Here is a 72,089-nt window from a genome sequence, read left to right as displayed (position 1 = left end):
CTACAACCAGTCTTGTTGCGGGCCACATCCAGCTTGTAAAAACAAATTACACTCATTTGGGCTTCTTATGGATCCATGGACCAGTCCCAATCGCAATTTTAACGTAATTGCCTTGACTTATGATCAGGATTTTTCTGCCTCAGAGGTCCCATTTTCATGTAATAATGTCAGAAAGAATGATGTCGCATGCCTTTGATATTTATCTGAATCAATATGTTCTCATATATAGTCAAAAGAAATACAACTGATTATGTGACTTTTGTACAATGAATTCATGCATTTAGTTGAGTATTAATGAAGGGATAAGAAAGATTCATGGTCCTAACTAAACTTTGACATGTGAAATAATAGTTTCATATGTTGTGTAAAATCATATGACTAGACTGACTTGCAAGTTATAGGGGTCTCGACCTGCTATGTGGATATGATGGCAATTCATGCTAAATTTGTCTAAGTGGTGAATCATGTACTGAATTACTACTGTGTACTACCTTTTGGTAGAAGCAGGATGTTTTGATCATTTCTTCAAGTCTGGCAAATATTTGAGACAAGTTATCCCTATATAACTATACTAGCAATGCATGTCCGTGCATCATGTCTATTCACTTTAATTAGCCAGTTTTTAAGGTTTGCATTTTAAAAATAACTTTTAAAAACATTCTAATTGTTATTATATATAACAAGATATACAAAATGTATTTTATGTACCATCACTTTAGTTATAATTAAAAAATGGAGTTTAAAATTTAAAAACATATGATGGAATTAAGTCTTTGAGATGGAAAGAGTTGGACGTTTGTCTCATTGTCATGACAATGAAAGTTGTTCATCGATATGAAAAAGAAATTAGTAAGAATATGAGGGAAAATTAATATTTTGAAAAATGGAGTTTAAAATTTAAAAATATATGATGAAATTAAGTCTTTGAGATAGAAAGAGTCGGACTTTTGTCTCATTGTCATGACAATGAAAGTTGTTCATCGATGTGAAAAAGAAAATTAGTAAGAATATGAGGGAAAATTAATATTTTGATTCTAGATTTTTTCTTTTAGATTCTTTAATATCTTATATGTATACCGACAGATTGTTATTCATTACAATTAATTAACTGTTCAGATCTAAACATAAGAATCATTGTTGTGTATATTGAATTTTTTAAAAGCACAACTAATAAAATATTTTTATTAAATTAATTAAAAAATATATTATAATTTTTTATATTAATAATTATAGATAAAAAGAATTGTTACAAAGAAATCAAAATTAGAAAGATATAATAATCAGGGAATGCAAAGGAGAGTAAAATAAGTAAAGTATTGACAAAGAAGGAAAATGAGGATAAAAGTCACTCTCTCCCTTCACTTTTACTTGTCGACGTTAAAAAAAAAAAATTGTTCTTCTTATTTTATCCTTCACATTAATTACTTTTTTTCAAATCATTTTCTGAGGTTATTGAGACTATACACCAATAAATATGGATATTATGATAAAATATATACTTCATTTAGTAATTCTTAAAGAACGTGAAAAGTCAAAAGTGGACAAGTGAAAGTGCATGGAGGGAATAAATATGTGTAGGAGAATTACAATTGAAGTGCATACATGTATGCATGAGAAGAGAATAAATACTCAGTACTATGACATATATCCAAGTGGAATTCCAAGTTAAACTGTACAATTTATATAACTTTTGGTACAAATTTTCATTGCTATTGTTCGTCCTCTCTCCAATAAATACATTATAATCAAAATTGACTATTTTCAAGAACATTTATTACTACGGGTAAGATGGGAAAGATGTAATTAATTTTATTTTGATTTTGTAAATGAACAAGTAATTTGGACATATATTTTTAGTAATGTGGCCAGGTAATATGGGAAAAGAAAATTTTGTTCTTATTGTTAATTTTACCCTTTACATTAATTACTCATTTTCAAATCATTTCGAAGGCTATTGAGACTTACACCAATAAATATTAATATTATGGTAAAATATATACTCCCTCCGTCCCATATTACTTGTCACTTTTCCTTTTGCACGCCTCTTAAGAAATCATAAATAAAAGATGTATTTTACTATCTTACCCCTATCTCTCTCCAATAAATACATTCTAATTAAAATTGACTATTTTCAAGAACATTTATTACTAAGGGTAAGATGGGAAAAATTTAATTAATTTTATCTTGGTTTTGTGAATGAACAAGAAATATATATATATATATATATATATATATATATATATATATATATATATTAGTAATGTCACATTTATGAACAAGTAAAAGTGCACGGAGGAAATAAATATGTGTCAGAGAATTAAAATTGAAGTGCATATGTGTATACATGAGGAGAGAATAAATATTCAGTACTATGACATATGTCCACGTGGACAAAAAAGTAGTTGGTTAAGAACAAATAAAAGTGTACGGGGGAAATAAATATGTGTCGGAGAATTAAATTTGGGGTGCACACTTGTATACATGAGGATAGAATAAATATTCAGTACAATGACATATGTCCATGTGGGATAAAAAAGTAGTTGGTTAAACTGTACAATTTATATAGCTTATGATACAAGCATTCATTGCGGGTACATTTTTTAAAGTTTTTGATACAAGCGGGGGTAGCTGTGTTCGTAACCCCACCACACTTATATATATTAGAAATTTATTATTAGTGAGTGCTCCAGGTTTTTTTTACTTTCATTTTGTAATCAAGAAATCGTCGAGGGCCACTAGCACGCGATTGAAACTCGATGAATAATGAGTCCATCCTGTTATCCTTCTCCACTTAAATATTGGGTATTTTTCTGGAAGACAGATTCAAAGCCGTGGCATTTGCCTACCATGGGTGGTTCTAGGGTCCCCCAAGGGGATTCGAACCTCCTTGGTTGAAAAATTACTAGGTTAAAGTTATCTTTTACGTATATATAGTAATTGTTGAATGCCCTTGGCTTCTTTCTGTATTTATTTCTTCATATTTTACATTTCCTTAATGAAAATTCTGACTCTGCCATTGACGTCTAATATATCCAAACATAACATGGTGCGTTATTTTCACTAAACTAAAGCTCTGAGCGCTAGAATAAGTTTCCACTTTTATACGTTAGTTGGCATTTTGCTTATTAAAAAAAAAAAAAACTGAAACAAAAAACGTTGAAATTATATTGTCAGTTTTTATAGAAATTGAACAAAAAGAATTCCGCACAGATGCAGGTTTTTGTTGAAAATTGATTGAAATTAATTTTCAACACGTTTTGGAAACAAAAGCTAACATTTTAGTTTATACTTTAAATTTATGTTAGATTTTTTTTTTTTTTTGGTGAATTTATGTTAAATGATCAAGAGAAGAGTTGCCTTTCGTGTGACATTGAGTTTTAGTAGTTTTTTTTTATTTTTTATTTTCTTTGCCTCACTTACCTTGATTCTCTCCTATTTCATCTCACTCCCATATATTCAACTAAGTGAAGTTGATTAAAACAATATTATGTTTAGTTAGGGGTGTTCAAATGAGACCGAAAAATCGATCCGAACTGGTAAATCGAGTTAAACCGACTTAATAAACCGAAAACCGGCTTGGTTTGACTTGATTTGGTTTTAAATTTTAAAAAACCGATAACAATTGGTTTGGTTTGGTGTTAAATCAAAAAAACCTGAACCAAAGCGATAGATACATACATACATATATATATATATATATATATAGATCTTCTTCAAAATTTTGGCTCAGACCAAATTCAATATAAATTCAAATAATTAGAAAGAAAAGTGTAGCCCATTTAAGTTTAAGGTAAAATAAAATAAAAATTTGCTAAAGGTAAAATAAAAAAATTCCCCTTATCCAGTTTTACGGTTCCCTCTTTTACATGTCATCTGAATTACTACTAATAAACTAGCATTTTATCCGTAACAAATTAAAGGGAAGAAAATGGCAATTGGAATTTAAAAAGATTTGGTGGATGACTTTGTCTTTCTGTTTATCATTTTCCGTTTTAATTTCGGTGCTTTCTTTTCGATGCTTAATAAATACGATGAGTCTAGAAAACAAAAATTCCAGAGGGCTGCATAATATCAAAAGGTTATATGTAGGGAGGTAACGAAAAGTAGATATTATGTTTCTGTAATTCTTATACCCATAGCCATAGGCCTATATCTAAATAATGTTAATGAATTAATTAAGAAGATTCTTAGATTTGAATGGATCACGTCAAAACCATATTTAGTTACCATTTAATTCAAAGGTTCTTTGTATTAATACAATCTTAAAATCCGAAAAAAACCTCAAAAACTGAATCAAACTGATAAAACCGAAAAAATCGAAACCGATAGAATTTATGCTATAATAGTTTGGTTTGGCTTGAATATTAAAAAGAACCGACTTAATTGATTTAGTTTGATTTTAACCAAAAATCGAGTCAAATCGGACCGTCAACACCCCTATGTTTAAGTAAGTATTAATTAACATGCTGCTCATCAATCATATTGGACAGAAAGGAGAACATTTCTAACTAATCTAATTCTAGGAGGAGCATTACATTTATAATTAGGATTACGAATAGAGTTAAGTTTGAATCGGATTCCTTCATTTTTTTAAAAAAGGAGAATTTTTTTAATCTTGTGGTCTTTTAAAAATCTGTATATTGTTCAAAATCTCCCTTGAATTTAAACATGTCATGTAGAATGCAGTGGCAGATCTAGCTAGCACATATCATGCGTGGGAATCCAGTAAATATTAAAACCAACTAAATATGTATAAATATTTCATTCATTGTGAATCCAATTATTATTGTATATTAACTTGAGATCTTAGTAGGAACTCATAAACTTCAAATTCTGAATTTGTTTCTGTTAGAATGTTGAAATTAAAGGAAAGAATTTTTTAAAACATACTAAAAAGAAAAGTAAGGCAGTTAAACTGAAACGAGAAAATACTACTCTCTCCATCCCAATTTATATTATGATATTTGACTATACACAAAATTTGAGAATAAAAAGAAAAAATTTAAAATTTATAGTCTAAAATAAGGCACAAATTTATATGGCTATAAATCATCAAAATAAGAATAAAATGAAAAAAATTATAATTATTGCTAAATCTAAATATATATATATTCAAACTTACTTTTATTTTTTCAAACTTACTAAATTAGGATTTAAAAAGGAAAAAAAATATAATTATTGCTAAATCTCTCTCTCTCTCTCTCTCTCTCTCTCTCTCTCTCTCTCTCTCTCTCTCTCTCTCTATATATATATATATATATATATATATTCAAACTTACTTTTTTTTTTCAAACTTACTAAATTAGGATTTAATTATATATTCTGCCAAAAAGTAAAAGGAAAGAAATATGTGTAGGAAAGTTATTGCAATAATGACGGATTGGAAGGAGGAGTTGAAATAGCGGTAAGTGGGCTATGTGGGGAGTTGGTAGGAGCGCTTCCCCTCAAATGGAGGGGGGGGGGGGGGGTTGCAATTTGCATGACCGCCCTTATTTGGGGGTGGTCTTTCACTTTTGTCCCTCAAATTTGTAGATTTTAATTTTTATCCTTCGCTTAAAACTCCTGGATTGTGGGTTCGAACTCCCACTTAATAAAAAATAATGAAAATTAAAAAATAAAATTTGCCTGCAAACTCTACCTGATAAAGCAGAGTTTTACTTTATAAGGCAGCAACTCTACCATTAGGGTAGAGTTTGCCTTCAGGCAAGGTACAACTCTTCCTTATCAGGCAGAATTTGCCTCCAACCTTTGCCTTCCGATTTTTTTAAATTTTTGACTGAGCGAGATTCGAACCCGGAATCTCAGGGTATTTTCGGTCACTTTTTTAAACGAATGACAAAAATTAAAAATCAATAATTTTTTGTGGTGGGGGGGGGGGGGGGGGGGGGGATTAAAGACCTGCCTTTGAAGGGCAATCAGCGCAAAAAATGTGAATGGAGCCCTAAACGGCGCGAATTCGGATATAATATGGTTCCAATGCGGGTACAGGACACCGGGTGTGAAACCAAAAAAATAAAAAAAACAAGTGGGCTCTGTGGTTCTATTTAGGCTTAAGTCATCCGTTGCCACCCAAACTTATCCGCATAATTCACTTAGACACCTTAACTTAGGCGTTCCGATTGAACACCTACATCCACTAAAAATTGTACTATTAAACAATATTTGTTGATGTGGCAAAGTATGTATAATACACATAAGACAGGTGCGTGAAATTAAAGGCATTATTTTGCCTATTTTACCTTTTTTTTTATCTCTTCTTCTTCTTCATGTAATCTCCTTTCCGCCATTGCAATCGCTGAAGCCACCGCGACACCGACGTCGACGCCATTGCCAACCATTTTTCTCTTTCCCCTTTCCTCTAGATCTGCTGCCATCGACGATACACTACCATCCACCCTTCTCCTTCCCTTCTTTCTCGAGCAGTTTATCTCCTCTGGACCACATCATTTTCCTCCAGATTTGCCACCTTATCTCAGTTCACCAGGAAAAATAGAGCTGCTACCACCACTATACCTCGATCTCTCTCCCTCCCTCCTTCTCTTCTGCCAAAAATTAGTATCAAATCTAAACCTAAAGCCAAAACAGATTCAAAAACAAGAAAAAAAATGGGAGGAGAATTTGGTTTGAAAGAACAAGAAGTGTTGATGAAGATGAATTGGGACAGCGGCGGCGGCAACATGTTTAGGGTTTAGGTTTAAAATTATTTTTCCTTTTTTTCTTATAATTATTTTGGACCCAAATGCCACATGTAGTCTTTTAATTAGTCATTTGTCATGTCACCGCGAGTGTATCACACACATTATATATTTTTTGTTAATTATCAAAAAAGTGTTTAATAGGTACAAATTTTAATGGGTGTAGGTGTTCAATTGGAGCCTAAGTTCAAGTGTCTCAGTGAATACTGCGGACAATTTTAGGTGGGGCGGTGTAACACCTCGTATCTTAGAACTCATGTTAGACTCGTAACGTTAGAGTTTTAGCGAAAAATTTCAAAGTTTGTACGTATTACCAAAGTGGTTGACCAACCTACTTCAGGCACTCGTAATTCCTTGATTAGTTGATAATTTGAGAAAACTTAAAGCATGAAAGTTGTAGACCTTTGGAATAGCTTACCAACGGTATCTTTTAGAGCTCAAACAGAGCTCTGTGCTAAGGGTTATGCCTATTTTTACTAACGTTAGTTAGAGCAGAATTTTCAGATTTTGGGCTATGTTTTTTAGCTTTTTCCTACTCGAATTGGGACTCCCTATTTTATTATTTTATGAAGCAAAAAAATTCATAACACTATTACAAACCCTAAGAGACTATTATTTTTCTCTCTACCTCTATCCCTAAAGAACCTAGACACTTCAATCTTTCAAGAAACTCATTCTTGCAATCAAGATAAATCAAGAAACCTTCAAGGATTTAGTTTGGCAATTTAGTTTCCTAAGGTTTCCTCCAAAGTACATATTTTAATCAAGAACCTTTGTATTCTACAAGATTTATCATTTATAAAGATTAGAATAAATCTATCCATCCAGTTACCCTATAAAAATCAAAAGTTGTAAAAAGTTGGAGAAAACTCTAGTATTTTTTTCTGTTGGGTTTCATTCCGACCAGCCATATTAATTTGGTGTTTCGAATAATCTAACCGTTGGATCGATCCCAAATTTTAACTGAGTGTTCATAACACATAAGTCTAAAATAGGAACGGTGAAGATTGGATTTGGAGGTCCGGAGAAGTACCCTTTGAGCCACGAACAGTAGCTACAAAAATTAGTGAAAATCCTCTCAAGGTTTCCAAATTCAAAGCCTTTTGAATTCGTCTTCAAAGATTCAGACTTTTCTTCAAGTTTTGGAGCGATTAAGGTATGTAATCGCTATTCACATGTGGAAAAATCCGTGTTCTTCCCCATGTTTCAGTATTCCATGATTACACCCCTGGTTTTAGGATTCTAGGTATATTCATGATAAACCTAGACACTTGAACCATGATTTAAATATTATATTGTTAGTTGCAATCCCGTTTAATTAGTCTTAATTTACTGTTTTGGTGCTTAAGACTCAGTCCGTAATCTATAAAAACCCATGACTTGTCTCCCATGGGTTCTATAACACAAGATATGAGATATTGTGCTTATTTCCATGAAAAGCTTGTATATATATATATATATATATATATATATTTATATATGTATATATTGTCATGTCTTCATGTATTCATCTTCATGTTAAGAATAAAAAAATCATGTCTTCAGTTGTCTTTCATGTTCGGGAGTTGTATTAATGCCAAGAAGGCTCAGATAGCCTGAAACTACGTATACCAACGTAGGATAAGGATCGCTCCGCCCAGATAGGACGATTCCTTCATGTTTTCCCCATTGAGGGATTTTGGATCCATTCATGTCATGTTCATGTCTTGTACCCTGGCAAGGTACAAGATGGCGTAGCTGATCGGGCCGAGATCAGACTCCACGTTTCTCCCTGTGATGGTTCATGTCGGTATTACAATTATTATCATGTTTTCACCTCAGTTACAGATTATTTCATGCTTACAGTACTCATGTTCATGTTCAGTTTCAGTATTCAGTTTCAGCATTCATGTTCAGTTTCAGTTTCATGTCTATATATTATGTGCCTGCTTATTTCTCTCATGTGTTTACTTACCTGTACATTCAAAGTACTGATGTCCCCTTTTATTGCCTCTGGGGCCTGCATTTCACGATGCAGGTACTGATTTATAGGACGACGCCTCTGCTCATTAGGATCTACACGTACCAGCTTATTGGTGAGCCCCATCTCATCCGGGGTTTAGACATTGTCTTTCCTTATTTAGTTTTGCATCTAAAGGTATGCTTGGGGATTTGTCCCAGCAAGTATGTTTTCATGTTCAGACTCATATTAGAGGTTTCATAGACTAAACAAGTGTCTTGTTAGACTTTCAGAGTCGGTTAGCCGTTTTGGCTCATGCATGTTATTTCCGTACTCATGATTAAACAAGTATTTTTTTATTAAGTAATATGACTCGTTAAGTTTTATAAAGCTTCATCATGCATTCACGTTATACTCCTTCATGTATGCCTCATGATTATTCAGTAAGCCATGTGGTTCACTCGGTCACATGCAATCAGGCACCGAGTGCCGTGTTACGCCCAGGCCATGGTTCGGGGCGTGACAAAGCTTGGTATCAGAGCACTAGGTTCATGTCTCTTAGGGAGTCTATGAAACCGTGTCCAGTGGGGTCACATTTATATGTGTGTGGCGCCCACACATATAAAAGGTTGACCACCAAGACATTTAAGATTGTCTCACTTCTTTCAACTCTAGATCGTGCAATAGAGTTATGTTCTCAGAAATCACTCGGACTCGTGTGTTGTTTCCCGTTCTACCGAATACGCCTTGTCTCAATGGATGAGGAAGATGTAAATCTAATCATTATTTATGTGCTGCTTTCAAATAGAGTCATCAGGAATTATTCTAACTCGTGCTATAAAGTTTAGAGCAGTAAGTAACATTCTCTTTCCATCGAATTCCGAACGTATCAAATAGATAAGCGGTGAGAAGGAAATTTAAGACCCAAGACTTGCCAAATGGTGAATGGTGTGTTTATCAGGTGATAGAATAATTTTAAAAGACACATTTCGGTATAGTAGTGCACGCAGGTTATATACCTTACATAATAAGTTTATTTGAATTCTTTGACAAATGGAGCTATAGTATCAGGATGATAGTTCAGATTTAAGACCCTACAAGGTAACATGTTATGAAGTTAACCACGAGCAGATGATATTGAATTTCTAGGGATAGTTTTAGATTATTTAAGCTTATTCAAACCAGACCTAGAGAGTATGATGTTAGTAAGTTACTACAAGAAGCAAATATTACTGTGAGAAAAAAAGATATGACCGTTCCCTCTTAAGATTATGTGATTACGTATTTATCCCCGATGTGTATAATATGATATAATTTTGAAAGTGTATAGGAAGTCTGGGGTTAGTTGTTCCAATTTCTCGTTTGAGACAGATGAAATTTCCCTAAGTGTGAACTATGTCTATAGTTCAGATGAGCAGGAAAAGTTAGAAATAACCTTATGTGTCACTTTAGTATCTCAGAGAAGAATTACAGAATATGGTTCTAACAAGTGGTTAAAAGAAGCATAGTAAGTAAGTTTGAGTAGATATAGTGAATTAGAAATTTTCAGCAGAGTTAGTAGAAGTACGATTTGAGTTACTTAGTCAAGTTAATACTAGTGAGTGGGTAACCGTTTGAATACACCGAAGGCATATTATAACCCAAAGGGTTTAAGTTAAATTCGAGGTATAGAAATGGGTAAAAGAAGAAAATCATCTAAGCAGTAAAATACCAAGCTACAGAAAAAGAGCCTTAAGAGTTATCAGAAAAAAATAATTCCCAAGACTGATCAAGCTAGTATGCCAGTTATGTACTTTAGAAACCCGTTTAACTAATTCATCCAGTTTTCCCAGTAAGTAAGACTTGCTTGAAGTAAGACGAAGAAATGAGTCGTCAGTATTTTAGGGGAAATTAGCAGAATCATTAGATGACTACTTATCACTAGCTTAAGAGATCTACAGGCTTTAAAACGTTAGTTTTTGAGCTAAAGGGGAGATCGTGCGATAAGGTTCCAATGTAGATTATGTGTTTTATAAGTTGATAGGTGTTAATGAGATTATGTCAGATGATCAAAATTTCATGTATCCAAGATAAGGTGCGTAGAATGCAATTTTTGTCATGCCCGTTGAGATCAAGTACTAGGTAAATATGTAATGAGATAAAGTTCTAGATCGAATAGCGAGTTTAAGGGTGTTATGACTCCAATTCCAGAGTAATTCATGCACTACACGTCATTAATGCTCAGACGTACTCTACTCATGCCTAGCATACATAAATCATGCCATGATAGAGCTTACACTTCACGTTTAAGATACAAGAATTAAGACTCAATACGATAGTAAGCTATGCAAGGGAATGCCTTTTCATGTTTCACACATCAGGTTGTGCTCATGTCTAAAGTTAAAAATTGCATTCATGTCCCACGTATCTATCGTGCTTTTATACCCATGTCCACGTTCTAACTTCTAAGTACATTCCGGTTATGATGTTGACTTTGATAATAATTAAAGGGAGGGTAATATAAGGCTTAAAGACTAAGAATCCTATGAGATGCACACTTATTCCTTAAAAATGAGGAGAATGACTTATTTTGACTCCAATGGTATACTACCTACGTTTTCACGTACTTGTGCCCATGATAGATTTATTCGAGCATCCACCTATAGAAATAACATAATAATGATGTCGGTAGGCAATGAAGAGAGTAAGTCAAGATGGATGTCACACTCACGATTCTATATGATTTGTACTTATGTTCCTTTGGCTAATGTTTTAAACTATCTCGTAACTTGTCACAAAGGATGACCTTTCTCTCACTAAGTACATATGTAATGTTTATGATCAAGGTGACTTTCCACTCATGTCTTAGGTCCTTGACGAACGAAGTGTTCATGTAAATGCCATGTTGCTTATGTCTCTATTTTTCATGTCATGCTATTCGCGTATTTATGTTTCATGTCATATTAATCACGTTTCCATGTACGCATGCTCTAAGTTACGTCCTTCATGTTCAATGTACCCATGTCCCGCCTACACTCTAAAATGAAGCATTTCACATGATTTGTACCTATAAATTCGTTTCCTTTATGATCCGTTATGATTCGCTCATGATAATGGGGTTGATGAACGACAAGCAAGATAATCTAAGGTATTCACATCTAAGTTTCAGAACGAACAAGACTTCCTTTCCTGCACCCTATGGTGCTTATTTTTGGGAGTACTCTACTCACATTTGACGTACTCATGTCATGCCATGCTCGAGTTTCACACTATATGTTGGAATCCTATTTCTATTATATGACTCATGTCGGACTCATTTGCACCAATTTGCGATTTCATTCAAGGCCTAAGTCGTACTCTTATCTCATATGTCTACCGTAGTGACATACGGACATCTATGATCAAGTCTCTAAGTGTTCAGATCCTACCCGCGCTCAGTATTTCAACCCTCATGTTGTAACAATCGTATTTTCGACATTCAGATCCCATGTTATGATATCCACGTTTACACATATTCGTATCTCATGACAGTTTAACACTCATGTATTCATGCCAGCCAGTCTTCATGTATTTATGTCCCACGTCATGCTCCTCATGCCCAGGTAATCATGCCATGTTCGTGCCTATTTTCCAATACTCATGTCATTCGTGCCTACGAATTCTCTTCCAAACCCCATGTATATTAATCATGTAATCTTTTAGCTAATATCCATATGTTCAGGACATCTCAGTATTCATGTTAGCCACATTTAAGATTCAGTAATCATATTGTATCACATCATGCGTATTAAGATACCCTGTGAGGTTTGTGTTAGTACTTTAGTTAGCTGGCAGGCGTTTAAGAAATGTCGTAAGAGTCCGAATTACGAAGGAAGTCCTGCCATGATTTTTGTAAATTCCAGAGTTACTACTCAGTTTCATATTCCCATGTACATGTTTATATGTAATCATGTATTCAGTTCTCATGATCCATGACCATGTTTTCATGTAATCATGTCAAGCTCTTATGTTTCGTGTCATTTTCATCACGTTCATGTATTCCTGCCATATTCAGTCCCATACCGAACTAAGACCCATAATTCGAGGATGAATGATCCCAAGGGGGAGATATTGTAACACCTCGTATCTTAGAACTCATGTTAGACTCGTAACGTTAGAGTTTTAGCGAAAGATTTGAAAGTTTATACGTATTACGAAAGTGGTTGGCTAGTCTATTTCGGGTACTCATAACTCCTTGATTAATTGATAATTTGAGAAAACTTAAAACATGAAAGTTGTAGCCCTTTGGAATATATTTCCAACGGTATCTTGTGGAGCTCAAACAGAGTTCTGTGCTAAGGGTTATGCCTATTTTACTAACGCTGGTTAGAACAAAAGTTTTAAATTTTGGGTTACGTTTTTTTAGCTTTTTCCTACTCGAATTGGGACTTCCTATTTTATTATTTTATGAAGCAAAAAAATCCATAACACTATTACAAACCCTAAGAGACTATTCTTTTTCTCTCTACCTCCATCCCTAAAGAACCTAGACACTTCAATCTTTCAAGAAACTCATTTTTGCAATCAAGAAAAATCAAGAAACCTTCAAGAATTTGGTTGGCAATCTAGTTTTCTAATGTTTCCTCCAAGATAAATATTTTAATCAAGAACCTTTGTATTCTACAAGATTTATCATTTATAAAGACTAGAATAAATCCATCCATCCCGTTACCCTATAAAAATCAAGAGTTGTAAAAAGTTGGAGAAAACTCTAGTATTTTTTCTGTTGAGTTTCATTGCGACCAGCCATATTAATTTGGTGTTTCCTGATAATCTAACAGTTGGATCGAGCCCAAATTTTAACTGAGTGTTCATAACACATAAGTCTAAAATATGAATGGCGGAGATTGGATTTGGAGGTCCGGAGAAGTACCCTTTGAGCCACTAACAGTAGCTACGAAAATCAGTGAAAATCCTCTCAAGGTTTCCAAATTCAAAACTTTTGGAATTCTTCTTCAAAGATTCAGACTTTTCTTCAAGTTTTGGAGCGATTAAGGTATGTAGACGCTATCCACATTTGGAAACATCCTTGTTCTTCCCTATGTTTCAATATTCCATGATTACACCCAGATTTTAGGATTCTAGGTATATTCATGATAAACCCTAGACACTTGAACCATGATTTAAATATTATATTGTCAGCCCATGGGTTCTATAACACAATATATATATATATATATATATATATATATATATATATATATATATATATATATATATATATATATATATATATATATATATATATTCCCTATGTTTTAATATTCCATGATTACACCCCAGGTTTTAGGATTCTGGGTATATTCATGATAAACCCTAGACACTAGAACCATGATTTAAATATTATATTGTCAGCCCATGGGTTCTATAACACAAGATACGAGATATTGTGCTTATTTCCATGAAAAGCTTGTATATATATATATATATATATATATATATATATATATATATATATATATATATATATATATATATATATATATATATATATATATTGTCATGTCTTCATGTATCCATGTTCATGTTAAGAATCAGAAAATCATGTCTTCAGTTGTCTTTCATGTTCGGGAGTTGTATTAATACCGAGACGGCTCAGATAGCCTGAAACTACGTATGCCAACGTGGGATAAGGATCGCTCCGCCAGTTAGGACTATTCCTTCCTGTTTTCCCCATTGAGGGATTTTGGATCTATTCATGTCATGTTCATGTCTTGTACCTTGGCAAGGTACAAGATGGCTTGGCTGATCGGGCCGAGATCAGACTCCACGTTTCTCCCCGTGGTGGTTCATGTCGGTATTACAATTATTATCTTGTTTTCACCTCAGTTACAGATTATTTCATGCTTACAGTACTCATGTTCATGTTCATGTTCAGTTTCAGTATTCAGCTTCAACATTCATGTTCAGTTTCAGTTTCATGTCTATATATTATGTGCCTGCTTATTTCTCTCATGTGTTGACTTACCAGTACATTCAAAGTACTGACGTCCCCTTTTATTGCCTCAGGAGCCTGCATTTCACGATGCAGGTATTGATTTATAGGACGACGCCTCTGCTCATTAGGATCTACACGTACCAGCTTATTGGTGAGCCCCATCTCATCCGGGGTTTAAATATCGTCTTTCCTTATTTTATTTTGCATCTAAAGGTATACTAGGGGCCTTGTCCCACCAAGTATGTTTTCATGTTCAGACTCATATTAGAGGTTTCATAGACTAGACAAGTGTCATGTTAGACTTTCAGAGTCGGTTAGTCGTTTTGGCTCATGCATGTTATTTCCGCACTCATGATTAAACAAGTATTTTTTCTATTAAGTAATATGACTCGTTAAGTTTTATAAAGGTTCATCATGCATTCACGTTATACTCCCTCATGTATGCCTCGTGATTATTCAGCAAGCCATGTGGTTCGCTCGGTCACATGCAGTCAGGCGCCGAGTACCGTGTTACGCCTAGGCCATGGTTCGGGGCGTGACAGGCGGATGACTTAAGCCTTCTATTTGACATCTCTCCGTGCCAATTTAAGTGTCTTAGTTTAACTAGACATGAAATTTAAGAAATAAAGAGAGACTTTTGAATCTTATGGTTATAAACTTGTCATGTCATGAGATGTTTGAATATTCAACTTACTAAATATTGAAAGAGACATAATTCCCTAGATTGTCCCCTAAGTTTAAGGAACTCCTTACAAAAATCACTTTTGTTACATTTAAAACAATAAAGTTATTAAAGTATCACTATTTTTCCCAAAAAGTACCTAAACACCTCATTCTCTCCTAGTTGACATGTCATGTCATTAGAACCTCATATTTTTAATAATAGACATGTTTAACTCATCAAACCCATTTAATCAAATTCATATTTTATTATCATTTAAATATGATCCGGTAAAAAAGCAACAAAGGAACAAACCACATGTAATCTAAATGAATTAGAATTAAAAGCTGAAATTTTTATATCTATAGATAAGTTTTAAAAAATAAAATATAAAAAATCTAAATTTGAGTTACTTTAGGGCTTTAGTTTAATATATTGCTAGATATTAACATGACAAGTTGGATTATCTATATTTAACATGAAATAAATTAAGAATATATTATATTTTATATAAGACTAATATATAATATTTCAAAAAAAATAAGGGTAATAATATAATATTTTAAAATAAGTATTATAGTAATGAAAATTCTATACCTTTTGCATGTGAAATAAAAAGACCTCGATGGTATGGAAATGGAAATATCAAAAATTTACACTCTACGTATTTAAGGATAAATAAAAAAATATACACTAACTTTATTTTATTTTTAAATATATGATTCAATTAATTTTTTTAAAAGGTAAACCAATACGAATATAATCTTTGTGTTACATGTGTAATTCTATTTCAATATGGAAAGAACATATTATTTAAATATTCTATTTAAAAAACTTGAACTTGAATAGAAAGATTAAATAACTTGAATTTTCATTTAAACTGAAAGATAATATATTTGAATCGAAATCACAAAAATTCTTAGATTTGAAAAAATGGCTTAATAGAAAGTATGGTTTGATTCCTTTGCTGCTTTTTAACTGGATCATATTTGATTGACCGTAAAATATGAATTGGTTAGATGAGTTTATAATTAAATATGTCAATTATTAAAAAAGCTGGGGCTTTAATGACATGGCATGTCAATTAGAAAAGAATGAGGCTTTTGGGGGTGTTTAAGTACTTTTTAAGGAAAAATATTAATACTTGAGTGACTTTATTATCTTAAATGAAATAAAAGTAATTTTATAGATTTTTTTTTTAAATTTGAATGGTTATTTAAGGAATTAACTCTTAGGACAAATAAAAAAAAAAGCAAGACATTTGAATTGAGGCGGGAAAAGTACTTATTTACGTAGCTGTCTTCTGGGTCTATTACTCCTAGTCATAATTGTGAGACTCTAATTGTGAAGGTCCCATGAATTATGATCTGACACCATATACTTAGCTCCCTATAAGTTGTTGGGACGTAATTACAGTACTTGCAATACTACAGCATCGTCATGCCCACGTCCCTCTAATGGAGTATTCATAGACTAAACTGTACCCGTCACTGCATGTATATCTTCTGCAATATCTATGTGTAGTTTAGGTGTTGGTCAAAAGCAAATGGTGACTGATGCTTTAAGCCTTGAATCTCCTCTCTATATATATTTTTTTAATTTCTGATCCAATGTTCGATAGCTGTATTGAAATCCGATTATATTTGGATTCGAGCCCGTAAGGTTCATTCAAAGAAGCGCTTCCTGCCAAAACAAAAATTCATAATTACGACTTAAACTCGAAATTTTTGATTAAAAAAGCAGTATCCTCATCTATCGCACCACATCCTTTGGTGGTGTATCCACTCTAGTATGAAACTAACTAACTTCATTTTTATGTTGGTATCAAACGAAATTGACTATCCACCTATACATGTTGAATAATTCGAGTTAATTCTGTTGATAGTCATTCAAGTATAAAAATAAATCAATAAAATTATTTTCTACGTAGTTATTTTATATCATTAAAATTACTTAATTTTTCACTTATTATCTCATAAAATAACTTGTACGAGAAAAATAATAATCTAGAAATGACATAAATGATCGCTTAAGTTTGAGAGTAAGTCTAAGATTGCCCATAAATATACCTTTATACATATCAACACCTTTAAATTTATCAAAATTAGGCATTTCAGATCTTCTGTTAATACAGTTATTAAACTAAGTTATCTAGAACTTAAATACAGGTAACTAGCTAGTCATAGAAAGTAAGAATATTAACTTAAAAAATAGAGAAAATTACTTATCATAAGTATTCATAACATGTTGAGATATAGAGATACTTATCATAAGTATTCACAACATGTTGAGATATATAGATACTTTATGTCGCAATTCATGTGAAATACTTTTCTTTTTAGTTTATCTAAAAAAATGATATTCTATTTAATTAAAAATTAATTTTAAACTTCTTATTTTATCCTTTATGAGATAGTTTATAAACATACAAATATATATATATATATATATATATATATATATATATAAAATTTATTTCAGATCACATATTTCAAATTTTTTTATTTTGTCATTAAACTTTGTCCAAAATCAAACAACATCAAACAAAATTGGGGGGTGGGGATTAGTATAATTTACTCAGTGAGTACAGGAGAGAGAGGTAAAGTGGTTGCAGTGTTGCAACAACAAATTTATCTGAATACAATACTTTTGACGCATGAAACATAAATTTATATATAAAAAATTAATAAAACTATAATAAATAATAGTAAGTCAGCACTAAAATCCTTAGAAATATAATGAGCCCAGTATTTAAATTTTAAAATTTAAATTCATAAATTTTAAAGTTGAATATACAATCCAACATAAAATATTACGCCACACAATCATATTTTCATTCTATATAGAATTATACAACGTTATACTTGGGGAAACACATTATACATAATGTATCAACCTTGTATAAAAGTGTATAATACTATATAAAAAATATTTATACACAAAAATGGACTAAACGGCGCAACAAACTCACAATATGGGCTATGTGTCGTAATATTTTCTCCGAGTAGACATGGAGCGTAAGTTTTCCTTAAAATTTTGAATCCCCCTAGAAATATAACTTATATATCTATTGGTTGATGTAGAATAAGATTGCTTGGTGTAAGATGACAAGGACTCACGGGGCAATACAATAGTACCCCAAATAAACCCCCGTATTTGCCGTTGGTTCAGTATTTTGTTTTCTTTTTCAGTGTTTCAGTCATTTCCAGCTTTTTCTTTCTACTTTTATCACTTCTTCTGCAAAATCATTTTAATTTATGGGATGGAGAATTGGAGATAAGCTCCAAATTAGCAACATGACCCATTTGCATGCCCCAGTTATAGACCGCCTTCACATCAAAAAAAAGAAAAGAAAAAATGAGGGGGGTGGTGTCTTGGTGACGTACTAAACAGAACTTCAAAGAAAAAAATAACTATTCACGCCGTTTGAATTTATGTGAGTTTATTTTCTTTTTTAATTCATTTTAAAATTTGAAAATAATTGATTTCATGTGTCCCAATTTATGTGGCACCAATTCTAGAGTTAAATGAGTTATTATATTCTTTTACCATATATTTGTGACGTATAATTCTTTTTAATGTAGTTTTTAAATATGCAAATTGAATTTCAGAAAACTAGACTATGTCTAAATTCATAGTAAAAATTATTGTGCACATGAATTGAGACAGATGAAGTAATTAAACTTATCATTAACCCTAAATTAGAAGCTTATGTTATATGTTATATTTAAGATCACAAATTTTAAAAAATTTAAGAGCACACAAATGTTATATCATTTATAAAATCACAAATGTTAAAAATCTTCTTTTATATTTTATTTCTAATTAAATATGTTCTCATAAATTAAGCAATTGAAATATTTAAAGATGCTTCCTTTATGAAAGATTATCGTGATATTTTTTCCAAGGAAGCTTAAAAAAAAAAAAACAATCAAAGGCCAGCAAATTAATCACGTCGAAAATGTCGCAATGCATAATTATATGAAAGTACCCTTGTACATAAAAGTCTTTTCGGACAACTTTGCACATGAATTACTAGTACTTTTTTGTCCATATATATTTGCTGCGAGCAAGGTACATAGAATCATTAAGACATTTCATTAACCATCTTTTGACCCACAAGTACTTAATCACAAAGTTTGACTGCTTCCATTTATATTATTTACCGGAATTATATGAAATGTTCAGTATAATCTGAATAAAAATTAAATATGTTAGAAAAACTCTAACAGTGTATTACTAGTGCCAAACAGAATGAATTCTTTTTTTTTTTAAATAACGGTTGATCGAAGTTTTTACTCTCTTGAATAAAGAGGTTTTTCATGTAAAAATATCCTGTGTTATTTATATCTACTATAGGGGCTAGTTAAAGCAGTTCAAAGAACTTGTTCATTATACCTACATTCAACTATTTACTACTCCAGTACTTAGTAGGCGTTTGGACATGTGATTTGAAATTATGGTTTGAAATCATGAGATGAAATCAGCGTTTGGACATGCATTTTCATCTCAAGATTTCAAACCATGAGAGAAATCCCGAATCATCCAAAAATACATGATTTGGGGTTTCAAATCACGTCCAAACTGCACCTTAATTAGTTTAAATTTTGAAGTCGAAAAACAGTTAGGACACTATTCATCTTTCTAGTGTCTAGAAGAGTAGAAGGTGCACTAAAACAACATGCATCAATAGAGTGTACAATAAATTTGCAAAAATCTAAGGATGACGACTTTACCTTGCTAAGATTGTTATAGGCACGGGTGTTCACAATTTGGTTAAAAACCGAACCAAACCGATAGTTGTTTGGTTTTAGTTTGGCTTGGTTTCAAATTTTACAAACCGATAATATTTGGTTTGATTGTTTATTAAATACAAACCAAGGAATAAACCGAACCGAACCAACAAAATAATATACACAATTTTGCAATTATTTATATATAGTATATTATTTTTACAAATAAATTTGAATACTTTGTTTATTTTTTTATCAAAATTTTCTTTATCTCTATAAGGCTAATGAACTTTACCCCTTAAACTCATTTCTTAAAAGAAATTCATGAATCCAAACTCATTCATTCAAAGAAAAAATTATGAGATTACCCTAAAAAATTGTATTTCTTATAAACTTTGTTCACTTGATTAAAGCTTACAAATCTTAAGATATTTTCTCTATAATCAAAGAAAAGTATAGCTCCCATAATAAAAAGGTAATAAAAAATTATAAGTTGAAAAATGATGAAAAAGTCTTCCCTAGTCGTAGGGAAAAAAATACCAGTAGATTTCTTAAAAATTGAAAAATCGAAACAAACTAACAACAATCAAACCGGTGATTGTGTATTATATTTAATTTGATTTGATTTTAATAATTAAAAAATTGATTAAATTGATTTGATTGTGATTTTGACCAAAAATTGACCCAAACCTACCTATGTACACCTTTAGTTACAGGTTTGTCATACGGAATTTACCTCGTTTACTATAGTTGCTGAGAGTGACAGTTCATGGAAGCTGACACCGAAAAACCACAATTGTATTAGGTCAGAACAGAATCCAAACAAAAAAGTTAACATGAAGTCAGGAACTAAAACAAACAAACAATACTAGAAAAAAGGTGGCTCACCATTCTCATGAGTTGGGTATAGTTGAACTGTCACTAAATTGAAAAGGTAGTCACGAGGGAGTTGATCTCAGCTTACTACACATAGCAAGGAGTCGTTTGGTAGTAGCCGATTACGAGCTAAATTATTTATGTATTAAATTTTGCATAAATAATAATATTATGTTTGATAGCATTCTTTTTCTACGTTAAAATTTACATTCTTGCTATCCCCGAATCACTATCCTTGCCAAATGACTCTTTAGTGTTTCCACTTTTATTTTTATTTCTTTAATTGGGTTTCCACCTTGATTTTATGATTTGGCCTTTGGGAGAAGCCAAAGCCCAAAAGGAAAAGAATATTTTAAGAATTTTACTTTTAATTGTTGGAATCCCTTCAAACATACCTCTGTGTGCTAACTAAAGATCGAAAACTAACCGAAATCAACTTGTACTTCAAACTTTTTGAAAAGGAGAATCAAAAAGAGAAAAATAAAACTTCCCTCCGTAAGTTATAATCTCCCTCCCTATCTCTTTCACTTAACTTGCTTTTTTTCTTTTACCAAATGTTATTGCATACCATTCCCTATTTTTCGTTCTTCGCAAAACATTGAGACACAGTGTTGTAAGGGCTCGTTTGGCAATGCCAACATACTTCTTATTTACATATACACTTGAGAGAAACTACAAAATCGAAGTAGAAATGGATTCTTCTCCTACTTGGCAGTCGTGGTGTACCTTGTTTTATTTATTTCTTTCTTTCTTGATTTTTGTGGATAGATGGAAAATATAGTCAGCATGAGAAAAATGAGAGATTAATTAGACGAAGGAGGTGCCTAAATACAAACAATTTAGATATTTAGACTTGTTGTTTTAAGAGAATCAAACAATATAGTCAGCATGAGAAAAATGAGAGATTAATTAGACGAAGGAGGTGCCTAAATACAAACAATTTGGATATTTAGACTTGTTATTTTAAGAAAATCAAATAATGAAAATGCCACACACGGTATTCTTGAGTTTAGCATATTGCTGACTAGGATAAGTTTGTTAGGTGCAATAATTAGTTGGTTAGTCGTGTCATGATTAGTTTGTTAGTGGTGGCATTCAATTAAGTTAGTTTGTTACAAAGCATGTGAGGTGCACGTGTATATATGTGTATATAACTGCAGATCAGTGAGTTCATCATAATCTCCTCATCTCTCATCCAAATTGTGACCTTAAAATTGATTGAAAACAGTCATCAATGGCTGAATTTAACAGGTATATAGAACAAAAACTGGATGTTGAAATAGACAAATTTTATCGGAGTGTTATGTGATAGAAGGTTGCATACCAAAATAATGTATAAGTTCTATAGTATAGTTAAAAGACCAGCTAGTAATGTTGTATGAGAGTAACTGTAAGGCCGCAAATTAAAGCCCAACAAACACATCCACAAAATGGGTGTGGTATAGATGCGAATGTTAAAAGGACGTGTGATCATACAAGATTAGACAAGCTTAATAATGACCACATTTCTTAGAGAATGCAAGTACCACACATTAAGACAAATTGAGATAAGGTTGCTTGAGATAGTTTGGTCAATGTCCTACATCAACCTCTAGAAGTATCGGTTCATTGGTGCAAAATCATTGTGGTGGAAGTGTTAAATTGAAACGAGATAGACAAAGTTATTCGAAAGAACTACAATATCTTGAAATTCATGCAAGCTTAGGAGAAGATGAGTCATAGTGAAAGAAAAATCTACTAATTAGTTGAGAATATATTTTAGCCATGCGAGTATGTTTGTTTTAGGTTCTATGCATTTCAAGTGTGTTGTTTATTCTATAAGATATTTTATGATAATAAAAAATATAGTACTCTTTATTTTTGCATAAAGATAGTCTCAGATGAATTTAACTGAAAAATTATTATAAGTGAAGATTCACTCCAACTTATTAATTTGGAATTGCGGTGTAGTTGTATTAGTATATATATATACATTTTTTTTTTGAGGGCGGAGAGATTGGTGACTTTTTACATCCACTCTTATAAAATAGCTAGTATATATCTTTAAAAATATATTCTTCCCAAAAGAATAAAAATAAATTACTCCTGTGGCTCTCTCATTTCCACAAAAGCTTTCCTTTTTTTTTTTTTTTTTTTTTCCAGAATAGTACTGGCCCCAAGTTATAAAGGACAGGCACATGTACTCAAGCGTGAAAGGACATCTCTTTATGTGCTACATAGAATTCACTATTTGAAAGACTCAAAATTCAAATTTACTGCGCCCAGCAAAGATTGTATACCTGTTTTACGTCCAAAGTTAGGGAGTACTCTTTTATGAGATGGAGAAAGAGAGTACCTTTCCACTACAAAAAATCATGTCTAAGCTGGTTAGTGAAAGATATGTCCACCAATGACACCTTGATCAGGTGCCACTTGCCTTATGGGGAAAACATGACAAAGGGTAAGTTTTACCTGGTCAAATTCACCATACATCACTAATCTATGCTAAGTTTACAGTTAATTTGGAGACTGGTCCCTTCAGAACTTATAGTTATACTCTCTCCGCTTCAATTTATGTGTGAACCATTTAATTAGACACGGAGTTTAAGAAAATATAAACTATATAAGACTTTTAAACTTACGAAGTCAAAGGAATCACATATATTTATTGTAGCTATAAATTTTGTATCACATATTTAATAAATCATTGTTTTCAAATATAGAAAGAAGTTATTTTTTTGGCATGAACTAATAAGAAAATAAATTCATATAAATTGAAATGGAGGGAGTATGATTTTCATTTTTTACTTTTTTAAACTGGTTTGAGAGGTCGACAAAGCTACAAAAAAATTACCATGCCCTATAAGGTCGCTACCCTCAATGCATCCCAACCTATTCAGGTGTATCACTACTGCTATACCACCCTAAACTTACCATCAAACATGTGCCCCCAAACACCTGCCACCATCGCCACTACCTCTGCTGCCTTTGAGCCTGTTTGGATGGACTTATGCCTATAAGCTGCAAATAGCTTATAAGCTAACAAAAATAAGTTTTTTTTGGCTTATAAGCTGTCTTCAGCTTATAAACTGCTTTAGATAAGCTAAGTTAAATGAGCCCAATTATTTTTTTGAGCTTATTTTAAGCACAAAATGACTTTAAGCTGGCCAGCCAAGCACTCAAAAAAGCTGAAAACAGCTTATAAGCAACTTATAAGCCAATCCAAACGGGCTCTTTGTCATGCCCACTAACCAGCTCTTAAACTCGCCTCCATCCCACTGTCCAAGCCTCTCTCATCGTGACGTCAATAGGTATCAAAATAACATTAACAAACGTAAATCATTTTTCGATTGCTTGGCTCATCTCACTCCCACCATCACACCCCATACGTTCAAACAAAGCTTAAATAAATTTTGAGTGGCAGAATGCTATGAAGTTAGAATGTGATGTCCTACTGAATAACCAAACTTGGAAATTAGTTCCGATGATCCGTCTAAAAAAATTTGTATTTTGTGTCTTTTTAGGGTCAAACAAAAGGCTGATGACTCGATTGATTACTTCAAAGGAAGGCTAGTTGCAAAGGGCTTTACACTAAGACCAGGGTTGACTTATAGTCGATTTTCAATCCTATGGTCAAACCCACCACTATTCGTGTCATATTGTCTATTATATTGGCTTTCGCTTCAATTGGCTTCTCTAGATGTATTGTTGAGAGGTTAGTTGGGTGTTCCATGTACTGATATGAAACTTGTTGTATTCTTAATACTCAGTATAGCTTGCCTCCCGGGAATTTAAAGAGCTAAAAGAACAACTATGGATCATTTAAGTAAAGAATTCTTATACCGAGCATCTCACTTTGAGATAATTCATTTCTATTGTGAGAAAGAATGTTTTTTTGTGGGAGATACTAGCGTTGAGGCTCCGACCCTTGATGTGGTCCCAATAGTTAGTTCAGAATGTATTTTCCAGAAGATTTACCATTTATTCCATATGATGGTGACATCGATTTTGGTATTGATACCTTAACAAATACACAATCTATTTCATTCTACCTTACAAGATGGCTCTTGCTGAGCGAAAGGAGCAGTTACAAGATCTCCTGAGCAAGTACTTCATTAGACAGAGTGTTTTTCATTAGGGGACTCTGATTTTGTTTGTAAAGAAGAATGATGGGTCTACGCATATCTGCATTGATTACAAACTGTTGAACTGTGTTACTATCGAAAACTAATATCCTTTTCCACACATTGAAGAATTGTTCCATCAGTTAAAAGGTGTCAAGTTCTTTTCTAAGATTGACTTGAGGTCTAAGTATCACTAGTTGAAATAATGACCTCGAAAAATTTAAAGATAACTTTTAGGACCTATTTTGGACATTAAGATGAGTTCAGAGTTATGCCATTTGGCTGACAAATGCTTCGACAACATTTATGAATTTGCTGAAACGATTGTTCATAGCCCTGTCTGATTTTTTTTTAATCGTTTCATTGATAATATTCTAACGTATTCCAGTAATAAAGAAGAACATGAGCAACACTGCGGATAATCTTACAGATATTGAGGGAACGTAAGCTACAAGCCACGTTTTTTAAGTGCGAATTCTGACTTGACACAATTATAGATTTATGAAGACGAAGAAGACATGGATCAAATATATCAAAATACTATAGATGGACCATCATTCCTTTTTAGTGCATACATTTGTAAAACGAATTTTGAGGTTGATCACTCATTTTTTTTTTAATAGTTTCCATTAAGCATCCTTCTTTGTAATATCATTTTAGGGTGTAATATAATTCAGTGATGATTATATAATATTTAGTTCTCTCTAACTCTTATATTTTGCGAGCTTGTTAATTAGTGGAAGTTCGTTACTCCCTTTGTTTGTATTATTCCCTTTTGAGGATTAGTTTTGATTATTCGCCACTAGACACTCTGTCAAGTGGTATTACAAATTCGCTTTATTTTCATTTGATATTACATGCAGCATCTAATAATTACACCAAATTCAATTACAAGATATTCTTCAAGTGAAGAAAGCCCCTGAACCCTTTTCATTGAGTCCTCAACTTAAATGACCCAAAAAGTGGTTGTAGGGACCAAAATAACACATTAAAAAAAAAGGTTACTAAAGTACCTTTTGCGCACTAATTTAGTGCGCAATAGGACTAAACTGTAATGTTACAGTTTAGTCCTATTGCGCACTAAATTAGTGCGCAAAAGGGGTTATTTCATTTTCCCAACACTTGTATAAATTCAAAGTTTTGAAATTTCACGTTTTTTTCATACTTTGACTAAAGATTAGTCATATTTCAAAACACTGGAATATCAATATTTTATATGGAACCTGATATTTTTTTCTGCGGACAATAATGTAGGCTTAATACATGAAGTGTACGTAAACGCTTTGATCATCGTTATAGGGGTTGTAAAGTGCCCCGAAGTAAAAAACAATTGTTTGGAAACTGGTTATCTTTAGGTTTTAAGTGTTTTTTTTTTAAGGTTTTGATTTAAGCGTTTTATTATTTAGTCAAGACATTACATTATTAAGGATATGTCGAGATTGTTTTCAAGTTTTTTTTTTTTTTTTTGCCGTTCATAATTCAAGACAATCTGAATACATCAAGAAGAATTAAAATACATTGCTAATTCAAGGAAATTCCAATACGAGAGGTTCTTCCACCACTATGGCCCCGTAGGTGACACAAACATTTATCATGGTCAAACTCCTTACATGTCGAGTACCTTCGAGAGTATGTCCTATCCAGAACATCCATTTGATTGGGAATCCGAGTTCGTGCATTAACATGAATTTTACGAATATACTCCTTGTTAGCAATCATTGAAAATGACTCGTTTGGCCAATAAGATTAATCACCAAGTGAGTAAAAACCTCCGACATATGCTTTAAGATAATTTTTGACATAGTATTTGGGTGCCACATAACTGGATACCATTTCCCATTGCCTTGAAACACTCTATGGCATGAGAACACGGCATGTGGTATGATTGCCACTTACCACAACTATACGTTTCTCTCATAAATAGTATGAAGGTTTCCTCCCCGATCTTGGTAATAACCTGTCCGGACTTCATATACACATTCAACATTGTTATACTCTACCATCTGGTGTAGCTCACATTTTTTCCTATAATGCTCGAACATTTGTGCAGGTTTTCGCATCAATTTTCCACCATCTGCTAATATGGCTCTGGCATGTCTTGTTCTAGTGGCAAATGATGAGACCAATGTGCATAGGTATTTTCTGCTCGTACTCTGTCAAATTATAGTAAAGTTTAAGATATCGTTCCACAGAGATTGGAAACCACCTGGGCTATAGATTTGTATTATTTTTGTTACTATTTGAGAAGATCAAATTGATGAAAAGAGAGTTGTTCAAAAGTCTTGAAAAGTATGATAACAAAATAAGAAATATTTTGGATTTTTCTAATAAAATATAGAGGCTGGGATATTTTGAATCGGCAAGATAAAATTATTATAATAAATCAAAAGTTTATTATTTATTTCCCTATTTAAAGAATGATTGCTTATTTCTAAAACAATCACGACAATATGTTAATAGCACCACTCTCGCTTATACTATTAATTTATTGACAATTAATTAGTGACATTAAACAATAATTAATTAATAACACCTCTTTTGATTAGCGTAGTTAACCAATTAAAGTATGTAGTTAACCAATTAAAGTAATGGCTTCAAACAAGAATTATCTTAGTTGAGTGCACCAAGTGAACAAAAGCCTCTTTCGATTAGCTTTTGCTAAATCAATAAACTTATTTGAGTCAATCCCTCTGTGAGAATTAGGATAGAAAGAAATAAGACAAAGATCCCTTAAATCAATAAACTTATTTAAGTCAATCCCTTCGTGAGAATTAGGACCGAAAGAAATAAGATAAAGATTATTTAAATCAATAAACTTATTTGAGTTAATCAGAATTAGGACTAAAAGAAATAAGATAAAGATCATTTAAATCAATAAACTAGTTGAAATCATTCTCTTCTCCCGAATAAGAAATAAAATAACAGGATAAAGATTTTTGTACAGAGATATAATTGTATCCAATAATAGATATAATTAATATCAAATACATTGGTGTATAAAGATGATAAATAGAAAATCCCAACATAAGAAGATAATAAAATAAAGATGTTTATTATAATAGCTTCATCAAGCTTCATCTAGTATTCCAACCAACGAAACTTACTCCATTATGGAGTAGAAAAACTAAATAGAAATAAGGACTAAGAGAATATTTTTACTACAAGAAAGAGCCAAGAGAGACACCAAGACTAGTTCTTGTGTCCTCTTCACTATTGAATGCAAATAGGATGAAAGATTGGTTATATTTCTTCTACAAACATGTGCCTATTTATAGGAGAATTCCTACAAGGCTTTGGTGAAAAATGGCAAGAGAATATCAATATAATATTATATCCTTGATGAGAATTTGACATGACAATTTATCATGCAATCTTGGTGAGAAATTGATATGATAATTTGTCATGAAATCTTGGTGACAATTTGCCATAACTTTGTATCTCTTGACTTTGTGTAGTCTTTGGTGAAGTTTTCATGGATACATTCTCCTTCGTGGACTTTTATTTCTTGCTTCTTCTTTTTTTCCATGTATTTTTTTTCCTGCAAGATTTGTTAGAAAAGTACGAGAATATGATATAAATTATTCATATTTTATTTTAAAATATTATACTTTTGTACTGAAATTACATGAATAATTTATATCCATCACCAAACCATTCCACAATTTGCTTGAAAGTCATTCTCAACATTGAGTAACGGGCAGTCCCCAAGCAGATTTTAGCAAAGCATTGAATGAGTCCGAGCTATTTGTTGTTAGCATCCCCCATCTCCTGCCTCCATCCGCATGTAATGTCCATTTCTCAACCTCAATATCCTTCAACCAATTATATGCTATTGGATTCACTATCTTGATCATCTCCATCCGTATAAGAAACTTTTTTTTGTTAATGCTCCATTGCAGCCGCCACATCAATTTGTTTAGTGTGCTGTTTTCAAATTTTGTTTGGAAATTTGCTTTTACATGCCTTAAACAAAAGTGATGGTAAGCAAAGGGAGACTGCCACCCCGAAAAATTAGACATACTGTGTAATATGGCTTGATGTCGATCAAATAGCACGCATATGCCCATATGATCCTTAATATCATACCACCTCAATATGTCAAAAACATTCTCCATGTGTCGTTGCTTTCGTTAGCGGTAATGGCGAAAGCAAGAGGGAATATGGACCTATTAGCATCCATCCCAACTGCAATCAGTAGCTTAATGTCGTATACCCCGTACACATGCGTGCCATCTATGGATATGACTGGCCGACAATGAGCAAAACCACCAATGCATGGTTTGAATGTCCAAAACACAAAATTAAAAATATTACCGGCAAAATTGAGTGGAATTGGCGTGTTAGGGAGATTGAAACGCTAGAAACTCAAACGTCCAAAAAGTCGTGCTACGTCAATGCTTCGTAGTACACTACAAGAGTTCAATTTTGCTCTTAACCGTTTTCGCGAGGAGAACAATCGGATGAAAATATGTTGCCTCAGGGTAGAATATGATCAATAAGGTTACATCAGATTCAGATCCAAGTGGGATTCGGACTGTGAGATGTCCGATGAAGATGACTCCCCGTGATCCTATAATATTTTTTATAATAAAGTAAGTAGGTAGGGTCATAAGGAGAACCCTAAGGATACTTGGGATTTTGCAACTATATAAGTAGCCTTTCATTTGTTATTAAACTACAACATATTCAATGTCGAATAGTAGAAATGTAGATTGGTCGGTATTTCTTCCAAATGATTCAAATAGCAGTGCTGATGAAAGCTCAAATCATAGCAGCTATTCCGATGAACCGAGTTTTCTTGATAATATGAATTCGTGCTAGACGATTTGAAGCCCCATGTTACACCCCGTACTTTCAGATACGCACTTATTAAATTTGAACGTAAGTATGTCGAGCTACAGCTAAGTAAAACAACTTTGGATTATGAGGAATGAAGCATTATTAAGTATATTGTATGAGTAAAGGATGAATTACGATCTCGTAAGTCGTAACCGGGAAGGACAACCTTGGAACCAAAGGACATGACTATTATCAAGTACGATTAATGATAAATATCATGTATGGAGAGTTTCGGAAGGTTCCGGGACCAAGAAAATCGAAGAAAATAAGTTTGTCGAAAATTTAGAAATTGGTAGAATTTTTGACAGAATTTTGGGTTAATTTTGGAGGGGTATATCTCCTATTATATTAGGAGTTTTAAGGTGTTTCAAAATCCTAAAATGAAGTTTGTCGAGTCTAGTTTCCAATGCAACAAACCGCTCGTCGATACGACATCGGAGTAGAGAATTATGGACGTTACAAGTTAGGCTGACAGAGCATAAACGTGCGCTATAGTAACCGAGCTGCTATAGTAGTTGCGCTGCTACAGTACCTGCTATAGTACCCGAATCGACTTTAAACCTTATAAAAGGGGTTTTACCCCTCATTTTTCATCCAAACACCTCTCAAAATATCCTAAACTCTCTAGAATAATCCCCCAACTTCCGTTCATAGAATTTTAGCGCAAATTAAGTGAAATCTTCGGATTTAAGTCCGAACAACATATAGTTGGGATTATAAAATCGTATAGCGATGAGTTTTGGCTCAAGTTCAAGGGGGAAAATGAAGATATCGCAATATTAACTGAAGTAAGATATGAATCTCTTCTTATTAATGTTAGTTTTGGTTTATTTACAGATATAAAGTTGTTAAATAGTCGTATAACGAGTTGATTAGTTGTGGAACTTGGAAAACATCGTGAGGGATGTTTATGGAACATGATGGTATTGGAAATGATGTTTTTGACGTTGGTATTGTTGTTGTTGTTGTTGGTTGCTGGATTGTGATTTCGGGCTAGGCATATAAACAGGGGAGATGCTGCTCGAATTTCGACCGATTTTAAATGGATTTTAATTAAAGGCTTGAGATAAGTGTATGATGGTGCACCTAACAATAGTATGAATGGTATTATATGTAGATTACGAGACTACGAACGATCATAACTAGATTGCAAGACAAGAGGTAGGTTGGAAAGTCGGAAAGTAAGCTTCCAAGTATGTTAAGGCTAAACCTTTCTTTCTTAAGACATGATTCCTTTGTTGTGAACCTATACATGATATCTTCAATAACCTCGTTTCTAAAAGTACCAAAGCTTACAGTTCCCGATGTTCTTGTGATATCCTTGAGCTTGTTTCATGGCTATTGATGTTATTCATTGATGTTGATCTCCTCTTATGACTTTGTTCCTTCAAGGTGAGACGTGTTCATGATGACGGTTCCATAATAATAATCCAATGAGTTTAGGAACAGGTTCTTAAGAAATGTTTTATAGGACATGAATAGAGTGCTAGCAAAGGATCTCTAATGAGGTATTTAATGTTCGAAGAAAGGTTCATGTTGTATCTTAGGATTTGGTTATAGTCTAGTCAAGTGGGAAGAAGTGCTAATGGCCTGAGCTGTGCTTATAAGTCTTATGTGATTATGTAGACCCTACGGGTTAAGTGATGACCACGAGAAGTGTATAGAGATTACTTGTAGAAGTTTAGTTATGATGTTGATTATAATTACCACTAGTCTACGACCAGTCGGGCAGATGTTACCACCGTGCTACGGCCGGTTGGGCAGATATGTGTTTACTATCATGCTACGGCTAGTTGGACAGTTATTATCACTGAGCTACGGCCGGTTAGGCAGTTACCACTGATCAGTCGGGCATTTGCGCTTTACCGTTGGGCGATAATCGAACGGACAGTTATTACCACCGAGCTACGGCCGGTTGGGCAGTTACCACTGATCAGTCGAGCAGTTGCGCTCTACCGTCGGGCGATAATCGGGCAAACAGTTATTACCACCGAGATATAGCCAGTCGGGCAGTTACCACTGATCAGTTGGGTAGTTAGCACTAGGACAGTAAGTAAGTTAGAGATATAGTATCGTCCATAGATTCAGTTAAAGATATGAGAGTATTAAGAGACATGCGTACTAGATTCTCATCGGTAAGTCAGAAGTGTCAGGTTGATTCTTATCCTCTTTCTTTGCGGCATATGTTGATTATATTACATATCCGCCTTACATACTCGGTACTTTATTCGTACTGACGTCCTTTCTTGTGGACAATGTGTTCATGCCCGCAGGTGAAGACAGACGGGACGAGGATCTTCCGCAGTAGGCTGCTTTCAGGTGCCAGTTTTAATTGGTGGGCTTCATTTCTTCCTAAAGCATTGTCGAGTCTTAGTTGTATATGTTTTTTTTTGTGACAAGAGGGTATGTCAGGGGCCCTGTCATGACTTGTGTACTTCAGTCATGTTCATAGAGGCTTTGCAGACAGATTCCTGTGTACAACTCAGTTATGTGTTTGTTAGTGGATATGTGGACATCGCAGGCCCATTGTATATATACGTACGCATGATATTATATTCATAGTTGGCCTTCTTGGCCTTATTTTGCCGTTTGAGACATAGAGGATGCGAGTTGTCAGTTGGTTCGCTCGGTTTCCGTAAGGTGCCGGGTGCCAATCCCGCCTCACCAAGGTTGGAGCGTGACAAAATGGTATCAGAGCAGGTCTGTCGTAGGGTTGTCTACAAGCCGTGTCTAGCAGAGTCTAGTTTATGGTGTGCAGTGCACCACACTTATAAACAGGAGGCTGTAAGGCATCTAGGAAGATTTCCTTTCTTTCCTATCTTAGATCGTGCGATAGAACTGTGTTATGAGGATTCTCTTTCTCCTGACCACATGTTGTGATTTTAGCGATGCCTATGAAGAGAAAAGCAATGGCAGCCTAGAAGGGCAAGGCAGTGGCTGGAAGAAGGACTAAGGTCCCTCTGAGTTTAACATTCGAAGACGAATATTTTTAAATGGGGGGAGAGGGGGGAGGATGTTACACCCCGTACTTTCAGAGAAATACTTATTAAATTTGAACGTAAGTATGTCGAGCTATGGCTAAGTAAAACAACTTTGGATTATGAGGAACGAAGCATTATTAAGTACATTGTATGAGTAAAGGATGAATTACGATCTCGTAAGTCGTAACCGGGAAGGACAACCTTGGAACCAAAGGACATGACTATTATCAAGTATGATTAATGATAAATATCATGTATGGAGAGTTTCGGAAGGTTCCGGGACCAAGCAAATCGAAGAAAATAAATTTGTCGAAAATTTGGAAATTGGTAGAATTTTGGGTCAACTTTGGAGGGGTATATCTCCTAGTATATTAGGAGTTTTAAGGTGTTTTAAAAGCCCAAAATGAAGTTTGTCGAGTCTAGTTTCCAAGCAACAAACCGCTCGTCGATACGACATCGGAGTAGAAAATTATGGACGTTACAAGTTAAGCTGACAGAGCAGAAACGCGCGCTACAGTAATCGAGCTGCCACAGTAACTGCCACATCGTCTATGGATTGGTCTATTTAGAACCATAGAAAAACATAGATATATTAAAAACTTAGCTTTGTGTGTTCATTTGGCAATTGACGGTGCCTCTCTCTCTATTTGCAGGTGTGCTCTGAAATGCGCATTCCACAACTACCCCCTAATCTATATATGAGTGAGTGTAACAGTGATATCTCTCGACCAATGTGATTTGATTGTCTTTTCTTTTTCTCTCTCTGCCAATATTAGCTCAGAACTGATAGATATCAGTATATATATTGTCATAATCCTAATACCAATAATAATACTAGCATTTCACTTCATCCAATCACCACATCTCTTCACTACTATTCTTGATTTTCTCCTCCTTTTCATTTCTCTCTACCATTTCATTTCCTTCTTTATTAACAAAAGGAAAAAAAAAAGTCTTGTTAGTGTCTCGGTATCTTTCTTTGCCTTGTTAATTAAATGGCTGAAGGATTTGAACCTTACCATGTCCCACAACAAAGCAGAAGAGATAAGCTTAGAGTTTTACTTGATGATAATAATAGCTTACAAAATTGTCAAGTTCCTCTTTATGATCCATCCATTGTTCTACCTTCAGATTTGTCAATTTTTCAAGAAATTAATGGCAATCCTTTTCTTTATACACCTCAAATTCCAAGATTTCTTGATCAATCTTTCCATAGAACAGAACCGCTATCTTCTTCAGTAACTATAGCTCATAATAGTAATACAAATGGTCAAGGTAATTTATCTTTGTCTTTGTCATCTCTTCATCACACTAGTAGTTTTAATAATGACTTGTCATCAAAGAGTACTACTACTGTTACTACTAGTTGTGTCCCACTTGGACCTTTTACGGGGTATTCTATAATTTTAAAGAGATCAAGGTTCTTGAAACCTGCACAAAATTTGTTGGAAGAATTGTGTGATTTGGGCAAGGGAATTAATTATGCTGATGATGATGATTCCAATTTGATAATGGATCCTCCACAAGCTTATAGTAATGGAGATGAGCAATATGGGAAGAAGAAATCCAGGTTAATTTCGATGCTTGATGAGGTACTTTCTATAATTTTGTACAGTCATGAGGCTTCTCTTGGCATTTCAAGATTCATGTTTTTGTCTTTTTTTTTCCTACTCGGTATTCAGTATTCGTTTTAGGTTTTCGAGCATAGATTCCCATTAAAAGAAAAGTGTTTCTACCAAGATGTTTTCTCAATTTTAGAGCTCGAATTTGAAACCTCTTGGAGCGAAGGTGTGCAAAAATTGTATCAATCCACCATAACTTTTGGTGGTGTTGCTTTTGTCAAATCAAAGTTGAGTTAGGAGTGTAATGTCCACATTTTCTTGCTTATGATACTACTTGGTTCCTTTTTAAAATTATGAAAAAGTAAAAGTTTTTTTTTAATGTATAGTAGGGAGGAGAATTAGCTTGTTTCTGCAATGTAGGAACTTCCTTGTTTGGCCATCGACTTTACTTGCAATTACTCAAGTCTTTTTGGCAATTTAAACTTTAGCCATCATAATTCTGTAAGCACGGGAATATACATTAACGAGGAATATTTCAAGTAAAATGGTCTTTTTTTATTTAAAGAACTTTTATTTTGTTTCAAGTAAAATTCCTGTCAAGCACAAATTCAATTTTTAAATTTTCTTTTCCAAATTTTACTTCAAATATACTATTTTTTCCAAGTTCAACCAAATATTGTCCAATTGTCTTACTTCCTAATTAGCACTGCTTTACACTTTTATCTTATGATTCTATCCAGCTGTTCTTTATGGAAACTCCAATACTCTTCTTTCACTAGCATATATGTGTGAAATCAAAAGAAGAGAGAACTAGAGATTCTTTAAATGTCCGTACAAGCATGCACTATGAGGTTTTTGGGTATTTAGAAGCTTTTAGAATATTAGGATTAATATTTTAACGTAATTTATGGCTTTTGCTTATAATGTGTTGTGGGCAACCTAGGCTAGATGCCTGTGTCATATAGGCGTACAGGTTCTTATAGATCACTAAGTTATCTTTTTAGGCGTACAGGTTCTTATAGATCACTAAGTTATCTTTTTCGGAAAAGGTGATTTAGGGAATATATGCACAAAAATTGGTGCCTTAATTAAAGTGTCATGGATAAGAATTCTAATAATATATATATATATATTTCAGATTATGTGATATATTTTGATTTTGCGTAAAAATGAAGTAAAAATAATGTTTTTTTAAGTCTTAAATATGACATAATATTTGTGTAGCAGTGAAACTTTGAATCTTGAAATTTTAAACAAGTCATAATATTTTTGTGACTATAAATGCTTTTTATTAACATGAGAAGTTTTCGGTTAAATGTTTTCAAATATAAAGTGTGTCATTTTAAAAAAATAATTTAATAAGGAAAAAATTGTATCACATAAATAAATTATATTAATGAAAAAAGTACATGACAATTTAAGTAAAATTTGGATTATTGTGTATAAATCAATAATAGGAGTCCATCCAAAAGGGTTTATCCTAGGAAGAAAAGTTTTTCTAAAGAAAATTATTGTACCTTAAACTTAGTAAAGATCATGAATTACTGTACCTTACCACTTCACTGGACTTCTGTCCTTGTATCTTAACTTAGTTTTGTGCACCTCATTACCTAAGAGATATATAGATGTATATATATAAATAACCTCAAAGGAAGGCTAATTGAAATGTCAGTGTTTTCCTATTTATTACGGAATTTGTAACATGCTTTGGAGGAGTCGATCGGGATGAGAAAATGTTCAACTTTATATTTTTTGCTCTTTGAATATAATTGTCATGTCACATTTGCTGCAAAAAAATTGATATTTTAATTTGAGAATGCATGTAACGCTAAAGAAAGTTCAATATGGATTTGATTTAATCCACTCTTAGTAGTTTACCTACAATTCACTTATAAATGATTTGATATTGCAAAAACATTTGCATTTTTATTGTGTAGAATGTAAATTCATCCAATAGACGTTGTTGCTTTTCTTTCCAAAAATCTAGTTCCACATGCATGTAAATAGCTGAAGGTAGAAAAATAGTACTCCCCTCAGTCTGAATGAAGCATAAAATTACTTTACACTTTCTACGCGAAACACGCTTGGGTAGGGCAGGCCTCTTCATAGTGTAGCATACACGATAAATGTGTAATATACAGTTACACGTGGGGCAACAATGAGTGAAAAATCTTAATCACAACCAACCCCACCAAAGTACCCCCAAAAAAAGAAAAAAAAAATTGCAGGTAACAAGCTTTATTTTTTTATGAATAGTTATCCGCAGTTATCTCTTAGGGTGATTGAAGTTAAATTACGTCGGTAAGTTTTCTTGGAAAACTCATGACTTTAATGAAACAAAATATTCCGTCCGGTTCAAAATAAGTGTTGACTTAGCCTTTAGCGTATCCTTAAGTAAATATTAACTTCAAGGAAAAAAAAAGTATTTTGATTAAATTATCCTTAAATAAATACTACATGATTACATGAAAAAACTCGCTTATCTAAACAGGGGTCGAAGTATTTTAATTAACCCAAACAATCTTTTGCTGCTTTTGATAAAATTTTGTGGGATCACCTTTCAGGTATACCAAAAGTATAAGGAGTACCATCAGCAGCTACAAATGGTTGTGGCATCTTTTGAATCAGTTGCTGGACTTGGAAATGCAGCACCCTTTGCAAACATAGCTTTAAAAACAATGTCCAAACACTTCAAGTGCCTTAAAGATGCCATCACTGACCAACTACAATTTACAAGCAAATCTTCTCACAATGGTCATTTAAATTGTGAAAGACATTCAGATCCTATTCCAAGTGTTGGAATTCCTGGCAAAGAACTCTATTGCCAAAGACCAGAAACTCAACCTGTTTGGAGACCACAAAGAGGGCTACCTGAACGTGCAGTGACTGTTCTTAGAGCTTGGTTGTTTGACCATTTTCTTCACCCGTAAGTATTATGAATATTAATTGGATTTCACTTATACTCCTGTATCTTTACAGTCAAATAATTAGTGAACCTTAGATATAGAGATATTTTTAGAATTAGTAGGCATTTGGCCATAGAAACCCCAAAAAATTCACTTTTTTTGGAATTTTGGAGTTGGAGTTGGCAATAGTTTTTGCAAATAGTATTTTCTTGTTGAAATGTGCTTTTTTAACAAGATTTTGGTTGTGAAATAGTGAAAAACAATCTTTTCTTATTTTTCAAATTCCAAATACAACTTGAAGTTGTATTTAGAATTTTTATGGCCAAACACTAATTTTTGAAAAAAGTGATAAAAATTTCCGGAAAAAAAGTGAATAATCCTTATGGCCAAACAGTCCTTAGTGTGTTTCTTTTTATTATTTACTAGAGTAATTATGATCTGAAAATTGATGGGGGCAAGTGTTCGGATATTATGACATAGCTGGAGGTACTCAACAAACATTTTGGACCTTCTAAAAACTTTTTGGGCTTTTGATTGATACAAAAACTACTTTTTTGTGCAACCAATATTCATACCTCATTAGAAGTTATTAGATGAAATTCTTTGATTTTTTACCTAGAAGATAATAATTCCTGTCAATGTATTTCAACCGATTATAACGTGTTATTTACTGCTTTTTTAGGCTATCAAAATAGGATTACTATAGACAATTGCACATTTTGTAAGATATGATGGTGTAAAAAGACTGTACATTTGTTAGGCACATAAGTAAAACTCATACTATGAATTAAGTGGCTACCTCTCTACAATATACTATTGTTTTAGAGATCATATAGAGTTTTTTGTCTCTTATTTTTGACTCGTAGAGATTGTTCTTGTTGTTGCAGTTACCCCACGGATACTGACAAAGTAATGTTAGCCAAACAGACTGGCCTCTCAAGGAATCAGGTTTGTATATCTTCAACACATGTAAAATTATTTTTACACGATTAACATAGTTTAACTTATTACAGCAAGTTAGTTACCACTTTTATCAGGTTGCTAATACGTTATGCTATTACCTAGCTAATACAAAAGTTATGATGAATCAGGTTTCGAATTGGTTCATCAATGCAAGAGTAAGACTTTGGAAACCTATGGTAGAGGAGATACACATGCTTGAAACCAGGGAGTCTCATAATAAATCTTCACAAAGGGAAGGACAAAATAACAACGATAATACTCCAATTGAACATTTTCCTACAACTAATTCATATGCATGTGAAAGTAGTACTCCATCTACATCTACACCAAGATTACAAGGCATTCCATCAAAACGAAGCCGAAGTGACTTAGCAAATATTCCCAATAATATTGGAAGAGCCGCGGATTCAATAAACTTATCATACGGCAATTTGTCAAGTACTGGAGCCGGAGGTGGCGTGTCCTTAACCTTAGGACTTCATCAGAACTCGGGCAATATTGGTTTATCAGAGCCCTTCCCGATGAATGCAGCTCGACGTTTTGGTATTGAAAATAATACGAATAGTGGGAGGTTTATGTTTGGTGGATTTGAAGAACACAATGTACAGTTTGGAAGAAATAATACGATGGTTGGTGGGCAGTTTTTGCATGAATTTGCCGGTTGAAGAAGATTTTGTGCTTTTGCATTACATGGGGCAATGAAAGTTATAGCAGGGTGTTTGGAGTGACATTGTTCTTATGGACATATTACTATCCTATTCGGAAAGCTTTTTCGTTACATGCTACTGATATTTGCTCTGCCATTCCGCCCAAGCATGATTGAAGAAGAGTTACGGGGCGTACTTCAAAATTACGCCATCGGGCATAGTGTGTGTAATGATAAGCCTTCTAAATTTGACCTTAAAAAACTAAGAGGCTTCAGTTTGATGATATACTTCTCCAGAATGCTGCTTGACCAACTGAGGCTCGTTCTTCAATTGGATGTTGATCGCCAGGTTCTGAGGTAGTAGGTGTATATATTTCAATTTCATGGTGTCTCTGCTTCTAGTTGCTAGTAAATATTGTTTGTTTACACTTCATCCCTAGAATACTTTCCATTATTTGCCTCTAGAATACTTTCCATTATTTGCCTTCATATATTTTTCTGAGAACAGAAGATTATGACTATCTATATAAAGTTGTTTCAAGGATTAATCATATGGAAGATCCATACAACAACAAGAACATACCCAGTGAAATCCCAGTAAGTGGGGTCTGGGGAGGGTAGGTGTACGCAGACCTTACCTCTATCTTGGAAGCTAGAGTGGCTGTTTTCGGAATATCCATGACTGCAAAAATATTAGACATAATTATCTGTCACACTGTGCATATACAAACCTACCCAGGTTTTCGGGGGAAAAAAGACACCTAGAACCAAGGGTATATCCTAATTAAGTTACACGGACTCGGGTGCGGGTATTCGATACGGGTACGGATTCGAGTGTCTGATTCGGCAAAATTTAAATTTTAAGATTCGGGGGTGTGTATCCAGTTATGGATATGGGTACAGGGATTCGGGGGGTGCGTATCCAATTATAATTATATTTCAAGTATTTCGATAGTTCAATATTAGTTATTTATCCTAAATTAATATTAATTAATAAAAATTAAGTGCTCTTGAATTCTCTCATTCTTGATATAGTTATCTAAAATGCTCGATTATTCTTCTTTGTCATTTTTCTAAGTTATTTCAATTCATTATCAAATTACGTATTTGAAATTATGTAAAAACTACTATAAGTTACAATAATTAATAATTTAAATAGCATATGAAAAAATATGTTCCAAGAATAATCCGTTGTACAAAGCGGTCAATTTTATTATGTACAATCAATAAATTTGTTCGTGCTTTTGTGCGATTAAAAATATAAATTAATTATCAAAAAAATGACATGCTAATAATTAATTTAGAAATTATCCCTATATTGTATGAGAAAGAAACATTTATAAATAGCATCATTGTTTTAAAAGGCAGTGTCAGGACTCGCCCCGGGGCTCGCCTCGGGGCGGGGCAGTGCCAAAACGCCCTGGGGCTAACGTGCGGGGCTTAGTTCCTATGAGGCTTACGCCCTAAGCGCCTAACCGTACGCCCTAAACACGCCTAACGCCCAACGCCCAGGGCTCGCCAAACAATTCTTACACAAATTATATTTTAAAATCCTTAATTAAAATCATTCACCCTCATAATTGTTTAACAAAATAATGATACTTCATAGTTTTTCATCTATAGAAATAGAAGATTGGGTGTAACTCATATAACAAGTCGTAGTATTGGATATTTACTGTTTGATAACGTCGTGAGGGTGAATATCACTTAATTTAAAAAAAAAAAAAAACACATAGCGGAATTGTACATTTTCACTTGTCATTGGTCATAAGTCCTATGTATCAGAATTATCATATAATTTTATTTTTTGTTCATGAAGAAGTTATTTTTTAATTGTAATATTGATAAATTTTATTGATTATTTGCTTATAGGGAGATAAAATGAATAGTATGATAGTAATAGTGTTTTAAGAAATTGTGTTTTTTTCCGTGTTTGAAAGTTAAAATGTTAGAATTGTTTTGCATTTCATAATAACTTTTATTTCATTGTATTGTTTATACTTGTAAAATTATGTTATATATAATTACAAGTTATAAGCGGTGTATAATGGATTGCTTTGATAATTTGTTTGTGAGGATCAAGCGTGCGCGCGCTCACACACACACACACACACACACACACACACACACACACACACATATATATATATATATATATATATATATATATATATATATATATATATATATATATATATATATTCATTTATTTACAGTTTTCTTTTATTTTTTTTATGTAATTTTACCTATTTAAAAATATTTATTGTAATTATATTATTTTAAGAAATACTAAAAATTATATATCCATGGGGCTTACGCCTCGTCAAGGCGTATGTAAAACGCCCCGCCTTACGCCCCCGTCTTTTAAAACACTGAATAGCATAATTAGGTGCCTTTCAATTTTGTGTTACAAGTAACATATAATGGAAAATGAAGGGGATAAAAATAGCATATATGGAGAATAAAGGGGTCAATTTTGTACATTAATACAATTAAGACTTTAAGAGTCCTAATTCTAGCTTCTACACGTCTCCTGCGGCTGTAAGCCTGTAACTTTTAAGTGGTCTTCTTCAAATTCTCCAAACTTCCTTTTCAAGCTTTGACAGAGCAAAGTTAGCCTCTAGGTTGTCTCTTTCACTATCTCTTCGTCTTTCCTCAAGATAGAAAGAGAAAGCCATTCAAGGCCGGAAACAAACCCTCCATCTATATCACTGCTTTTCTCTGCCATCCGCACTCTAACACAACCTTGTATTCTTGGTTTATATGAAACATGAAGCAGCAAAAATGAGATAAATGTACTATAATATTGAATGTATGTCATTTTCTTTATCTTAAATCTGTTTTAATTTTAATTTTGAGAAATCAAAATCTCAAAATTTTCCCCCCAAATTTATCGACGGACTCCGATCAAAGTAGCCGGGTTAGTTGACCGTATCCCGGACGTTTATCGTTCCCGCACCCACACCCAACCCGTGTCGAGACAGGAACGACACCTAAACTGGCTAGTCCGTGCAACTTAGGGTATATCCCAATAGCTTTGTTGCTCGGACCTCAAAAAATATTGTCAGACTCGTATTGGATCCCAAAAAAATAAATACCTTTTGCAGAATCCAACACACAAAACTCTGAACAACACGGCATAGTAAGTGGTAAATGAAGTAGAGATAATCATGATGTAATTTTCACGAATATAGTCACATAACTATTAAGTTTTTTGCACCAAAATCACATATCTTTTATTTTGTCAACTAGAAATCATAACACTATCATCTTAATAATTAAGTGGTCACAATAGTCGGTAAATGTAATATTGGGATTCAAATCTTTGTAGAATCAAATAATCTTCCAATTTGTGCAAACTGAAATAGTTAGAGGTATGCACGAGGAGGTAGTTCGGATATGATCACTACTATATATGTGGAAAAAAAAAAGAGAAAAGAATGGAAGAGGCACTTAGATTTATAATTATCTTCTGTTTTTTTTTTCCCCAGTGGAAAGTGATTATGGAGAACAATTTATGCTTTTCATCTTTCTTCTTAATTAGTTCTCCCTCTTTCTTTTTTAATCTTTTCCAGATAGTGTTACATTTGTTATTTTTAGTATCTTTCTTCTTGGTTCAATGATGGAGGCTGCTTTATGCATGACCCATTTTTGTTCGTTTTCGTTGCATGTTTTTCTTTTTTTAGCAGCTTTCCATTGAACAATCATTTCAATATGTATATTTTAACTAATAAGTTCTGTGTCCCTATTTCAGAGACTATAATGTCTTCTTCCTAAAGAAATTAGGGAATCTTTTATAAAGGGTGCAGTAGTTAAAAGCTTTTTGCCAATTAACTTTTCCTAGTGGGCCTTTTATTTTCTCATTAAAATAATTTAAAAATATAGTATTATTTCTGAAAGTAGATACACCAATTCTTTTTTAATTATTTATCTGATTAACCCTTTTTGGCATAGCTATTCTTGTTTACTTCGTCTGTCTCTATGTGACTTTTTCTTCAATTCATTTAATTAGTTCCAAAAAAATGATTCCCTTTATAATTTTAGTAATAATTTGATTTTGAACTTCCCATTTTACTATGTGATAATCTATAACCACATAAATATCTATAATTTATGTCAGATAATAAATTCTAAGTCTCTTTTTTTCATCTTGAAATTTCGTGCCTAGTCAAATATCTTTACATAAATTGACACGAAGGGAGTTTATTTTATGGCTGAGAATTGAGACGTTTTGTAATCATTTATTCCTGTACATGGTGCAGTTTCTTAATAATTTTTGTTTCTTGTGCTGCTTTTGTTTTCTTTATCTTTATCTTTTTTCCCTTTATTCAGGGCTGTAAAAGTAAATAGTAGTTTATAGCGTTAGACTTAAAAGAGAATTTTAACAATCGCATACATTATTTCACACAATGCTCCCGTCGTCATGGTTTTGATAGTGCTTGGTCTTTTGCCGCAAATGTAAAACCAACTTCTGAAGTTCATTGCCTTAAGCTAAAATAATAAAAAATAAAAATTATAAAAAAAAACCAACTCTAGATGTAAAAGGATATATATGTCTATCAATATTTTAGGGTATGTTCGTCTTTCAACTTCAGGATCTTACTCTCTTTTAGTACAAGAACTTGGAAATTTATGTAGCAGGATGCACACACTTTTTATATATACTGAAGCACCAGCAGTTGTGAATTTAGATACACCAAAAATAAGACTAAAAGGTATATGTATCAACCCAACACATCGGTTAAAGTTCAACTCCAGGGAAAGCTCTTTCATGATCTAATTGCAAATCGCACAAACAAACAACTGTATGGCCTTTTGACAGAGTACACATCCATTGGTTTTAACTTGAACTCTATATACATGAGAATAATGAAGTGGACAGAGTGTTAATATTTTTCAGATTGAACAAACTCAAACTGATATGAAATAGAGATGAAAACACACCAGAAGAAAATAAAGTATTGCAAAAACAGGGATGTTTTAAATAGCAACAAGGGGAAGCCGTTATATAGGCTTTTACAGAGACTTTTGTGCTGAGCATAAAACCCACAAACCCACGACTAAGTGAACATTAACTAGGACTCCTAACAGACTCCACTATCTCAACCACTTCCTAGTAACTAGGAGCTGACCAATTCAACTAAATAAAAGACCAAACAAACATTAAATAAATGACTCCTAAATACAAAGGATAATTCCAACAATGCCTCCCTTAAACTGATAAGTCTCAGACTTTCAGTTTAACTGACTTCACAAGCGATAGCCTCCTTCAAAGTGCAAACTCCCAGTAGCTTTCTCAATTTCATGAATGCTGCATATTTGAGAGGCTTGGTTAAAATATCAGCAGCTTGGTCTTCACTCTTGCAGTAGACAACATCAATGACCTTCTCCTTTGTGAGATCTCTCAGGAAGTGAAATTTCACATCGATGTGTTTGCTTCTGCCATGTAGCACTGGATTCTTGGATAGTTGGATTGCTGAATTATTGTCACAAAAGATCTTGGTAGCTACTGGTTGCTTGAATTTCAACTCCTCTAGAAGTCTCCTCAACCAAATAGCTTGACAAGCACAAGCAGTCGCAGCAACAAACTCGGCTTCCGTACTAGACAACGTGACAATTGGTTGCTTCTTAGCTGACCATGAAATAGCACCTGACCCGAACATAAAAGCATAACCTGTAGTGCTTTTTCTATCATCTTGATCACCAGCATAGTCGCTGTCAGTATAACCGAGCAACTTGGATTTTTCATTCTTCTTATAAAATATCCCAAAGTCTCTCGTTCCTTGCAAGTAACGGAGAATTCTCTTCGCTGCCAACAAGTGCATTTCTGTGGGATTCTCCATATACCTACTGATTAAACTCACAGAGTACATTATGTCGGGCCTTGTTGCAGTGAGATACATCAAACTGCCCACAACCTGTTTGTAAAGTGTGCTGTCAACCTTCTTCCCAGTGGGATCTTTGTGTAGCTTCAAACCAAGCTCTGTAGGAGTGTTAACAGGATTACAATCCCTCATCTGAAATCTGTCTAGAATTTCTCCTATATATTTCTTCTGAGAAATGAAGATCCCGTCATCAGATTGCACTACTTCTATGCCAAGAAAGTAATGCATTAATCCGAGATCGGACATTTCAAACTCATCCATCATTGACCTCTTGAATTCTTCAATCATCACACCACAGTTTCCAGTAAATATAAGATCATCAACATACAAACAAATAATGAGTATTTTTCCTTGATCCCCAATCTTAACAAAAAGTGTATGCTCATAAGGACATTTCGAAAAACCAACTTTTAGAAAATACCCCTCAATGCGACTATACCAAGCTCGGGGAGCCTGTTTTAGTCCATAAAGGGCCTTTTTCAATTTGTAAACCTTATGCTCATTTCCAATTTTAACATAACCTGGGGGTTGTTCAACAAATACCTGTTCGTCCAAGTACCCATGTAAGAATGCCGACTTGACGTCTAACTGGAAAATAGGCCATGATTTCTGAGCCGCCAACGCAATTACCAATCTGATTGTATCATGCCTCGCAACGGGAGAAAATACTTCTGTATAATCGATCCCGTATTCTTGCTTGTACCCCTTAGCCACTAAACGTGCCTTGTACTTGTCAACTTCACCGTTTTCCTTCAACTTTGTTTTGAAGACCCATTTTACTCCAATAGTTTTCTGTCCATTTGGAAGATCAGATAGCTCCCAAGTATCATTTCGTTCAATGGCATTAATTTCATCATCCATTGCTTTTCTCCATTTTTCTTCCTTCACGGCACTCTCAAAAGACGTAGGATCACAATCTGAAAACAAAGCAAAGTGAGTAATTAGATCTTCAATTCCAGTTACCTCATAATCTTCCATCCAAGCAGGCCTTCTTCTAATACGCCCAACAGACCGAGTTGCTTCTTCATTTTCTACAGCAACTGTTGCTGAAGTTGCTGAATTTTTCGGTGTGCAAGCTGCTGAAAATTTCTCTGGTTCAACGTCACTATCATAGAGTACTTGGGTAAGCTGCTGCCCATTCCAATCCCAAGTGTTCTCCTCATCAAAAACAACATCCCTACTGATAACAATCTTCCTTGTCAATGGATTGAACAATTTATATGCTTTGGAAAATTCACTTACACCAAGAAAAACACATTTTTCAGCCTTGTCATCAAGTTTCTTCCTTTTCTGATCTGCGACATGAGCATATGCGATGCATCCAAAAATTCTAAAATGATCTACTGTTGGTTTTCTCCCATTCCATGCCTCCTCCGGTGTCATATTTTGAACAGAAAAAGTTGGGCTTCTGTTTAAAATATGAATACTCCAATTTACTGCCTCGGGCCAGAAAGTTTTTGGAACGCTTCCTCTTGCCAACAAACTTCTCACCATGTTGAGGATGGTTCTATTTTTTCTCTCCGATACACTATTCTGTTGTGGTGTATACGCAGCTGTAAGCTCTCTCCGAATGCCATGATCTATACAAAAACCTTCAAATTCTTTCGAACAATATTCGCCACCACGATCTGTTCGGAGAGTCTTGATATTTTTTCCTGCTTCATTTTCCACACCAACTTTGAAGCTTTTAAATATTGAAAAAACTTCAGATTTCTCTTGCAAAAAATAAACCCAAGTTTTCCTTGAAAAATCGTCGGTAAAAGTGATTAAATATCTTTTACCTCCATTGGATGTTGGGTTTATTGGACCACAAAGATCTGAATGCACAAGCTCCAAAACATCCTTTGCTCTCCATGACTTTCCTTTAGGAAATTGAGAGCGAGGTTGTTTGCTAACAACACATTCTTCACAGATTTTGGAAGGAGCAGTGATTTGAGGAAGTCCTGTGACCATGTTTTTCTGGTGGAGTGTCTTCAATCCTCCAAAACTCAAATGACCATAACGAAAATGCCACAACCATGAGGAATCCTTGACTTCAGCCATCAAACAAGATTGAATATCATCAATCTTTAGCGGAAATAATCTGTTGGAGCTCATTTGAACTACTGCAATAGCTCCTCTCACAGGATCATAAATTTCACACTCACCCTTCTTAATAGTGATGACATAACCCTTCTCTTGCAACTGACCAGCACTAAGTAAGTTGCTTTTCAAGTCAGGAACATACAACACATTAGAGATTGTTTCAACAAAACCATTCTTGGTTTTAATCTTGATATCACCTTTCCCCATCACTTCAATAGTAGAACAATCACCAAATGCCACAGTGGAATGGAAATTTTCATTTAGAGATGAAAAAGAAAATTTACTTCCACACATGTGATTACTACATCCAGTATCAATATACCAAATATCCGACTCATGTTTTATTCCATCTTGGACAGCCATTAACAAAGTTTCTACTTCCTTATTTTCGACAAAGTTGGCACTTTCTTCCTTTTCTTTATCATTAGGCAGTCTAGTATAACAATCTGATGCATAATGACCAAATCTGTGACATCTATAGCATTCTACCTTGGATTTGTCATGGTCTTGACCTCTGCCTTTGCCTTGAAATTGATCAGTGTTGGCTTTGAAATTTCTGCTGAAATCTCTGCCTCCACGATCTCCTCTTCCTCTTGCTCGGCCTCTACCTCTACCCCTTCCTCTATGGTTATTGGAATGAGTATTAGTAGAAGCCTTCAATGCTTGCTCCTGTACCGTGGAATTTTTGTTCATCTTCTGTTCATGAACCAGTAAAGAACTTTGCAATTCATCAAGAGATAGTGCATCTATATCTTTTGACTCTTCGATTGAGCAGACCACATAATTATATTTTGGTGTCAGCGAGCGCAAAATCTTCTCCACAATGGCAACATCGTCTATCTTCTCACCGTGGAAACGCATTTTGTTGGTGATTTCCATTGTTCTAGCACAATAATTGGTGACAGATTCTCCTTCCTTCATCTCTAGTGTTTCAAAATCCTTTCTCAAAGCTTGAAGCTGTGCACGCTTCACCCTTGTAGAGCCTTGATACTTCTTCTTCATGGAATCCCAAATATCTTTGGAAGTTTCTTTGCAAAGAATTGTTTCCAAGATGGGACGATCAATTGCCTGAAAGAGATAGTTCTTTGCTTTCAGGTCTTTTAGCTTTCTAGCTTCGAGTTCTTCTTTTTGTGAATCTGTCAAAGTTGTGCCAGTTGCTGGCTGCTGAATTCCATTTTCGATGACCTGCCAATACTCCTTGGACCGCATGAAATTCTCCATTAACATGCTCCAATGATCATAGTGACCATCAAAGCGTGGAATAGCTGCTTGCACAAAATTATTTTCTGTGGCCATTGGTTAAATGTAAAAGGAGATGAAAGAAATTTTGGCTGCCTCACTTGTTTTCCCTCTCAGGATAACCTAGCTCTGATACCACTGTTAATATTTTTCAGATTGAACAAACTCAAACTGATATGAAATAGAGATGAAAACACACCAGAAGAAAATAAAGTATTGCAAAAACAGGGATGTTTTAAATAGCAACAAGGGGAAGCCGTTATATAGGCTTTTACAGAGACTTTTGTGCTGAGCATAAAACCCACAAACCCACGACTAAGTGAACATTAACTAGGACTCCTAACAGACTCCACTATCTCAACCACTTCCTAGTAACTAGGAGCTGACCAATTCAACTAAATAAAAGACCAAACAAACATTAAATAAATGACTCCTAAATACAAAGGATAATTCCAACACAGAGAACCATGAGCTCTCAGGTTTGAATTCTTGGTGCGTTCAAGTTGGACCGAACATCAGCGTCATAAAAAATACACAAAACATATTTTACACACTTACATATATGATATACATATAGACACACATAAACTTTTATACAAACATATATACGCACGTATATTCTTATTAGTAATCGATTGTTCATGGCATATGTAATAACATGAGAGAAGTTGTCCTTACGTAATTTTAATACAACGAAGAAATTGAAGGGGGAAAAAGACAAAACAGAAAATTTAAATTGCTATTTTTTGTGCACCTTTAAAAATGACATTTTGATTTTCACACACTTGTGAACAACGCTATGATATTTGATGCCTTCTTATTCTCCTTCAATAAGCGATTCAACATATCCATTGCGTACTCTCTGCAAAATGAGTCTTTAATTATCTCTACCAATCATGACAAATAACTCTTATATAAAATATAAATCTAAACGTCCGATTAATAAGAAGTTAAATGGTCATGTGAGCAGCCCATTATTGATAATTAATTACCTTTGTGTAATCAATTCAACATTTAATATCCAACCTATATACACTTACAAAATCTTACGTGAATTTTATTTTGATCTGAATACAAAAAATATCAAAAATTTCTAAAAACAGATACATTATGTATTCTACTTTTACATTCATATTAGGTAGTGGATGAGACTTGCTAATAATTATGACTCATAATCAAATAATGACCCAACTTCAAAAATTTGCACAGACAATGAATTAGTATGAGGGATAAAGTAAGATTATAATGATTAAGAGTAAATGTCCAAAATTTCTACAGAAAACAAATGTGCTCAATTTTGTCTTTATTACAATGTGTATTTACATTTTTATGCAAAAATACTAAAGAAATATTATCAAATTAAAGGGCAAAATGGCCGTTCAACTTTTGTTGCGCTTTTTGGTAATTCAACTTTAACATTTAGAGCTTCCCACTTTTAGAATAGTATATATAAATAGATAATACAATATTTACACACACACACACATATAAGCAGTATTTTACATTGTATAAACACTTATAAATATATATCAAGTTTTTTTATAAAATTGTATAAATTTCGCTGGTTATATATATATATATATATATATATATATATATATATATATATATATATATATATAAGCAGTATTTTACATTGTATAAACACTTATAAATATATATCAAGTTTTTTTATAAAATTGTATAAATTTCGCTGGTTATAGTGACAAACTTCTTACAATTTTCGATTGCAATTCATGTTCAGAATCAACCAAATTCAATTCCACCAAATGACTTTAATTTTGTAGACATGTCCAGCAATTCAATACTCCATTTTTTTTGACACATTTGAAATTCAAACTGACTTCGGTAAAGCTTGTTCAATAGTGGCCGTTTACTTTTCTAATTTCATTTTTACCACCCAAATCTTATAAAACTAGTATCCTGACCACGATTTGAGCTTCAAATAAAACATGAAATCAAGTTGTCAACTAACAATCTATAGTACTCAAAATTTCATAGGTCTTAGGATGATAAAAATGGCGTGGTTCTATATATATATATATATATATATATATTTTTTTTTTTTTTTTTTGTATAAGAAGAATAGAGAAAAATGAATCTAAAAACTTACTAGGTTGTGCTTTATTTTTGAAATAATTACCTGGACGTGCTGCTCTCCCATCTAGTTAACCAAATTTAGCCCAATTCCCTTGTTCTTACCAGTTTTAGCCCAAAACCTAATTTTCTTCTCTTCTCTATAGGTCTCCCCTCACATATCTCTCTCTCTCTCTCCCATTTCCAATTTCAAGCTTTAGATTAATTATTCACCCAACAGATTCTAAGCAGCAAAATTTACAGGTCTGAAATTTCACAAGAAGTTTTAAAAAACAAGAATGGAATTCTTCAGGTTATAACCCAAAACGTTTTCCTTTCGGCTTCAAATTTTAAACTTAGGTCCACCCATCAATTCATCAGTAGATAGATATCTTCAATTGATGCGCTATCTTCCAGTTTTTTACTACTCCCTAAATCGTTCGTCAATCAAAAGTTTTGATTTTTCTTCCTTTCAATTGGAATCGGTATGGAAAAGCATTTTTTGTGGATAAATTTCAATACTGATTTGTTCCTTATACTTGTTTGAAGAGGATTCTTTACTTCTGTCCATTAAATTCGAAAGCCGACAATTGTGATTTTACTCTTACCCATGAATCCCTTCTCAAACTAGCATTCTTATACAAAACATATATATTATTTATACGTTATATAGAGTGTATAAGAATGTATATGTAATATATATATATATGGGTTATATTTTATGTTTCAATATAGATATGGATAGAAATATAGAGTAGTTTTTAGCAAATATTTTAAACAATCTTACTCGGTACTTTCTCCTTGATTCCTTTTATCATGTAGGTATATTTCTTATTTTCTGTCTATCTCCCAATTTTTACGTTTTTTATTTTTTTTACCTTGTTCATCTCTTTCTCTTAATCTTAGTTCTTAATATCCCTCTTCTTTAACCACACCCCAGTTACCACGGCCAACATTGTCCCTTATCATTTGGACATTAAAACGACCTTTCAAACACCTAGAAATTTACAGGTTAATTCATCGAGTATATTAAGAAATTAAGAGAATAACCATATACTAGAGTAATAGATTCAGAATAACAAGTAAGTAATTACTCAAACATAATATGTTAATTAAACATGGAATAATTTACATAGTAGGGAGATTAGTACAGAAAACATAGATAAAAACTTACATGATTTGAAGATGGAGAGAGGTTTCCCTTTCGGGGAACCCAAAAACTACTTCGCACTAAGAGAAAATTACTAAAAGCTTAATATTATTTTTACAAGGTTTATATTACAAAAGTTTTGGACTGGGAAAGGGATTGAGACATGTGAAAGTGAAGGGGAATATGGAGTTTGTCTGGAGAGATATGGTGGATGCATTTTTCTCGATGCCCTTGCTTCTTCACAAATGATGCTATTTATAGGTGTCTGACGGACTTTACCTTCGGATTTCAAATTTGTGAAAAATCTTTTGAGTTCAGCCGGGTGCTCTTAGGGCCCCATCGCCACGTGAAACTTTTCAAAAGATACTTTATATTTTTGTCCATTTGCTGAGCTGTCCCGTTACTTTATTAAAATTACTACTTTTATTAGAGCTACTTTAGTAAAGTCTTCTTTTTCTGGAGTGTCTTTGTCTTTGTGCTATCAATTTCTTTTCTGAAATGTCTTTGTCTTTACTATCTTCCACTAAAGTCTTCTTTTACTGAACCACTAAAGTCATCTTTTTTTGCAACATCTTCTTTTTTATTTTGTCTTGTTGCTATCATTATTGTTTCAACTAAAGTCTTCTTTTTCTAAAATGTATTCAGTTGTTTCTTTTGACTTTATTATTATTTTTCTCCATTAATTGATTTAGGTGTCCAAATTGTGTAGAGCAATCGAATCAAAACTCATGCCTGAGTCTACATCATTCGGATCTTGAGAGTCTTGAAATGCACTGTCCTAGAAATTAATATCATCTCCTTCTAAATCTAAACTATGGATTGGTGACATCCCTTGACTTGGAGATAATTCTGGACTAGGAGTTTTAACTATATGTTTATCTTGTTCATTTGTCTGAATTTTTTTTCTAGTGTCTCTTTTACTATATTTTCTATTTTTTCTTTTTTGCAAGTATGCTTTTCTTTGTAGAAGTTGCTCCTTGAGTAAGTGTCTTTGGTAGTCTCCGTCTTGTCTGGAGATGAACATCCCTCATCTTCACTTTTTGGCAAAGTGACAGTCATCAACGGATTTGATGAGTCTTTACCGGCTATCGTTTGAATCGGACTAGCTGTATCTTTACCCGATACAGTGGGTCTAACTGCATTCATTGGGGAATGCACACCTGTCTCATCCATTTTTGTTTGAGATGGAGAACTCTGAAATTACACTAATTCGAACTTAACCGCTTGTAGTCTTTTTTCTAATAGTTTTACTTGATCCAAGAGTTTCATTTTTCCTTTAACCAATGTCTCTTTCTGCTGGTTTAGTCTCTTGACTACTTCAGTCATAGTAGAACAATGATCACAAAAAATCACCCTATCTGTGTCTTTTTGTATGTTATACTGAGGGATTTTGTCTGGGTTTTGTCTAAGAGCTGGAGAAATATAATAGTTTGGACCCAACATTCCTCTAGCATAGTCTAATGTCTTAGTAAAATTATTAAATCCTTTAAAAAGAGGTTTTCTCATGTCTTTAATAGAGTCTAAAACTTCTATCCAAGTTTGAAAAACACCATTAGTTTTACCATGAACTACAATATAAAATTTAATTTTTTTGTCTAAATTTCGGTCTGTAAAATACTGACAAAAGAATTTATAGTTGCTACAAAATGTTTAGAATCTTTCCTATTATGAGAAATCCATAAATTATCTACCAAAATTTTTTGTTGTCTGTCTATTACATATTCTGGTAATACTTTAAAAGTCCAATTTGATGGCTGAAAAGCTACTAGGTTATTGGCTCCGAATTGTATTCTTTCCATAGTATTTCTTTCTAATAAAAATGTAGGTCTAAAATGAAGGTTACCTAATACTGTCTGTCTGTATGTGTCTTGGGTTGAGGTTATGCCTTTCCTCTTGTCTGCTGTCTGAGAACTGGAAGGTCTCATGCTGTTCAAATCGAAAGTCAGTTAGCAGTAATCTTTAGTCTACTTAATTGGTCTGCTAAATTATTATTTTTTCCTTTTATATGTTCACATTTTAAATTATAAATTGAAATGGTATCTAAGAAATTTATCCATCTTCGTCTACTGCTATTTTTATCATTTATCTTTTGGTAGAATTAACTATAGTTTCGCATTCTGTTCTAATTAGTATTTCTGGTTTATTTAAGATATATAATCTAAAGCTATTTAATCCGTATATTACAGCTAAAATCTCTGCATCTATACTACTCATATTTTCTTTTTCTTTATACTTACCACTTTGATAAGCACGTATCTTTTCTTCACTTTTATTACTATATTTATTTGATTTTTCTTTTAATACTGCTCCCATCCTTCAAAACTACCATCTGTTTCTACAATTAAATAATCTGTTTCTAGTGGCATATTCAAATCAGGAATATTTTTTTTATTTTTTCTTTGATTTTTTGTACTAATTTAATGTCTTCGGTATTAAAGTGTTTTTGACCATTAGATCCAATCTTTGAATACAATGGTCCTACTATTTTTCCTAAATCTTTTATAAAATTTCTAGCATAATTGACTATTCCTATTTTTTTTTTTGTAATTCTTTAACATTATCTAGCTTATCTAGCATTTCCAAAGCTTTCTTGGCTATATGAGGTTGTGACTTTATTTTACCCTCTCCTAGTACTACTCCTAAAAAGTTTATATAATTTTTACATAATTCCATCTTTTTCTTACTAATTATTATTTCTTTTTCTACAAATAGTCTAAATACCGTTTGTAGGTATCCTAAGTGTTCTTTAATATCTTTACTAAATATTAGTATACCATCTACATATACTAATACAAACCTTTTGTATTCTCCAAATATACTATCCATTTTTCTTTGAAAAATTGGTGGAGCTGTCTTTATCCAAATGACATTACTAACCATTCAAAATTCCTTCAGGACAGGTGAATGCAGTCCATTCTATGCTTTCTTCATGCATTCGTATCTGCCAGTATTCTGATTTACAATCAAATTTACTAAATATCTTCTTTCCTTGGATTCTATTTATTAATTCTGGCTTATCTGGTAGCTTATATCCATCTGTCGTAGTATTATCATTAAGTTTTTTTATAATTTATAACCATTCTTGCTTTTCCTCTTACTATTTCACTATGGTTTCTTACCATAAATGCTGCAGATCTATGTTTAGAAGTAGATCTCCGTGTTACACCTAAATCTAATAGTTCTTTCATTTGTATTTTAAAATCTTCTACATCTTGATTTGTTGCTTCAATAGAAGCTGTCTTAATTACATAGTCTGAGTTTATTATATCTAATTTACATACAATCCTATTATTTTTCCAATGTTTTAACGGTTTTTCCCCTATAATTTCTATTTCATCTAGTATTTTTTATTATATTATCTAAGTCTTTTTGATTTTTTATTACTCCTATTTTTTCTATTCCTGTTTTAAAATTATATAACTCTGTTTCTATATCTATTAAGGTATAATCTTTTTCTAACACATCCTCGTCTCCTAGAATTTCTTCTTCTTCTAGAGTTAAATTTTTTATTTCTGTCTTATTTTTACAGCATGTATTATTTTCTTGACAGTCTTTACAACAACTATCTTCTTTCTTTTGCAAGTTTATTCGGTCTATGGTAGGGATCTTCTTATGACAGATTCTAGTTTTAGTCTTAAGGACTTGTACTGGTGTTTGAGTAATATTTTTTAAGAAAATTACTCCATCTCTTGTAATCATACAACTACCATTATTATGTAACATAAAGTCTAATCCTATGACAAAATCTACATATATATTAAGGTCTCTTACCCATATCTTGTCCATTTCATAGCTTGGTTTGTAAAATTCTGAACATGTATTTATAAAGCTAATGTATGCCTTACGAACATAATGTCTATATATGTTATGAGTCCCATCCATTTGCATGGCTGCAACTGATTTCTCTAGAATTTTTATTAAATTAGGTGGGACTATTCGTTTATTTATTATGCACTTTGTGCACCCTGAATCTACTAATGCTAATGTTTCTATCTCATAATTATCTATTTTAATTCTTGCAAGTATCTTTATTGTTCCTAATTTTTTATCTTCATTACATACTAATGCTTCATGGTCTTCTATACTCATTAATTCTGCTTGAGAATCTTTTGGTATTGTTCTTAATGGTCTCATTATTGGTTGTATATTCGATAAACTTATTTCCTCATCTTCGCTATCTGCTTCTTTTTGTTTTCCTTTTTCTAGTTTACATAATCTAGTTTCTGATTCATTTATTCTTGCTTCTAATGTTATCATTCTTAGATTAATAGTAGGGTCATCAATTTTCTCATACGTTTCCTCTTTATTTATTTTTGTTTTAAATTCTTTTTCTATACACATTGTATATCCTTCTATATAACAATTTTTACATTTAGCCCGTTTGTCTCTACTAGGATATCATTTACAAAAGAAACACGCATTACTATCCAATCCTTTATTTCTTTCGAACTCATGGTTACAGTCTTCTGCTATATTTGCTAAATTATCTATTGCTTCTAAGTCTAGATTTTCTAATCCTATTTCATTAATTAATTCTTCCGCTTCTGAGTCTGATGAGTCTGTTTTGATTTTTTCTTCAGTATCTACGCTTACTATAGAATATATGCTCTCTGTGTCTGACATATATTCATCTACATTTATCAATGTTTCTTGAAAATCTTCAATTAGCTGAGAATTTCTTGTTTTATTATTTATTCGTTTTGGACATGTATTTGCTAAGTGCTCTACACTTCCACAAGTAAAGCATTCTAGTTTATTTTTGTAATTTCTATCTGTTCTGTATTTTCTTACATGCCTATTTCTGTCTAAGTAAGATTTTATAGCTGCTGACTTTTTAAGATAATATTTCTTTCTATTATATTGAGGATAATTTCTATTATAATGTGTTCTATATTTTTTATGTTTTTTCTTTTTATAATTGTCTTTATCATAACTTTGAGTAGTGTAAACCACACTTTTACAGAAGTTCATTTCATTTTGTTTTAGTTGTTTTTGTATCTGTATATGAGTACATTTTTCTTGTAGTATATCCATTATATGTTGTATTCTATGCCCTATTGACCATTTTAGATTAGGGTTTTGTACTACTCCGTCTCTCTTATTCCATCTATCTTCTATTTCTCTTCCTAAGGCTCCTGGTAGTTTATTAACTAATTTTTTACCTAATTCTTGATCAAAAGCATTTTCACTAATAGTACAGTAATAAAAATAATCGTTTAAAAATTTCTTAATATGGAACCAACTATTTATACTTAGCTGTTCTAACTTTATTACTGCATTTCTTTGTAGTACTAATAATCCACTATTTGGATCTTCCCCTGTAATTAAAGTATGTATTTTATTAGTAAAATTATATGGATTTGCTCCCATGGATACTAAGTGTTGGAACTCCATTGGAAAATTTTCTTTGTAGGCTTCCCATAAGGCTTTTGCTGATTCTCCTAAAAATCTTTCTAGGTATTTATACATTGTTTCTGTGTCTGTATCATTATATGTTTTTATATAGTCTGCTACTACTATTCTTTTCCAAAGATCTATTACTGAATTCCATCTTTGTGGATTGTGTGCTGCTATATTTAATATTTTACCTTTATTACCTCCTTCTTGAAGGATAATAGGTTCTTCTATAGGCATTTTTCCCCCGATGGTTTAACATTATCTATGGGTTCTCCTGCTGTTCTAAAAGTTGTTCTCCTCAGTACATTTTCTGTACTTGTATCTACAGTATATTGTTCTCCAACAGTTGTTCTTTGAAATGGACTAGAACTTGACGCACTAGATTCCATTAATTCTTTTTGACTTATTATTGAGTCTATTTCTATTTCTTCATCACTGTATTGCATATATTCTAATATTTTATCAAATTCATCTGATTTCTTTTGGTACATATTTTCCACTTTATATCCCCAATTATCAGTTATAGCTTCACATAATTTAAAGTGACTTATAGTTTCTTCTATTGTTAGTTCTCCTAACTTACATCCTTTACATCTAAAAAGTATATTTTTGTTATCTTCGTGGAGTCTTTTTGCTTCTTCTATAGCTATGTCTACCGCAAACTCGTCTTGTATTAGTTCTATATTCATTAAATTTGATTCTGTAATTTCATTTTCGTCTAAAGTACTTTCTTCTTCTATGTCTTTTTGTGGTGTATAATTATAATTAGTGAAACGTATAGATGTCTCTCCCCTAGAATTAGTGTACATTAGGTGAGACTCTGGCTGCAGAATCTTTTTTTTTTTATTAAAATCTTCTAGATTCCATTCCATCCCTACATATTCTTCAGGATTTATTTTTATAGGTTTTATTAGTCTTATTCCTCTATTTCCCATTACTTATATTACATGTTCTACCTTAATTTTACATTTTGTATTACTATTATTAGTCATTTTCCCTAGAAATACTACACACATTAATAAATTATCACCGTTACACATCTCTTCATATCCCTTGGTCTGTATTCCTATTTTTATGTGTTTTTCAAATTCTGCTAAATTCATTATAAAGTCTGGGCTAATATAAAAAATTCCTTCATTATTTGTCATGTCTACTTCCGTTAGTCCTATTATTGATTTTTTCATGTCTGACCATCTATCTTCATAAATTACGATTAAAACTTTGGTTCCTAAGTTCTTTCTAGTTAATCCTTTTTAATCCTACTACTATTAATCCCATATGCATCAAACTTCTTCCAGTATTTTTTATTTATCTTACAGCCTCTGGGTCTATTAAATTTATTGTAGTAACTTTAGTTCCTATGGCTGATAATTGTTCTTCTCTATAATGCCTATATAATTGTGTTGTACTTGAAAATTGTCCTATATTGTATAAAGTCTTTGGATTTAATATTTTTAATTGATTTTGTTGGAAAATTTGTATATCTCTATCTGCATCTATTACTTCACTTAGCTGTTGATTGTTTTCCTATGGTCTTCTTCTGTTTAGAATTCTTGATAAAAGATTATTACCTGTTCTATTGTCTGAAAAACTTACTCTGCGTCTTTCTTGTCCTTGCTTTTCTGATCCTCCTTCGTTTCTTGGTCTAATTGGAAGAAAGTCCATTTTTGCGGTTTTCTAATTACTTTAGCTTTCTCCTTCTGAGGTGTTATTTCAACCTTCTTTAATTGTTCTATTAACTCGTCAACTTCTTTATTTCTTGGGGTTTCTATATTCTTCTCCTTTTGTGTTTCACTTATTACTCTTAAGCGTTCGCTTATTATTTCTAGCCTAGGAATTATTGCCTGCTCTAAGTTCTTAGTTATTTCCAATAATAAAGAAATTATAGTAATATTCTGTTTTAGTACTATTTGATCAGATTTAGCGTTAGGTATATAGTCTATATAGTCTTGTGGTAAAGATATAGATTTTTCTATTAGCTTTGAGGCTTCTTGTTGAACTCTAGTTAGTTTGTTCATGAAAGAGTAATTTCTTTAAGCTCTTTCAGTGTCTTTTTCAAATCTTTAATATCATTATTTAGTTTTTCTATTTGTTGTGTCGTTTGTGTTACTATCTGGTTTGTCTTTATTTCTATTTCTTTGGGCTTTTCTAGAATAGCCTTAATTAGCTTTTCTATTTCAGTTTTTGTAGGCGATTTTTCTAAATTCGATTTAATTAAAATCTGAATTTTTCTTTCTAATTCTAATTCTTGCGATTTTAGGTAATCAAAGTTCTGGTCTAGTTTTTCTAACTTCTTCTTTTGATTAGTTTGAGAAACTTCTATGACTTCTAATATTCTAGTAATATCTTTATTATTTTCTTGAGTTTTTTCACTAAAATTTATGACTAAATCTACTAATGTATTAAATTTTTTGTCTTCACTATGTAATATATGTTCTCCGTTACTAAAATTACACTTTATAATACTATGATCTTTTAACGCCCTATATTTCTTTTTTGGGTATATTCTTAAGTCAAAATATTCTAAATTCTTTAGTGTATCTATTTTATCAATTTTTTTTTATTATCCTAAAGAAATTCTTATTTTACAAATTTTCTTTTGATACTGGATATTATCTGTAAGTCTTTTTATATCTTCTCTTACGCCTTGTAACTCCCAAGTTATAGCCGAAATTGTATCTTCGTTAATTTGGCTTTGTAACAGTCTATTTTCTATTAGGGATGACAAAGTTTCTGTATTTATTACTTCTAATATGCACTTAAAGCTTTTTCAACTTTGCTATATTCTCGACTTTTCTCTATATCTCTATATAAATACCAGTAGTTTATAGCTATTTGTTTAATAAAGGGTTGTGTTTTCATATAAAGGTAACTAGTATGGCTTAAATCGCTTCTGGATCTGCTTTTGGGAGTATTTCCTAGATCTTATATGTCCGAATAATTTATATTCTAATCCTGATATTATATCTATTAATTCTTGTAATCTTAGCTGATTCTCTTTAGTACTACTTAGTCTGATATATTCTGGGTACAGTCTTTGCAACTCTTCTTTTACTTATAAATAGTTATCTTGCATTACCCTAATGGGATAAATTTTACTTTCTGTTCTAGATGTCTAATACGATTTTCAGCTTTAATTATCTTGTCGTTGGTGAAATATATTTCCCAATTAAGGTTATTTCTTAAATTTAGTATTGTTATATTATCATGAAAGTCTTGGCGATGGACTATATCTATATATCTACAATATTCAGTTAAAAACTTTCTTGTTTTTCTAAGATTTGTAAGTCTTTTTCGAGTTAAATATATCATACGATAATTATGACTTATATATTTAGTAAAACTATGTTGTCTCATATAATATTGTCTATAAACAGGTGTAGGGGTTTGTCTTCTCTGTCGTGCAGAGAATGGTCTTCTCATAAAATATAGTCTAAAATGTAGTTTAGAATATAGTTTTAGGTCCAAAAATCTTATATATATATATATATATATATATATATATATATATATATATATATATATATATATATATATATATATATATATATATATACAACAACAACAACAACAACAACAACAACCCAGTGAAATCCCACATCGTGGGGTCTGAGGAGGGTAGAGTGTACGCAGACCTTACTCTTACCAAGGTAGGACGGCTGTTTCCGAAAGACCCTCGGCTCAATAAAAGCATAAAAGAAGTCAGATAAGGTTAAGAGATTCAAAGCGATATGAAATGAAATAATGCAAGAAACACAAATAACACAGGATAATCAAAGCACAGGAAATAACAGAAATCTGAGCACAAGAAATTATATTGCGATAATGCGACTACTAATAAGAACGGAAAACGAGACTATCTACTAACCTTCTACCTTAATTTGGGTCCTCCAAACCCTCCTATCTAAGGTCATGTCCTCGGTAAGTTGTAATTGCGCCATGTCGTGTCTAATTACCTCTCCCCAATACTTCTTCGGCCTACCCCTACCTCGTCTGAAACCATCCATGGCCAACCTCTCACACCTCCGCACTGGGGCATCTGTGTCTCTCCTCTTCACATGCCCAAACCATCTCAATCTCGCTTCTCGCATCTTGTCTTCCACCGAGGCCACCCCTACCTTATCCAGAATATGCTCATTCCTAATTATGTCACTCCTGGTGTGGCCACACATCCATCTCAACATTCTCATCTCAACAACTTTCATCTTTTGAACGTGAGAGATCTTAACTGGCCAACACTCCGCCCCATACAACATAGTCGGTCTAACCACCACTTTGTAGAACTTGCCCTTAAGTTTTGGTGGCACCTTCTTGTCACATAGCACTCCGGAAGCAAGTCTCCATTTCATCCACCCTGCCCCAATACGATGTGTGACATCATCATCAATCTCCCCGCTGCCTTGCACAATAGACCCAAGGTACTTGAAACTAATTTTCTTCTGGATGGCCTGGGTACCTATCCTCACTTCCAAGCCAGCCTCTTGAGGTGCTTCACTGAACTTACACTCCAAGTACTCTATCTTGGTCCTACTCAGCTTAAACCCTTTAGACTCCAGAGTATGTCTCCAACCCTCCAGCTTAGCGTTAACTCCGCTACGAGTCTCGTCGATCAGGACTATGTCATCCGCGAAAATCATACACCATGGCACCTCACCTTGAATTTGCCGTGTCAATCCATCCATCACCAAGGCAAATAAAAATGGTGTCATACCCCCTTTTAACCCCGGAGGTTAAAATAGAAGTACGACATATTGGAGATTCCTGTTTTTGTTTGTTTATTTTAAGGAGTCGCCACCTAATTATTTATGGTGAATTAGGACACCTAAAGATTAATTAAAGTGATTATCCTAAGTTGATTTTTATTTTAAAGTCTACGAAATCAAATGATTCTAGGTAAGGGTTCAATTAGTCTAAAGGGAAGGTATTAGGCACCCTTTAAGACCCATTAACAATGGTTAACCGACCGGACTTATGATTAGTTAGGCTAAGTGTAAATATAGTATTATAGGAAAGGAAATAGCTTTGTAAATATGACTAAAGTTGTAGATAACCATGTGAGAATGCTATTTAAAATAGAACTTGTATAAAAATAATGATTTGTATAAAAGAGTATTTCTAATGTTATTTTGTAAACACGGCTTATAAATGTCGTCAAGGTTTTAAAACGAAAGTGTAATAGTGTTGTTTAAGATAATACTTGTAGAGGAGATTCAAACAAAACCTGAATTTTAAGTAAAGCTATTATTGTATGAATATTGCGATGTAGAAAAATCTAGACTTTTTGTAAATAGGCTGTAAAAGAAATGGATTTTCTTTCTCTTTCTTTATTAGCTTTAATTAACCAATTCCATTTTAAATATATATATATATATAACTGGGTAAATCTTGAAAATGTTTAGAAAATATAACCGAATTCATATTTTTCTGTGTTAGTTACGTTTTAAATTTCCTAAGCTAGTGAGAATGTAAAACGATTCCTTTAACCCGAAGATATGTAGGCATGCCTTTTGAAAGTCAATTATTCAAATAAATGTTATGAATATTATAAATAGTTAAAAAAAAATAGAAGTGAATGTAATTTGTGGACTTAACTACCCATTGCTAAACTAAAACCCTTAACTTCACTAAGGTTTATCTAAATTAACAAACAAGAAAAATGTTAGTCATACAATACACATCAAATGCACACAAAAAATAAAAAATAAAAATAGAGGAATAGGAATGATGCAAATGGGCTCAGCCCATTAAAGAATGCTGTTGTCCGCTACTGTTGTTGTTCACATTTATTGGGCTTTGGCCCAAAATTTTATTTCCTTGTTTGGCTGCAGGTTGGCCGACTCAATAGAGAAATCGTGTTGGGTTTTTAGCCCAACATCGAATGCGGGAGATGACGAGTCGCTTGGACTCGCACGCGGTGGTCATGCATAAACAAAAGAAAAGGATTAGTATACAACCCAATGAATAAAATTAGACATATATAATGTGAATTCAAAGTAGGCCAATGGCCTTCAACTAAAACAGGGTATATTAAACATGTAATGAGAAAGCAGTTAAACCAACATAATGGATCTATGCTCGGATTAGGTGTACATCAATAATTTTAATAGCTACATGAGCGACTGAACAACAGTCCATAACAGTTAAGCAACAAACGACACTAGTCAACAATGTCTAGTTAAAGTGATATACGGCAGTGATTCTGTCAGATAAACAGCGAACTATTCGATGGTTCGTGGTAGTAAACAACAGTAACAGGCAGCTATATATAGCGACAGCCGCACTCTTTTATCAAGTGGGACATATGTTCATCTTTGTTGGGCTGCATATGCATGTATAATGACGATGGCGGAAGTGTTAGTATTAATAATCCAGTCAAAACAAGTTACAACCCAAATCTTTAAAGGAAGAATGCTGTTTTTTGTTAATTCCCTTTAGTTCAATAAAGAGCAGGTTAATACGCGGCGACTTTAAAGGGTACGTATGCTATTCCACCTAGAATTTCTCCTTTTGTCTTATCTTTCAAATAATCAAACAAACTACAGGCAATTCAAGCAGGCAGTATTTTAATCCAAGTTAGGTGAAAACTGACTCCATTCAGCCTTAATAGTCCTTACCCTTTTATCCAAACAACACATGTGAAAAATCTGGACAGTTTAATCCTTTATTAATGCATCATTGATCACATAGAGAACTCAAATTAGTATACAGATGCTTGTTTGGCAAAATTATGACCAATTATCCAACAAATGTGCTTATAGAACTAATTTCCAGTATTACCAGACCACTTCATGACAGATAAGACAACATGCAAGTATTTTATGAGGAAGAAACATGTACAAGTACAGGAGAAGGAAATGAGCTAAACCTGTCATACTAGGATTCTTAACTTCATTCTAGGTAAGACAAAATGTAGTATATAGCATTTTCCACGAGATCGTTTGTAAATTTAGGAACCCAGAAACTGTTTTGATGGAACATAATGTATGCATATTTAACACTGCTGGAGGTGAAACACAGATCAACGATAGGTTCAAACTCTCAAAATTTCTACACACAAATAATGCTAGTAGGCATATAATGCAAGCAAGCTTATCACAAACCTTAAGTAACGTGGTCAATCACTGCCGACATATGAATCGTGCTTAGATAATCATAGGCATATAAAGACAATTAAACACTTTAAAACAAACATCATTTTGAAATCCCAGCTCTATTGACCAAAAACCGAATGTACATGTACTTAGATATGACTTTATGTTTCTAAATAGCGGACTCTCAATCACATACGGGTCACGTGAATCGTCGAACATGTCATTTAGATATATAAATATTTTCAGCATTTTGCAACTGAACAAGATATTAAGATTGGCACAGTATTCATCAAATCACTCATTTACATAATTAAGCCATCTCCAAATGGACAGTGCTTGTGAAGAAACAGATACAACATACTTTTTCACACATTTCTGAGCTTGTACACATACAAATCCACACACTTAATAGTTGTGTATGTTGTGTTTAGTTCATTAACATTACTAGATTAATCAAACATGCGGATAAATCCAGATAACTTAAAAAGCAGGGCTGTAACTCGTGCATAAGTTTTATTATAGGCTGCATCTCAATCCTATTTAGACCGTGTGACAGGTATTTAAATACTAAGCCTAGTGTTCAAGCAACAGACAGACATATACTTAGCTGGAAATTAACTAATGGACATACTAATCCCACACTTAATAAACTAAACACATAGTAGATCCAAATAGCGAACTAATCGACTAAACCAGAACTGGATTTGGTCACATTACGCACTCCACTAACAGTATTAATGTCACTGCTACTGTTTTTATATTAGCATTAACCAAAACAGAAAATTTTAAACTTATAGATGAAAGACAATTATAGAGATGATTCAGTGTCGGTCTGTTTTAATCATATAATCAATATACCTAAGATATACACACCACGGTGTGTATATCAGACATATATCAAACGTATATCTTCTTATTATCTCGATAACCCACTGTATATTTTATGTGTATTCAACTTTAAATATCTCCTAAGTCCTGGAAATTCATTCTTAAGCAACAATAGACATCTTTCAAATTCGATTAATGATTAATATCCTATCCTAACAGCTCCCAAACATCAAACAAATAATGCGACAACAACGAAACTACATAATCACTAAACATACAGCAGGACAAACTAAAAATCTTAACCAAAACAGAAATTAAAGCTTACGAGTGATAAGGTATCGAAGTTTACCTTTTTTGTGCGCAATGAACTAGGGTGTCGAAGTCGTCGAATCTACACTCGAACGTTAACAGATTGGGAATCGACACAAATGGATTCGAAGAGTTCTATCGCGGCCAAAGTCCACCAAGACAGAACGAACATTTACCAATCTTAAAGTTAGAATCGTAATCAAAATGAAAGTCCTAAAAAATGCTAAAGATTTCTGGGTGATTCTTGTTGTATCCCAAACAAACTCAATCCGTGTCTTTGTTTCCCCCCCTTTAACCGAAAACTCCGCCCCGAATTTATAGGGCTTTGTTTGGTTTAAGAATAGAGAGAGAGAGGAGCGTATGAGCGATAGGAGTGGGAGACAAAGAGAAGTGGAAGGAGCGTGAGGCGTGGGGGGACAAGGAGAAGTGGATGGAGCGGAAATGGTGGGAGGTGGGAGCGGCGGCGAAAGGGAGAGAGGGAGAGAGGAGGGAGGCGGAAAAGAAGAAGAGGGAAAAGAGAGAGGCGGTTGGGGTTAGAGAGGTAAAGGAGAAAGGAGAGAAAAAAAAAAGAAAGAAGCGGAAATAGTTAAAAAGGGAGGGGAAATGGATGGGCTAGACCGGGTCAATTTCGGGTATGGGCTGGACCGGGTAATTTTGGGCTGGCCAATAATTCGTTTGGGCCGGTCTATTGATTTAAATATGGGCTGATATAAGTGTGGGTTGGGTATAAAAATGTGGGTTGGGTGGTAGGAAATAATATTGTATTTGTATTTTAAGCCATTAATTGGCTGAAAATTGTTGACCATTCCTCCGCTATTTAATTATTCTTGGGCTTCTAATTTAATAACTGGTAAAGACGATAAATAATTAATAATGTAAAAAATAAATATTTTGCAAAGTGTTGTCTTGTAATTAATTTAACGAGTCCAAACCCCAAAAAAAATGAAATGATGACGAATCATCATAAAAATTTGTGGTAAAGTAATACTCGTAATGTTAAAAATAGAGTAGCGAAAATAATAGTAGTGAAAATAAAGTATTTGGCTTGTCAGTTAGACGCCCGAGTGAATTAAAATAAAGGAGGGACAAAATTGGGTGTCAACAGATGCCCCTCTTCGATCGGAGACGATGTAAGAGTTTTCGAGCGAAGAAGTTGACGGAGTAACCAATTTTGCCCCGACCAATAAAATACGAACTTGTAAGGAAACACGGTTTTGGTGGAGAATATTATGAGGGCAGAAGGGATTTAGGATGTTGGGAAGCGAAGATTGACGAAGTATTGAGAGGTGTTAATGATTTGAAAAGATGTTGGATGAGATGTCATTTGTATCCTCGCGGGTCGAAGACAGATGACGACAGTGTTTGAGAATGGACCGTATGTTTATAGCCTCCTAATTATAAATGTGGTGCACAACACACCCATAAGTAGGAATCTATTAGACACGATGTAAATTCTCCAAAAAAATGCCCCAGTGTTGAGTTATGGAGACACTGGGATATGGACAGGCTTACAAGATTGTGAAAGGAGTAGATTTAGTAGAGTTTTAGCGGAGGACGTGAAAGAGAAATTAACCTACGTATCACGTGTTTGTGGACATAGGCGGAATTGAGTTCGAGAGTAGATCCGTGACCTTTGCTTGTGAGTTTGATATTCCTCTTCAGCAAATTTTCCCCAGTTCACTACGTAAGATAAAGTTCCTCGTTGTATTGCGTCTCTGCAGGTTGTACTTTCTGCTAAAACTGAAATTCATGTCAAAATTAGTAATAACGTTGAGAGTGTAAAATTATAAAGAGTTGTAACATGATAGTAAATATGAGTGTGGGAATGAAAATGAAGCCGTGTGGCCAATGTTGTCTCTGGTTGTCTTCAGGGACTTGAATGAATGTGTGATGCGTATGCTGAGGATGTAATAAGGTCTCTAGTTGCTTTTGAAGATGATAGTGATAAGGTCTCCGGCGGTCTTCCGGGAGTCGATGATAACTGATATCTGCGAATTTTAAGGTAAATTCACTAAAGTGGTAAAGTAGATGATGAAATAAAGGAATGAAGTAAGGAGTAAAATAAGTGTATAGCCGTTTGGCTTCATGCAGGTGAGGCCGTGTAGCCATGCGATGTCTCCGGTTGTCTTCGGGGACTTGATGATATGTCTCCGGTTGTCTTCGGGGACTTGATGGTATGTCTCCGGTTGTCTTCGGGGACTTGATGCTATGTCTCCGGTTGTTTTCGGGGACTTGATGCTATGTCTCCGATTGTTTTCGGGGACTTGATGATATGTCTCCGATTGTCTTCGGGGACTTGATGTTATGTCTCCGGTTGTCTTCGGGGACTTGATGTTATGTCTCCGGTTGTCTTCGGAGGCTTAATGATAATTTCTGAAAGGTTCAATGTAAAATCGTTAGCATTGGTAAAGTGAATGATAAGGTAGAGAGTAGTGTCATAGTGTAGCCGTCTGGCTTATGCATATGAGACTGTATAGTCGAATGATGCCCCCGGTTGTCTTCGGAGACTCGACGCCAATCTTGTAAAATTCAAGATAAATATGTGAATTCTTATTTTAGGGTAGAATGACCCAATATGTCCTATTTTAGGGTGGACGGACCCAAGTATCTTATTTTAGGGTGGACGAACCCACATATCCTATTTTAGGGTGGAAGAACCCGATATGTCCTATTTTAGGGTGGACGAACCCAAGTATCCTATTTTAGGGTGGACGGACCCAAGTATCCTATTTTAGGGTGGAAGAACCCGATATGTCCTATTTTAGGGTGGACGAACCCAGGTATCCTATTTTAGGGCGGACGAACCCAAGTATGTCTCCGGTTGTTTTCGAGGACATGATGCATATGCCGTGTGATTTATTTAAAGAAATGATATCCTATTAAAGGCGGACGAGCCTAAAGTGTCCTATTTTAGGGTGGACGAACCCAAACATGTCTCCGGTTGTTTTCGAGGACATGATGCATATGCCGTGTGAGGCATTTAAAGAAATGATATCCTATTAAAGGCGGACGAGCCTAAAGTGTCCTATTAAAGGCGGACAATCCTAAAGTGTCCTATTAAAGGCGGACGAGCCTAAAGTGTCTAGTTATCCTCGGAGTGTGATATTGATGCCTCCAGCTGTCTTCGGAGATGCCTTCAGCTGTCTTTGGAAACTTAACAATGATTCCTGCAAAGTTCAGAGTAAAATGGTTAAAGCTGGTAAAGTATATGATAAAATAATTGATAAAGTATGGAGTAAAGTGGTGGAATAGCCGTCTGGCTTATGATGTTGATGGTATCGTGACAGGCCAAATTTAGGACACGTAATCCTGATTTAATTCGCCTTCAATCTTGTCAACCTACAAAAACAGGTGTATAAAGTTATAAAATTATTTTGATAAAAATAAATTAAAAGATAAGATTGGAAGTAAAGTCGTATGGCTTTTGAGGCGAGGCCACAATGGCCCTGATTGATAGACTTGACTGTTGATCTCGCGATTTTAAGTTCCTGCACTCAAAGAAAAATTCTTAGTTTGGGAGGGGGAAGTTGATTCGTGTTGACTCGAAGCTTGACGTTGTTGGCGTTCCATTTGTCTTGTTTGTTTGGATCTTGTGATCTCCGTTCAAGCCTCGGTAGATGAACAGTAGTGAAATAATTGAAAGAAAGTATTTCATTTGAAAGGTAGGTATGTGAGTATATGTATAAGGAAATGTAACTATACGTATATAAGTTTTGAAATATGTATATGTAAATGCATGTATGTAAGGAAAGATATATATGAAAATATGTATGCAAGTTGTAAAATATTTCTGCCAACTTCAGATTGTGATACTTCTAAAGTAATTAGTCTACAATACTTCCTGTCTGGTAGCCTCAATATTGTCGATGTCCAACCGTTCTTTTGTCTATATCTTTTCAAAATATGCCCCAGTTTTGGGTTCAGAAGGGTATGTTAAATTTATGTTGTGGTGTGACCGAACCTTGTATAGGTTGCCTACGTATCCCTCCAAGGGAATCAGGTCGGAACGTAGTTCGTAAGGTACATAGTCATGGTTTGAAATTTTCTGATAAAGGACCGAACCCGATCTGGATTGCCTACGTATCCCGCCATGGGAATCAGGTCAGCGTAGTTCTGTTATGTAAATGGCTAAAGGTTTGTAGGATTTCTATCTAAATATGATGGACCTGTATGTTGATAGTCTACGAATCCCGTCGAGGGAATCAGGCTAAGCATAGTTCTCCTTGTATAAGGATTTTTTGGATTTTCTGTTATAATGCAACCGAACCCTATGTGGGGTGCCTACGTATCCCACCACGGGAATCAGGTCAGCGTAGTTCGTATCTGGTTGTTAAAGGAAAGGTTGCAAACTAGGTTGTCTTACCTAATGTCGTCATTTGATTTCTTCTTGGATTGCTAGCTCTCAGGCTTATGTCATCACCTATTGGCTATTTAAATTTCTTTCGAGTGGAATCTTGTCTTGTCCCCTAGTTTCTTTGCTACTCTCTCGGGATGTATGTTTGTCTGTTCGTACATTTTATGTCACAATCGTAGAGTTGACATATTTGATAATTATAGTAGAAAATAACAATAATAGATGATTAAGGAAAATCAGAAATGCATTCATAGTTTTCACGATTAAGCTTCCAAAAGATGAAGCAAAGCAAACAAAAGTTTTGGGCATGATTTCAAGCCCTTAAAAATAAAATATAAAAGTTCACTACATGTTCAGTCTACCAAGACTACCGGCGAATCAGCGACGGCGTACAAGTCCAATTCTTCAGAGTCTCTCCTGGTTCGGCACCCCGTATTGTCAGTGCCTTGGTGTTGACACGAATCAACTCTTTTTGGGGATATAAGAACATAAAATGCAAAATGATGTCAGTCCCATAACATAGAGTCAAGTAGGTAAAGTCATGATCACATAGAGTCAAGTAAGTCATGTACCAAATAATTCATCAAATAAAGTCAAACAAGTCGTCAAACAAACGTAAACGAGTATATATCAAACCATAATAACGCGTCCTAATATGCATGTGACCTCTTTGTGCCAGAGGTAGGCCTATCGTTTGTTTGAAGGGTAAAGTGTGCCATAATACGTCATCCCATAACTTTGATTGATTAAACAAATTCTATTTCCCTAAAATAAAGTACAAAAGTAGTGTAATATTTATTACATGTCAAATGAATACAACATTGAGTGTGTCCTAATCTAAATAAAGTAAATAAAATTTCTATGCCTAACTTCTAGCTCCATTTGTGATATCCTTAATCTTCGTCATTTGTTGTACTCCAATGAAAATCCATACCTATCATAGAAACGTTAGTCATTCCCTCCCTCCTAAAGTTTAATTAATTAGAGCAAATAGTCAATATTTAGGCACAATTATCCTTCAAACATGCACATAAAGTATGATTGGTGTCATTCGGGGTCGTGAACCCGCTTAGACTTTTGGGTAAAGTCGCCTAATGGGTTTAATATACCAAGGGTATTAAACCTCGTAGGTCATGAGATGTATGCTCCTAAATAACGTGTGTTGGTTTAGCTCTATCTTAGGCTGACTAAGAGTTGGCTTCTTATGGCACAAGGTTCCCTCAAGCGGACAACTTGGGAGTGGAAGGTCCGTGGCCGTCGACTGCACCGCTGATCGACTAAATCCACAAGATCAATCCAACTAAAGGGGTAATTTAGTAGTGAACGGGCGCGAACTGCGAAACCGGTTTAAGTGTGTGAATATGTGTGAGTTTTCCAGAAGTGGAGGAAATATGAACGGAATGACAGTTTATCAAAGCAGTAACACATAAACAGTTTATATCAGACAAACAGTTTATATCAAACAAAACAATTAATAGCATGTAAAAACAGTTAACAAGTAATAAAAATAAACACACAACCTATTTAAACTAAGTCTGTTATGGTTAGAACCTAGGTGATTTCCCCAGCAGAGTCGCCAAGCTGTCATACCCCCTTTTAACCCCGGAGGTTAAAATAGAAGTACGACATATTGGAGATTCCTGTTTTTGTTTGTTTATTTTAAGGAGTCGCCACCTAATTATTTATGGTGAATTAGGACACCTAAAGGTTAATTAAAGTGATTATCCTAAGTTGATTTTTATTTTAAAGTCTACGAAACCAAATGATTCTAGGTAAGGGTTCAATTAGTCTAAAGGGAAGGTATTAGGCACCCTTTAAGACCCATTAACAATGGTTAACCGACCGGACTTATGATTAGTTAGGCTAAGTGTAAATATAGTATTATAGGAAAGGAAATAGCTTTGTAAATATGACTAAAGTTGTAGATAACCATGTGAGAATGCTATTTAAAATAGAACTTGTATAAAAATAATGATTTGTATAAAAGAGTATTTCTAATGTTATTTTGTAAACACGGCTTATAAATGTCGTCAAGGTTTTAAAACGAAAGTGTAATAGTGTTGTTTAAGATAATACTTGTAGAGGAGATTCAAACAAAACCTGAATTTTAAGTAAAGCTATTATTGTATGAATATTGCGATGTAGAAAAATCTAGACTTTTTGTAAATAGGCTGTAAAAGAAATGGATTTTCTTTCTCTTTCTTTATTAGCTTTAATTAACCAATTCCATTTTAAATATATATATATAACTGGGTAAATCTTGAAAATGTTTAGAAAATATAACCGAATTCATATTTTTCTGTGTTAGTTACGTTTTAAATTTCCTAAGCTAGTGAGAATGTAAAACGATTCCTTTAACCCGAAGATATGTAGGCATGCCTTTTGAAAGTCAATTATTCAAATAAATGTTATGAATATTATAAATAGTTAAAAAAAAAATAGAAGTGAATGTAATTTGTGGACTTAACTACCCATTGCTAAACTAAAACCCTTAACTTCACTAAGGTTTATCTAAATTAACAAACAAGAAAAATGTTAGTCATACAATACACATCAAATGCACACAAAAAATAAAAAATAAAAATAGAGGAATAGGAATGATGCAAATGGGCTCAGCCCATTAAAGAATGCTGTTGTCCGCTACTGTTGCTGTTCACATTTATTGGGCTTTGGCCCAAAATTTTATTTCCTTGTTTGGCTGCAGGTTGGCCGACTCAATAGAGAAATCGTGTTGGGTTTTTAGCCCAACATCGAATGCGGGAGATGACGAGTCGCTTGGACTCGCACGCGGTGGTCATGCACAAACAAAAGAAAA

At 33.5% G+C, this 72,089-nt stretch overlaps 1 protein-coding gene across 1 annotated transcript; it reads left to right on the top strand.

The window, feature by feature from the left end:
• Window positions 1-33,401: 33,401 nt before the first annotated feature.
• On the top strand, window positions 33,402-39,408 carry LOC132630520 (BEL1-like homeodomain protein 9). Its single transcript, XM_060346097.1, has 4 exons — window positions 33,402-34,375; window positions 36,910-37,271; window positions 38,139-38,199; window positions 38,343-39,408. The coding sequence occupies exons 1-4, from the start codon at window positions 33,779-33,781 to the stop codon at window positions 38,877-38,879; spliced, it is 1,557 nt and encodes a 518-aa protein (XP_060202080.1). The 5' UTR covers window positions 33,402-33,778; the 3' UTR covers window positions 38,880-39,408.
• Window positions 39,409-72,089: the final 32,681 nt, after the last annotated feature.

The sequence above is a fragment of the Lycium barbarum genome, chromosome 3, assembly GCF_019175385.1.
Source record: "Lycium barbarum isolate Lr01 chromosome 3, ASM1917538v2, whole genome shotgun sequence".
In the NCBI taxonomy this organism is placed as follows: domain Eukaryota; kingdom Viridiplantae; phylum Streptophyta; class Magnoliopsida; order Solanales; family Solanaceae; genus Lycium; species Lycium barbarum.
This window is presented reverse-complemented; position numbering and strand designations above follow the sequence as displayed.

Excerpts from the sequence above, each read along its gene's own strand:
- LOC132630520 (XM_060346097.1), top strand. The coding sequence starts at position 33,779 with ATGGCTGAAGGATTTGAACCTTACCATGTCCCACAACAAAGCAGAAGA. Across the intron at positions 34,376-36,909 it reads TAATTTCGATGCTTGATGAG|GTATACCAAAAGTATAAGGA; the intron begins GTACTTTCTATA and ends ATCACCTTTCAG. Across the intron at positions 38,200-38,342 it reads CTGGCCTCTCAAGGAATCAG|GTTTCGAATTGGTTCATCAA; the intron begins GTTTGTATATCT and ends ATGATGAATCAG.